Genomic DNA, 72089 nt, shown 5'->3' on the forward strand with positions numbered 1-72089 from the left:
AAGTGAGCCAGACCCAAAGAAACATGGACTCTATGGCCTCCCTTATTGGGAATAATTAATACAGGTTTAGGCAAGTCATAGCAGAGCATCACAAGGCCCAATAGCTATACCCTTATGAACACATAAGATGATGCTAAGTGAAATGAACTCCATGTTATGGAAACAATTGTTATATCACAGTTGTAACTACTTTCAACATCCTATGTGGATCTGTAGCTTCTACTATTGATGATGTTCTTGTATCATCTTCCTGCGGTTGTACCTACACTATCATTGTAATCTTATCTGAGTATATTGGAAACCGTGTTTACTGGTATTGGAAGTAGGAAATTGAAAGGGAATACCAAAATTGAGAGACACAGGGTAAAAAAAGAGAAACAACTACAAAAGCAATACTTGCAAAACTGTTTGGTGTAAGTGAACTGAACACCTGGGGGGGGGGAAGGGAAAGGGAGGGAGGGAGGAGGGTATGAGGGACAAGGTAACAAACAGTACAAGAAATGTATCCAATACCTAACGTATGAAACTGTAACCTCTCTGTACATCAGTTTGATAATAAAAATTAGAATGTGCTGGGAATGTGACATCTTTAGATGGGGAGTGAGGGGTTGGTGGGGGAGGGGGACATTACTGGCCAGAATAGCCTGGTTCATCAGTGATTTAGGCCAGTGAGTCAGGTAAGTCACAGCTTTATCACCTGGGCAGGCGACCTTTTCAAGGATCCCTTGTCTATGGTGTGAATGAGCCACATACATTGGAGATTCCATTTGCTGTGAGCCACTTCCTGCAACCTGAGACACTGCTTCACACTGAATTAAAGTCTTCTCTTGTCCTCTTCAAGTAACTTGTTGCATATGAGAGTGTTCAGTCTCACTAAACTTCAATGACTGATGGTGTACAATGAAGCTATTTCACAGATTCCACTATAAAGTTTCTTATATTTATGCAACACTGTTACAGGCCCCAGAGTACAAGCCATTTCTAAAGCTACTATGTCCTAAGCCATCCCAAAGTTTACCAGTCACTTTGTATTGCTACTCAAAAAGAATTAGAACTTTTTGGCTATGCTTCTTTCTCTGTTTGTTTTTTCCATTTGCATAATGTTTTTATTCCACATGTTAACTGTAAGAAAAATTTTTGAATAATTACTTATGTATTGTCAAAGTGATGTACAGAAGGGTTACAGTTTCATACATAAGGAAGTGGGTACATTTCTTGTACTATTTGTTACCTCCTCCCTCATTCTCCCCTCCCCCCTCCCCTCTCCCCCATGAGTTGTTCAGTTGGTTTACACCAAATGGTTTTGCAAGTATTGCTTTTGGAGTCATTTCTCTTTTTATCCTTTCTCTCTTGATTTTGATATTCCCTTTCCCTTCCCTAGTTCTAATACCAGTATATACAGTATCCATGGTACTCAGATAAGATACAGTGACGGTGCAGGGAACAACCACAGGAAGGGGATACAAGAGGATCATCAACAAAAATAAGCTACTGTTTCACATGGCATGTTGAAAGTAATTACAACAGTGATATAACACTCTTTTCCATAACATGGGGTTCATTTCACTAACCATCATCTTATGTATTCATAAAGGCACAGCTATTGGGCTCTTGTGATCCTCTGCTGTGACTAGCCTAAACCTGTACTAATTATTCCCTAGGAGGGAACTACTTTATGCTTAATAACATTAAAAGGATGTTGTACATACCATGTGAGCTACCTAAGTCATTCCAAGTACCATAACATAAAATTATCTTAGTTATCTTAATAGATCAGGGCAAAATATGGTTAGAACATCAACAAACCATCCTAAAACTCAGTATCACTTGGTCAGTGTCTTACTATCCTGGACTAAGTCTGTCAGCTCCGTATCAAGCTGATGGCTGGAGGTACCTTCCTTCATAGAACAGGCCTGGAGGAGAGCAACACTTGTTTCTCTTCTTCCCTTGTTCAGAGATGTTCTGTCTACTCTTGTCATTGAAAGACTGCAAGAAAAAGCAAAATCCACATTGTAAATTCAAGTCTCTGCTATGATATTGTCTACTGATATGCCATAAGACAAGAAAAGTCAAGGGCCAAGCCCAAATTCAAGGCATAGAGAAGTATATTCTACCTCTTGAGAAATAACTGCAAAGTTACATGAAAAAGGGTACAGATAGAAGCTTAGGTGAAGAACTAGAGCTAGTAGCCCCACCAGCCCTAACAGAATGCATATCCTCATTTATGATGACATCTAAAGATCTCTAGATCATGGATTCTTCCTCAGTTAGTAGGAAGATATATCATAAGTGTCTTTCTGAACTTATTTTCCTTATCACTAAAATAGGAATAGTACTATTTTTCCCTAGCTCACTATCTCGTAGGTTAATGTAGAGGCCAAATGAGACAGTGGACATAAATTCTTAGAAAGACACAAAATGTTAAATAGGCTTGGATATAGCTCAGTTGTAGAGGGCTCACCTAGGATACATGAGGCTTTGTGTTCCATCCGCAGCATTATAGAGAAATGAGGGGAGAGGAAGGTTAGGGGAAAGGAAGGAAGAAGGAAAGAAGAAAGGGAAGAAGGGAGAGGAGGAAGGGAGGAAAAAAGGAGAGGAAGAAAAGAGAAAGAAGAGAAAAGGAAGGAAGAAAAAGGAAATAAGAGACATGGAAAGAAAGAGGAAAAAAGAAAAAAGAAAGGAGGAAGGGAGGGAAGAAGGGAGGGAGGAAAGGGGAGGGATGGAGAGAGGAAATACATACACTGCAATTATTGTCCGGGGAACATGCTTTTCGTATGTATTGGCTTTGTAGGCCATTATGTAATCTGTCCCTATTGCTCTGCTCTATCATTGTAATTGACAAAAGCAATTATGGAACCTATGAAGCTCAAAAGCAACAAGATTGTGATGTGGCTGAGTAGTAGATGCTCACATAGACTACATGGGACTGTATATATTATACCTACAAATACAAAGAAGTAGATGAAGAAGAAAGAAAATGAGAGAGGGAGGAGGGAAAGGAAAAGGAGGGGGAGGAAGAGGAGGAGGAGGGAACTGAAAGAACACAACATGGCCATTTTCCTGCACTACTTCAGAACTGGAGTGTCAAATTAACACTATAGCACTGTGGAGATTGGGAATGGAAACTTTAAGTGTGGGCCTAGTATAATATATGTGCTTTAAAAGGATAGGGGACCTTGGTCCCTTTGGGTTTCTCTCTTTCACATCCCAGCCATGATTCACAAATTTGATCGTGTATCCCTGAGTTTTAGGAAATAGACAATAAGATTGATTTTCATTAATCTGAAATTCTTGGGTAAAGACTACGACAGCAATTCCTCATCTCTCTCTTTCATTTAGTGAAGTATTTAAGAATCTTTACCATTAGACTCATCAGAAACAAAGACAGGGACACAGAGAGAGGTTCATCATATGATCAAACTTCCTCAGTCAATCCATTCAATGTTCTCTTCTGCATGAGTGATAATGTGTTCATTATGTATCCAGCACTATTTTATTCTGGGTCCTCCACAAAGCTAACTTGTTGGGGGATTGCCCACATCTGACAAGAAAAAGAAAGCCTTTGTCATTTTTCTGGCACTCTGATAGATCACTGGTGTTCTCCTTTCCTATGACAAAGTCTGTGCAAAACTTTTCTGCAGAGACAACAGAAATAATCATAATGCCTGTCCCAGGACAGATGCTGGGCAGGAAAAGGACACCCCCTTTTTTTGCCTGCAGAAATTGCTGCTGCTGCTTCTGAGAACTCTCCACAACCCTCTTTGCTGTTTGTGCAATTGCCTTTGAGTTTTCTTCACTGTCAGCCAGCAGGGACAGCAACAACAGCTGAGAGCTGTTCTTCATTGCAATCAGCTGTAAGACTGGCTCCAGCCAGTACACTGGGGAGGCCCGTGCAGAGGGAAGACTTCTCACATCTAAGCCCTAGGGGATCAGTAGACTTAACCTTGAAGGTGAAAATAAATAGAAAAAGAAGCTTGGGGAAAATCAAGAATAGTCACACAGTCACATAATTTCTGCCTGGCCTCTTCATTAAACATTCCAAATTATCCTCTCTTTTTGAGAGAGAACGTAGCCAGTGAGAAGACTACAAAGACTGGAGTGCAGATTTTGATTTACTAGCAGACAAATGCCCAGAACTTCCCATAGAACATCATCTGAGCAAGATCCCTAAAAGGCCTACTGTGTGAAATTCCACTGACTTGGACAAATGTCCACTTGAAATGAGAGTTTCAATGAATAAATTTATTACCTGAAAATGCCTAGTGAGTCAATGTAGGGAATGGGGGCATTTTTTAATCACAGAGCTTGGATTATCCTGTTTGGTATGTGGTTTAGAAAGTGCCTGCAACCTCCTATTGATTTGTGCCCTCTAGTCCATTGCAACCAGAAGCCTTCAAAGATCTGAGTTCCAGTTCCAGTTCCAGATTGAAGAAATTACTCTAAGAAGCAATCTATTGTAATGTCCATCAATTCCAGGGTTTGCACTGAAAGAAAAGTTTCCCACTTCATGTGCTCACTTGGAAATAAAAAAGGGCCAAGGAAGCGCCTGGAAGGAAGCTCCAGCCCAGTATGGAATATTGACCTGATCAACATTAAAACCTTTTCTGCCATTCACAATGCATGCTGCTCAGATGACTGAAAGGCATGGCTAACCAATGCTCTCTACCTTTGCAAGGTATCTCCTAGCCATACCTCTCTCCATTCTCCTCAGACTCCTGACTTTCTACACTGAGTCTCCTCTCTGCCACTAGCTTTACTTTCCTACAAGTCCATCACACATTCTGGCCCCCTCTTTAGTCTTTCTGTACCTTGGCTTTATCAAAATCTTATTTATAAAACTCATATCCTTTACTGAGCCACATGTACTCTATGTCCTAGCCAACAGGGTTACTCACTCGTTTCCAAATTTACCTTACTTTTCCTACCTCTTTATTTTCTTCTGCTATTTTCTCAGGCTGTACCTAATGAAATATATTAAGCCTAATTTGGATAATATAACTCCAGAAAGGAAATTATAATTGTCGATCTAACTTTTCCTAAACTCTAGAATTTAGCTGTAGTTCTCTTATATTAATTGTGTTATCTATTCTATTGCAATGATACATCTTTTCTGCCTTTAAAAACATCTTTGGGGTCTTTAGCCCTATATTATTTTCCTCCTCCCCAAATATAACTCATAAATAGCTGCCCAATTAATAGTTAATGATTATCACAGAGTTAGTTCATTCAATACCAGATCAAAGGCTTAAAGGACTCAATTTACTTTTCCTAAGTATCTAGAATTTAACCAGGAAGCACTATAGGCATAGGAAAAAGTATACATCTTACTGTTTCCCTTACACAAAGTAAGAGACACATTTTACAGTAATTGTACTATGCTGACTACCAAGCTGATATTGAATCAGATGTTATAAGTCTAAGAGAATTAAGTTTAATCTTATTTGCTCTTAAAAGAATCTTATAAAATTGACTTCTGTTCTTAACCAAAGCCTGGTGCTCAGCTTCTTTATATGAATGGTTACTAGCATGGTATTTAATCAATTATAAATGCTATTCCTGTACCCTGTGTTCCATATAACTTTTACAGTATCCTAAACAATAAGAGCTTAGTTAATGTGGCCTATCTATAAAGGTCTCCGGTATGAATTTTTTCCCATCTTCTTTGAAATCCCTTCCAAAATAAATCAGCAAATAAGGATTGTCCTTTGATGGGGGTCATAGTTTCAGAAAGATTTCCTTTAGGAGAAAACTTAAGTCATCTTAGAAAAATGTTGGAGGGGATTAAAGATTATACTTACTTTGGGAGAAAATAATACAGGAATGTAAGTTGTGCCCTTATTTCTCCCTGACAGTTTCCCCTGCAGTGTGCACAGCCATTAGCCAGCAAGCTTGGATGTTTCTTGATATGAAAGCAGAAAGTATTCTGCCTTCTGAGTAGTCTTCTCATCACTGCTGATTTCCCCGTTACTTGATTATAACTTGGCCGTGGAGACTGCCGTGGGGTTAAAATGGATCTATTCATTTATTCCTTCATGATGGCGCCTATTTTACTTTTATCTGATAAAAAAAAAACCCTTGGCCTAGGATCCTCCCAATTCAACAGCCTAAGAAACTCAAATGCTCACCGATGTCTCCACACCATCTTTTCAACTGGGACGTCTCCAAGCTGTACTCCATAAGTGGAGGTGGTGCAGCCCCTGTAAAGCAGGTATGGTTCAATACATGATACTTAATAAATGTTATAGACCATATAAATAAAGGTTTACATTATGACATTTTAAGATTCAGAATAAATAAATCTATATAATTTTTTAAATTGGTACAAAAACACATTTCACAAAGTTTAACACCCTTTATGATAAAGCTCCCCTGCATAATAAAGGCCATATACAAATAGATCACAGCAACCATTCACTCACAAGAGTGAAAGACTGAAATCTTTTCCTCTAACTTCAGAATTAAAATAAAGATGGCCACCTTTATTCACAATAATACTAGAAGTCCTTTTCCTAAATCAGGTAACACATTACTTCAGTCCATTTTGTGTGGAGGATTGGCTAAGCTGACAAAATACTTGGTATTAATAAGACATAAACAAAAAAAATTTAAAACACACTACAACTTCACCAAAAGAGAGTAATTTCTGCTTTTGAATGAGCATAACTGAGTAATACTTAGTCCAACTGCATTTGAAATGAATATAATCAGGCAGAACTCCTCCTGGCTGCTACAGACACCAACTAGACGAAGCTACCAACTGCAGTAATAAAGTGCTTCATTATCTATAGTATACTTGCAAAAGTCCTCCCCATTCACAGTTGCCCTTTCTGTAATTTCAATTATTCAGTCAAAACCAACATCTAAAAATAGCATGTGGAAAAATTCCAGAAATAAAAAAGTCATGAGTATTCAGTTATGTGCCATTTTAATTAGTATGATGAAATAAGTGCTGTACTGCACCATTCTATCTTTCTCAGGAGGTGAGTGATTCCTTTATGTGGTGGATCGATGCTGTACACACTTCATGCTTGTGTGGCTGCCAGATGCACTTGCTGTGTACAGTGTTTCTCTTCAAATAACTATGGTGACTATACACCGTAATGCCTAAATTGTCCACTTTACTTAATCTCGTCACATATGCCATGTCTCCCTTCACACCGTCACGAGAGTACCATATGATCGAGAGACCACATTCGCATAACTTTTATAATTGTTATATTTCATTCTTACCTAATGATGTTAATCTCCTTCTATGCCAAATTTATATTCAATTTTAAGTGAGAAGCCATATATAAAATTTTGTGCTGTGCACAATTTCAGACATCCATTGAGTACCTTAGAACATACTCTCCATGAGTAAGGGAAACTATTGTGGTTATTCAATTGATATCTAGGATAGATTCTACCCATTACAAAGAAAAAAGAAGTCTCTACAAGAGGACAGCACTTAAGAGCAGGTAACACACACACACACACACACACACACACACACACACACAAAGCGAGCGAGCGAGTGAGAGAGAGAGAGAAATACTAGAGCCATGTGTCATCTGATCATCATGTGCAAGGACTAGATCATGCTCTCCTGAGTGCCTCCTCTATCTAGAATAGCACAGTGGGAATGCTCAGTAAGTATCAGTTGAATGAAAAAAAAATTGTATAATGTTCACTGAGGGTCTCTGTCTGGTAAGACACCCTAATCAGGGGTTGGATGGGTCCTACCTGTCACAAAGTTATCAAGTGAGCAAAAGGGAAGAAACCAAACCCAACATCCTCTATCTAGCAGAGAAAACATAGGAGAAATATCTTTGATAAAACATGCTTCATCTAGGCACTGGTGGCTCATGACTCTAATCCTAGCTTCTCAGAAGGCTGAGATCTGAGGACTGGGTTTGAAGTCAGCCCAGAAAGGAAAATACATGAGACTTTTACCTCTAAATAACTATCAAAAATGCTGGATGTGGAGCTGTGGTTCGAGTGATAGAGAGCTAGCCTTGAGGAAAATTGCTCAGAGAAATCTCCCTGGCCCTGAGTTCAAACTTCAGGATTGGCACACACACACACACACACACACACACACACACACACACACACATTGGGGTACTGTAATAATTTCCTGTTGTGTCAGAACTGAAGCAATGAGCAGTGGCTCCAAGGTGAGGAGTACAGGATGTTGCTACATTGAATGGGAAGGGAATGACAAGGAATTCCAATAGGCCATATTTAAAAGTGGCACATAGCCACTAAAATCCCAGAATAAAGGCTCATGCCAGGAAAGCATTCAAGAAATCAAAACCAATATTCCAATTCAGAGATAAAGGATCTCGGGTAAAAGCAAAGAAACCAAAAGTCCCAGAAATTCACATTTACAAATAGAGTATATCATGAGGCTTAGGTATTTAGAGCCTCATTGCAAATTCTATAAGGTGGATGAGAGAAAATTATACTTCTATACTCGCAAATACTGATCTTTCTTTTGTATATATATATATTTATCATATATATGATATATGTGTGTATTATATGTTTTTATATATGTATATATAAAATTTTATTGTTTCTATTAGGTATTGTACAGAAGAGTTACCATTTCATAAGTCTGGTAATGAGTGTAGTTTCTTTTTGACAATGTCACTCCTTCTTTCGCTTTACCCTAGTTTGTCCCTCCCATCCCTGCTCAGAGGTTACATGGATCATTTTCCACAGGATGTATACTGAATGGTATAATTGCATTTGTTCACGCTTTCCCCTCCTTTTCTATGTCCCCATCTACCCCACTCAAAAGAAAGAAAAACTCAATACAAAAGCAAACAACAACAGTAACATTTTAAAAAAAGAACTTGTTTCTGGAGTGACAAATGAACAAATGCAGCTGTGGTCCTCACTAGACACTAACACTACCACCAACAGTAACATTAAAAAAAAAAAAAAAACACTTGTTTCTGAAGTGACAAAGGGTGAACAAATGCAGCTGTGGTACTCACTGGACACTATGTTGAAATGAACTATACAACTTGTGTGTGAGGACAGGAGGGAAAAGCTGGAGAAAGCAAGGGAAGGGGTGACATTGTTCAAAAAGAAATGTACAAGATCATTCTAATAGAAGTGAAGAATTCCATTGTGTATATTTTCTTGATCCACAGAAATCCACACAGTGAGACCAAAGGAAGATATTCTTAGGAGAGGATCATAAACACTCAATAGTTTTGAGTATGTTGTCATATAAAACAATGTTTATCAAAATAAACTCCAAGAAATGGAAACAAAGGGGCTTTTTTTTGTTATTTTGGTTTTGCATATTTTTAACTCTTTTCTCACTGTTTCTGTTTGCTGTACCTTTGTCTTGTACATAAGTTTATCTGTTCTGGGGAGGGTAGAGGGAGCCCAGAAATGGTGGGACAAAGGGTGAATAAATGCAACAGTGATACTCACTAGACACCAAGTTGAAAATAAACTATACAAGTTGAGGGGAGGGCCCGAAGGAAAATATTAGGTGAAAATGAGGAGAAACGGGACACTGTTTAAAAAGAAATCTGCTCTTTACCTGACTGTAACCCCTCTGTACATCACCTTTATAATAACAATAAAAAAGTAAAACCTCATGTTTCCATTTCCTGTAATTCTTTCTATAAATTGTATTTTAAATGTTCTGAGAAGTTACACCTTTGGGTTCCTCCCTGGGGGAATCCTCCTTTGGTCTGACTGTGTGTGTGTGTGTGTGTGTGTGAAGAGAGTCCTGTATGATACTCTAGCTTCCACATATGAGAGAAAACATGAATGTCCAGTGATATTTCTAAGATTCATACTATGCCCATATAACCCCAGTTAAGAAGAACAGAAAGATTCAGTAACTAGTGGACTATGTCTGCAAAGACCTGTATCTTATCACGATCTTATCAACACCTCAGAACATACCACGCTTCCACTTCAGATTCTGCATGAGAGATCTACCTTTCAATCCCAATAAGGAAATGAAGCTGGGAGAAAAGGTAGAGCAAGGCATCCTTGCAACACTGAATGCACAATGGAAAGATTTTCTACTGCAAAGAATTGCACTGACAGGACACTTGGTAGATGTAAGCTATATGCACACAAATATTCATTCCATGAAAATGAGTCTGATGATTTCTTTTCCTTTATTATTTCAATAATTGGATTTCTGTACTGTTTGTCCAACAGCCTGATGGTCTGCTATCAGTTGGTAGCACATCTGAATCTAATTAATATGTTCAAAGATTCCCAACTCTTTGAAACATAATGTAGAAAAGAAGGTGAAGAAATAGAAGAGGAGGAGGAGGAGGAGGACGGAGGAGGAGGAGGATAACTTAAAAGTTATTATAGCACTTCTATATGCCTTAATCTTAATCTTGCATAATCTTATTATCTAATAATTGGACTTTTAGCTCTAAATTTTAGCTAAGAATTCACAGAAAGAGGGAAATGCTAAAGAAATTTATTCTCATTTTGTTGATGGCTTAACTGAGACTTAAAGGCAGTGAGTAATTGTGGTCACACTCTAGCAATCTGGGATTTAAAATCAGAGTTTTTCACTCTAGAAGACCTTTGCTCTAAACGACTCATGATATTGAACTGCTTTCATGAATCTCTGTCTACCATGGATAAACTTTCATTGTCTGAGCAGATCTCTAATCTACCATATCTATAAAAAGTGTGTGTGCGTGTGTGTGTGTGTGTGTGTGTGTGTGTGTGTGTGTGTGTGTGTGTAAAACAGAAGCTTGGTTTTTATTTTGTGTTATTTTTGTTTTGGAGGGTGTTTCTGGTGCCAGTTCTGGGGCTTGAACTCAGGGTTTGGGCATTGTCTCTGAGCATTTTTGCTCAAAGCAAGCATTCTCCCACTGGAGCTACAGCTCCACTCCCAGCTTTTTTGTGTGTGTTTTAGGTAGTTAATTGAGATAAGAGTCTCATGGAATATCCTGCCCATGCTGGCTCCACTGTGATCCTCAGATCTTGGAGTGCTTAGAATTACAGGCATGAGCCACTAGCACCCAGCAGATAATGATTATTAATATAGCAGTAGAGCACCCAGCACCATTAAAAACTAGAACAATGATCAAATCGAATCTATAGGTCTATATAGCCACATCAGAAACCACAGTCTCTCCTCATTTCAGTCAAACTTCCTTTTCCAGGTGGAGAAAAGTACATTATAGCCACCTTTGGACAGAAAAACCATATTTCCTGGGTGATAAACAGATTAGTCAGACTATCTCCACCAGCTGACTTGAGTACCAAGCCTTCGTAAAGACCTGAAGCACATACGCACTGTAAAATCCATGTCAACTCAGGAGAGTTTTATCCTAATTACTATGCCTTGAAAAATTAGAATTCTATTATAAAGTGATCTACTACTTACAAACTTACTGAGAAATGTCTTGCTTTATCTAAATGCTGGATTCTCTTCATTACTGTAAATGATGTTTTCATCAAATCTGATTTTATTCTTTGCACAACCTTGTTGAGGATTACAAAGACTTCTCCTTACTCTTAAAGAATTTTATAACCTCTTGAACTTCCCTATTGAATAGAACTTTCCTTGGTAGTGAAAGCATTGTCTATGCCACCAACGTGATAGATGTGCGCCACATGCAGCAACTGAATTTAAGCTAACTAAAATTAAAATTGAAACTTAGTTCTTCAATCACAATAGCCAAATTTCAAGTGTTAAATAGCCAAATGTGATCATTTAAATCTTAAGTTTAATTAATCGAAAGTAGACAAAATTAACTGGATGCCAGTGGCTCATGCCTATAATCTTAGCTACAGGTCTGAGGATCAAGGTTCAAAGGCAGCCCAAGTTGGAAAGTCTGTGAGACTCTTATCTTCACTAAAATACCAAAAATTTTCACCAGTGTGAAGTGGTAGCTCAAGTCATAGGGTAATATCCTTGAATAAAAGAAGCTCAAGGACAGAGCACGGGCACTGAGTTCAAGCCCCAAGACTGGCACACACACACACACACACACACACACACACACACACACACGTACATACACAGAGACAAAATTGAAATCCTCAGATATAGTAGTCACATTTCGAGTACTCAGTAGCCACACGTGGTTATTGTGGCAAATAGTACAGATTTAGAATATTCCCCTTGTCAAAGAAAGATGTGTGGGATAGTACTGCCCTGGAAAATGACAAAAGAAGAGGGAAACAGGAAGTCTTTGGCTTCAATAAATGTTAATTGCATGAGCTTCTTGAAATGAAATTTTAGTCAATATGAAAAGAAAAATAACAGATAATACTGTTTAACGAAGGAGAGTCTTACCAACCAAAGATAAACTACATACACTTAATCACATACCTATAACCAAGTAGAACTTGATTTTACATTGGCTTTGAATTCATAAATGATTGCAACAGTGCTAAGCGATGTCTTTTGCAATTGAGGGTAAAGTGTTAGGCATGAAAAGTTTCCAAAGGAAGCTAAATTCATTAAATTTTTGACTTTGCAGTCAAAGACAGTCACTGTAAGTTGATATAGAAGACTCTCAGGGAAAAGAGGAAATTTAGGATGGCAGAGACACCATTGAGGTGAATTATTTTGCTCCAGTAAGCCTCATGCTGAGATTTATTTCTTCTTCTTGGTAATGTGTAACAAAGAAAGTCTAGTGTGGGTTTGTATCCGTGGGACCATTTAAGCTGATGCATTAGAAGACTTGCCAGTAGCTTTTGCCTCATTCGAGCTGTAGGCCTATTGATGTTCTCATTAAGAACTAATATTCACAGTGATTTGAAACTCATCATAAATATTTCAGTGATATTACTTCTAAAATGAGAGAGCTTCTTCCCTGCCCTTCATTCACAAAAGGGTCTCAACCCATTTGTGACTATTTCTAAGGAAGAGCCCATAAGAGGTATATCCACAATGCTAGGCCCTCAATATTCACATAGATCTGATTTGCTCTCTCCATGAAAATGGAGCACACTAATTGTGCAGAGCACATGTGCCTTCAGTTAATCTTGTTTAGCTGATTTAAGAATTGATGTGTTTTGGAGTTCCCTTTTGAATACCATCATCAGCACTCTACGACTTAGGCCTATAAAACAAACAAACATATGGGCAATTCGGTTTCAGAAAGTTGGCCTCTTTGTACAATGGCAATAATCATATTAACTGGAATTTACTAGGCAAATGAGCACTTAGAGCCAACATTGTTTTGATCTGTTTAGAATTTGTGAATTTAGCAGACACAGTCTAGTTCTGACTGGAATCTCCCTCCTGGGTGAGCGCTTCCCACCTTAAGAGAGAAGAGCTTGGCTCTGATCATGGAAAATGACCAACAGGCTAGCCCAAGGCCTGAATCTAAAGGGTTGACTTGCCTTTTCCATGTTCCTCAAATTCCTTCTTTCCCTTTCCTTTAAAAAGAATGAACAAAACTTGGAAACCTAGTCCTTTTATGGACAGCCTATCCTGGCTTCTTTCACTTAGTAATTCACAGAGACCTTAATATAAACCCCAGCTCCAGTAATGTCTCACCAGCCATTCACCCACTCTTGCTTCCATGTTTTTGCTTTCATTCCACTGATTAGAACTACTCTGTCAGTATCTCATCTCACAGTGTACCTACTAAAGCCTTCCTTGAGAAATTTCTTCAGAATTGCTCCCGGCTTTGGGTTCCTGTCAGTCCTGGTTTATTGAATCAAATGGGATATCTGAACTAACAGGGTTTAAGACTCTAGAAATATTAGTAAGTTAGTTTGAATGGATTTTGAATAGAAAATTGAAAATTTGGGAGGTGCAAGTTAGCTACCTTCTTCCAGCCATGCAATGGAAGAGCAAAAAACAATAATGCAGCCAATTTAAAGAAATAAAAATGATATGCTAGTCGTTTTTCAGCTCAAGCTACTATCTCTTAGGTCCCACACATCACAACCATGATCACGCAACCACAATTCCCCTTCAAAGAATATTGAGATATTTCGGACATAATCATATTTACTTGTTCTTATTTTTTACTTTCACATGATGGTTTCTGCCTGTCTTCCTTTTTGCATTAAATGCAAAAGTCACTTATAATTTTTAAAAATAATCCTTCTATTTGATTTGTGTCCATACATATTCATTTCCTGAATATTCTTCAATAACTATTTTTGTTATACACATATATATATACATACACATATATATGCACATTTTTTATTTTTCCAAGGTTCCCTTTTACTCTTCAAATATGAAGTGTTTTACTCTCCACTTTGTCACTGTTTATAGTTGAATGATTGAAATGTATCCCCAGTGGATCATCTGGAGATTCACATGTTGGATGTTTTGTCCTCAGTGTGGCAATGTAGTAGTGGGGACATTTAAGTATTTATGTATTGGAAAAATGTTTGTATATTTACTGATCAATCCAGTTAAATATCAGTTAATCTCAGACAATCAGAAGGGAAACAAAAATAATGCCTGTTTATCAGAATGAAAACTTTGCTGGGCATTGACAGGCATATGAAATAATTTGTAGAGTGAATGGCATCTCCATGTGACATGTTACAGGAACCATATCATTCTTCAACACTGGGTCGTTCCCAATGGTTTTGAATCATTAGAAGTAATCATTACAACCTTTCCTTCTTTTCCTGCAACTCATTTTCTCCAACTTCTTTTAATATTACTCTCTTTCCCCAGGCCCTTCTGCTTTTTCTTGCCCCAAGGCAGGAAGCCTTTTTCAGGCAAGCTGTATGCTGCCCAAACCCCCATTCCCAGGTCCACAGAGATGTTGGGGTCATCACAATTATATTATCTGACCTCTCTCTTTCCCTGCAGGCTCATTTCTATGCCTGAAACCAACAAAATAGTTATGTTATCAGAGTCCTGATCTTTTGGGGATACATTTTTAATTTAATCATTTACAACAATAAGAACAACAAAGATCTTAGTACCAAATACATAGAAGGGGTGCTATTGCAAACATTTGGCAATATTCACTGGAGAAATATGTGTTGGGCCAAGTTGGTTATACATGAAAGCGATCATCACAGAAAAACTAGAGCTTGACAGTAAGATGATCATTTCTAAGTACAATTTAAAAGAATTCACCTATCAGAGTGCCTTCTTTTTTCCTTTCTATAATTGTTCTTTTTTACAAAATGAGGCTTGTGAAAAATTCTAATTATAAGCCAGATTTGTATGGCATGTAATTAATGTAATGGGTAAAAAGAAGGGCTTTGATCTGAGATGACATTTTGAATCCCAGTTTTACCCGGCATTCAATGGGTCAGTTATTTCAACTCCACACCTCCCAGATTCCCTCAGCTACATTACAGGGCCAACAACTCTTACCACACAGGGTTGTTGTGAGTACCCCCTATAGTAACAATGGGGAAAAAAATCCATATGCTGGCCATAGTACGGGAATTCGACAGCTCAAAACATGGCAACCGAATTCTTCATGAATGTCTGCCTTTCCTTCACACTTAGCCAAGGCCTTATTCAGAGAGAATATGCCACCCTTGGCCCAGTCTCAGGGGAATGAGGATGTATTTTTGCATTCCTTTCACTAGTTTTGTTTGTTTGTTTTACTTTTATCTAATGACACCATACACTCCCTAAAGTATGAAGATCATGAGTTCCTTTCAGACTCAGTACTCTCATGGCAAGATATATTCAAATGTGCAGCTGCCAAGCCTCTGCCACCATCTACTCTATCTGTGGGACTAAGAGAAACAAGTCAAGGAATTGATATGTAACTATGAAATTAATCAATCACACATTTCATTTATTTTTTTTCTTTTTTTAAAGTTTTTATTATAAAACTGATGGACAGAGAGGTTACAGTTTCATACATTAGACATTGGATACATTTCTTGTACTGTTTGTTACCTTGTCCCTCATACTCCCTCCCCCCTCCCCCTTACCCTTTCCCCCACTGAGGTGTTCAGTTCACTTACACCAAACAGTTTTGCAAGTATTGCTTTTGTAGTTGTTTGTCTTTTTTTACCCTGTGTCTCTCAATTTTGGTATTCCCTTTCAATTTCCTAGTTCTAATACCAGTATACATGGTTTCCAATATACTCAGATAAGATTACAGAGATAGTGTATATACAATCACAAGAAGGTGATACAAGAACATCATCAATAGTAGAAGCTACAGATAGACATGGGATGTTGAAAGTAGTTACAACTGTGATATAACAATCATTTCCATAAAATGGAGTTCATTTCACTTAGCCTCATCTTATGTGATCATAAGGGTATAGCTATTGGGCTCTTGTGATCCTCTGCTGTGACTTGCCTAAACCTGTGCTAATTATTCCCAATAAGGGAGATCATAGAGTCCATATTTCTTTGGGTCTGGCTCACTTCACTTAGTATAATTTTTTCCAAGTCCTTCCATTTCCTTACAAATGGAACAATGTCATTCTTTCTGATAGAGGCATAAAATTCCATTGTGTATATGTACCACATTTTCCTGATCCATTCATCTACGGAGGGGCATCTGGGTTGGTTCCAGATTCTCGCTATGACAAATTGCGCTGCAATGAACATTGTTGTGCTGGCAATCACACATTTTATAATCACATGAATTCTTTTTTTTTTCCAGTCCTGGGGCTTCAACTCAGGGCCTGGGTGCTGTCCCTGGCTTCTTTTTGCTCAAGGGTAGCAGTCTCCCACTTGAGCCTCAGCGCGACTTCTGGCTTTTCTGTTTATGTGGTACTGAGGAATCAAACCCGGCTTCATGTGTGCTAGGCAAGCACTCTACCACTAAGCCATATTCCCAGCCCCAAATCACATGAATTCTTTATTTTTTTCCACTTTTTCTTTATTGTCAAAGTGTGATACAGAGAGGTTACAGGTTCATATGAAAGGCAGTGGGTACATTTCTTGTTCTACTTGTTACCTCCTCCCTCATTTCCCCCCTCCCTCTTCCCCCTTCCCTTTTCCCCTCAAGAGTTGTGCAATTGGTTTATACCAAATGGTTTCTAAGTGTTGCTTTTTGAATGGTTTGTCTTTTTGTTCTTTATCTCTCAATTTTGGTATTCTTCTCCCTTCCCCGGTTCTATTACTCGTATAGACAATATGAGCAGAGATCTTTCTCCAGTCTATAGCAGCAAGGGAATCCAGAAGTTACAAGCTAACAAGGAGAATTTGACATGCCATGACTGACTTGAAATGAGAGGGTCTTCTGCCAAGAAGTGACGACTTTAAGTCTTTCAACCATCGGGAACTGAATTCTACTAGAAACTTCAATGAACTTAAAAAGGACTGCCTCCCTTCAGAACTCATCAGCATCTTGATTTCTTCCTGCGAATTTGTGAGCAGCAGAGAGTTTTAACTTATTTCATGCCTTGACTTTGGTTTACCAAACTTGAGGGAAAAATGTGTGTGTGTGTTTGTGTGTGTGTATGTGCATGCATGTGTTACCAGATTTGTAGTGATTTTCCATGGCTATAAGAAAAGTCAAAGTGAAAGGCAGAATATGTGTGTGTATGGTTGTGTGTGTGTATGTGTGTGTGTGTGTGTGTGTGTATCTGGGTGTCTGTATGTCTGTGAATATAGCATATATATTATAAACAAATATGCAATACAATTACATTTTATATACTATTGTATGTGTGCATGTATGTATATGTACATTTCCTAGCACTTTGGAGTCCATGTCAAATCATACCCAAACCATAGTGTTCTCAGCCTTTTCCTAGTAACCACCTCTTAGTCTAAATTGCCTTGGTAACTTGGTAATGAATTATTTCTATGGAACCAATTTTCAGTTCATTCTTTAGCCAAGTTTCCCTTGCTATGAATAGAATTAAAATGGAGGGCTGTTCATGTGTGAAGAGACTCACTCACTCTCCCAAAGAAGACTATCCAGATAGATGATAGATAGATAATAATGATGATGATGATGATGATGATGATGATGGATGGATGACAGATAGATAGATAGATAGATAGATAGATAGATAGATAGATAGATAATAGAGCAAATTAAACACAGCTCTCTATTCTTTCAGAGGAAGAAGAGGGGAAAGTTACTTGTCATAGTTGCTGACACCATAGCCTGACTCACATTGCCTGTCAAGACAGATCAGATACCATGCTGACCTCATACAGAGAGGGGAGTTCTATGATGTCAGAGATAACTGGCAGCCTCTGAGCCCATTCAACCTATTAGGCTTCCATGTTAGGGATCAGAGCTCACTTTAGCTTGTTCAGATAACAGGAGATTAGTGTTCTGTGTACTGGCTTGGATTGCATCCCTCCAAAATCTCAGTCTGTCTCTTTGTTTGGAAACGGGGTCTCTGCAGATATCATTGAAGTTTAGAAGAAGTCATGCTGGATTAAAGTGGGCCTTGAATCTAGGGGCAGGCATTGTAATAAGAAGACCATGTGAATCCATAGAGACATACTTAAGAAGGAAGCCCTGATTCTGGAAACAAGTGGTTTATCATTGTTGTTATTTTCAACATACCATGTGAAATTATGCCTTTTCCTTTTGTCTTTCTTTCCCATGGTTTTACACCTTATGTCATTGTAACTGATTTTGGTACCCTGGATATTGTATATATGTTGTGTATTGGAACAAGGGAAGGGAAGGGGAATATCAAAATGGAAAGACAAAGGATAAAAGACAAACCAATGCAACAGCAACACTTACAAAGCTATATGCTGTAAACTAACTGTACAACTCATGGGGAGGAAATGAGGAGGGGAGAGGCAGGGTGGGAGGGAATGAGGGAGGAGGTAACAAGTTGGATAAGAAATGTACGCACTGCCTTACATATGAAACTTTAATCCTTCTGTACATCACTTCGACAATAAAGAAATAAATAAATTGAAAAAGAAGGAAGACCTGAGACAATGGATGCAAAGCTCTTAGTGGCATAGCTTCAAACTAAGGAATCACAAGTAATGCTGTCAACCATCAAAGGCAAAGAGGAGGCAAGGATGGATTCACACTTGGCCTTTGAAGGGAGTACAGTCCTTATGACACCTTGATTTTCATCACTGGACATTCAGACCTGTGGACTGGGAAATCTTTGTTGTTTTAATCCATACAGGTGATACTAGTTTGTTATGCTACTTTATAAACCAAAACATACTGCACTGCACAGATGGATTCTTTTGTGTGGAGAAGCTGCTGAAGGAATGACCACAGGCTTAATTCCTGGTAATAATCCCAAAAGCCACAACATGGAAACAATCACCAGAGGAGCTGCTGCTCTGATAAGACAGGAAGGCATTATGGTGCCCATCATCTCTAAGATCACACTGCCTTTTTTATTTGTATTTACTTATTTTTTCAGTCATGGGGCTTGCTTGAGCTTCAGGCTGAGGCACTGTCCCTGAGCTTTTGTGCTCAAGACTAGTGCTGTATCACTGAGCCACAGTTCTACTTCCAATTTGTAGGTAGTTAATTGGAGATAGTCCCACAAACTTTCCTGCCCTGGCTGGCTTAGAACCATGATCCTCAGATCTCAGCCTCCTGGGTAGCTAGGATTATAGATGTGAGCCACTTGTGTGTGGCCACCCTGTCTTTTATACTGAGAAGTGACTTTCAGTGGGCACCTAATATCCTATCTCTCTGCCAATTTTATTCACTTTCAAATCTAAGTCTTTAGGCTGAGGGCAAAGCTTAGTGTCAAAGCGCATATGTAGTGTAGTGTGAGGTTAAAGGTTCAGTCTGTCCCATCAAAATAAAAAAGGCTTTTAAGTTCCTAACAAGTGCATCCACTTGGTGAAATGAAATCATAAAAGTCTACAGAAGAGATTGGAAATGTTGATTTTTAAGTACTTAAGTCAGGTGGTGGACTGAAATCTACAGGAATCACAGTATGTTACAATGTGACAGCACGTATCTCTCCACAGAGACTCAGATCCAACTCATCTTTATGCAACAAAACTTACATGGGTTAGGCATCAAAATGTATGACCTCTCCTGGGTTATTATACTCGTATCCTTCACAATATTTTAAGGTATCCATTATTATCTTCATAAGGGTACTGAAATTTTATGACATTTTGAATATCATTAATTGTCTCATAACAATTTATTTAACATTCAACGAGAACCCATTGAATACCTACTATGTGTCTCTTTCCTGGGAATGAACACAAAAGACTTCATTACTCACTCATGTTGCTTATAGTCTACTGTGATTGTTTTCAACTGAAACACAATACAAATCTAGATTTTCAAGCAGATTTCTGAGCCCTCACTAGCAGCAGTCTGGGGAGAGACATATATGGGCTGGGATGCATTAAAAGGATTGTCTGAGCCTTACTCCCTTGATTTTAGGTCCAGTGGTTCTGTTTGCTATCCAGCAAATTCCTCCAAGAACCAAGAACATAAAGTAAATATGTGGGAAAGGCAGACATAAGCCAGTAGGTGGTAAGTCAATTATATGTAAGCGGTCCCTGTATGACAGCTGCCTGGCAATACCTAAAGACTATTGGGGGCCTTCAATTGTCCAGGTTGTGAGCCCTGCAAAGCTCTCATCTTTATTTTCCTGTTATGAATCCAGCTGAGGAGAATCCTCTTCTAAGTCCAGCTTCTCTCAAAACCCTTTTCACACCAAGTCATAAATGCCTCTTGTACTTTCTGTTAGCTCTGCTGGTCTGTAAGGACAGCAGGACTGGTAATTGCAACTCCCTTGTTCATAGTTCAAGTAAAGGGGGCCAAGCATCACACTAAGTTTTAATGCACTAGAAATGTTAGTGGAGGAGAGAAGAGTGCTGTGATTCTAGATTTAGCCTTTCATGCAAAGGAAAACAGCCCCAGGGATTCAGGATGGTCTACAGGATGCTGTCCATCCTGCCCGTGGAGGCTAGAAGGTACCTTGGTGGATGGAATGTGAAGCCAGACTCCACAGTTTGCACTGGCAGCAGCTCCACAACTCCACGACTGTCGTCTATTCTTCAATGCAGCAAATACTCTTCCCAGGCTGTGTTCTAGCTGCTTGTGGTACGGCAGTGAACAGGTAGAATGCTTGTTTCTCGTGAATTTCTAATCTAGCCACATAAAAATGAATTGGCTAAGAGTAATTAGAGATCTAGATAAACATTAGGAAGGGGCAAAGAAGGTAAGACAATGATGACATAGGATTATTGTTTTACATAGCTGGCCAGAACAGAATACACCACATTTTGCACAAGAGCACAGCTCTGAGTTCAACTTCTAGTATCAGCACAAAACCGAAGTAACAAAACCATCGCCTGTGGAAGTGAATCACATGAAGGGAACCTGTGAAGAAAGAGAAAGATTTCTCCATGCAGAGAATTGGAAGAATACTAGAGAGGAAGGGCTCAGGAGGGGGGAAACAGGGAGAAAATGAGGGAAGGGGGTGACATTTTTCAAAAAGAAATGTACTTATTACCTAACTGTAACCCTTCTGTTCATCAGCTTTACAATATAATTTAAAATAATAATGATGACAATAATAAAATTAGATTAAATTTTTTTAAAGAATAGTATTTCTCTAAATGGGAATCATAAATTTAAAAAAAAAAAGTCGTTAGGGGAGAAAGTTTACTTTTCTCAGAACTGAGTAAGGACATGTGGCTGGAATTTGGTGACAGAATGTGATAGGTGATGGAAACAGCCAGATCACTCAAGATTTTGGCAGCTGGAAGGAAATGTAGTTTTGTAGCCATTTCCATGTGCCTTGGTGATTCTAAGAGGGTGCAGGCATATGGCAGAAATGGCAGCAAATACAGCAATGGTTGCCTCATTGTAGGTCCCTTTGGTCCTTGCCCATGAAGAAAAATCTAGAAAGGACTCTTTTACCCTCTGTTGTCAGTGAACACAAAACCAAGGGCACCCAGAAGAACTGTCCTTTTAGAAATGAAAAGCGATTTTATTGTGACAATAGGGAAGGAAGCCTGGAAATTACCAGATGCCTTTGATTATATTTGAATTTGTGTTCTCAATTTACATGCACTGAAGTTAGAACTCCATGTGTAATTATCCCTACTTACCTATAACCAGTTCTACCTGGGATTTTACAGCCCATCTTGCTTTGACTCATTCGTGTTCTCTCCCATTGGACAGCATAAAATAGCATAAATTAGCATAAGCAGGGACAGCCTAGTTATGGAAGGTGGGAAGAGAATGTGTACCCCCTATCTATGTGCGACAGGGTTCCTCAAACCCAGCTAAGTATGAAGGTAGCCAGCAGAGTGAGGCCAGGGTTGGAAAGACTTGTAAGCTGTTGCTTCATCTATCCAGATACTCCTTTTACAAACATCTTTTAGAGGGGGGAAGGCTGGAGAATGAAGTCAAGAATTATTGTAAATGCCGCAAATTTAAGAAAAAGAAGTGAAGGGCTAGGTGCCTGTTGCTTACTCCTGTAATCCTAGCTACTCAGAAGGCTGAGATCTGGGGATCGCAGTTTGAAGCCAGTCGAGGCAGAATAGTATGTGAGACTCTTACCTCCAATTAACCTCCAGAAAACTGGGAGTGGTGCTATGGCTCAAAGTGATAGAGCACTAGCCCCATGACCAACCAAAAAAGGAAAGAGAAAAGAAAAGAGGAAAGGAAAGGAAAAAGGCAAGGCAAAGGAAAGGAAAGGCAAGGCAAAGGAAGGGAAGGGAAGGGAAGGGAAGGGAAGGGAAGGGAAGGGAAGGGAAGGGAAGGGAAGGGAAAAAAAGGAAAGAAGGGTCAAAGGAGGATGAAAAATGTTGAAGGGATGACACAGATCAAAATGTATTATATACACAGATTGTTTTGTTAAATGGAAAAAAGAAAATCAATACATATTCTACAAAATTTAAAAAGTTGAGGAAAGGGGTTGGGTTGGGAGGGTTGGGTGAGAATGCTCAAAGGACATTGATCAAGATGCACTGTGTTCATAAACTTCTTGAATGGCACCTCCTTTGTACAACAACTTAAAGATAATGCACTATGTTTAAAAATAAAATAATTCTTTAAAAAGCTACCTTTTTATTTAAAAATTTTTTATTTTTCACTTGTAGATTTGCAGGGAGTTCTCATGTACTCTTCACTCTGTTTCCCTGATGTTAGCATCTTAAACACCATGATGTTTTAACACCAGGCTGGTCAAAACTAAGAAATAAGCATGCTATAAACTATAGTATTCTGATTCACTTACATTCTAAAAGATTCAAAGGTATTTTCCCCCTGAAGTACTGATATTGTCTGTAGGAGTTACAAGTCCCCATGTTGGAAAGGGTTGGCCTCCCCACTCGGTAAGCTGGAAACCTGGCTTGGATAGGAGGAGCAAAAGCAGAAAGGCATTCTTCAATACACTCTAGTTCCCCATACCTCCTCAACATGATAAATTTTAGTCTTCCACTCTAAATATATTTTGTACATTTACAAACACAGTATACATTTACAGCTATAGATTAAATTGTGGGTACCCCACATTCATGTATTGAAACCCTAGCCTACAATGTGATGATATTTGAAGATTTTAGGTAGACAAAGCAAAATAAAGTCATAAACGTAGAGTTCTAGTAAAATATAACTAAGGTCTTAATGAGAGGAGGAAAAGACACAGAGCTCTCTCCACAAAAAGTGCAGAGGAGGGCTGGGAATATGGCCTAGTGGCAAAAAGCGCTTGCCTCATATACATGAAGCCCTGGGTTCAATTCCCCAGCACCACATATATAGAAAATGGCCAGAAGTGGCGCTGTGGCTCAAGTGACAGAGTGCTAGCCTTGAGCAAAAAGAAGCCAGGGACACTGTTCAGGCCCTGAGTCCAAGTCCCAGGACTGGCAAAAAAAAAAAAAAAAAAAGTGCAGAGGAAAGGCAATGTGCAGACACCTGGGAGAAAACAGTCACATTCCAGCCTAGAAGGGAACCTTGACCAGAAACCAATGGCCTTGTATTTCATCAGAAACTGTTAGCCTCTAGAGCAAGAAAACAGATTGCTCTTCTTTAAGGCACTACCCTGTAGTTTTCTGTTTTGGAACCTGAGTAAATTAATACAGACAGACAGACACACACACACACACACACACACACACACACACACACACACACATGACCACATACATGCATACATACATACATACATATTCTCTTCTGCTTTTTTCTCTTTACACAGTGAAGCATATACAAATCATTACATCTTGATTTTTCCCAATTAGTAATACCTTTGATTTAAGATAACTTTTTCTAGGTTTACCCATACAGTCACAAATGGCAGGATTTATCTTTTGTATGACTAACCAATTATCTGCTGTAGATTACACTATCTTTTATTTGTTTACTTATCTGTTGATGAGCATTTACTTTAATTCCATATCTGCCATTGTGACCTGTTCTGCCATAAACATGGGAGCTTATTTCATTTGGTTATACACCTAGTAGAGATTCCTGGATAAGTGAGTAGTCCTATTTTTAATTTTTGGAGGACAGTCACAGTTCTATTAATAACAACTGTATCCATATATGCTCCTACCAATTCTCACCAGGTTTTGTTATTTTTGGTGACTTTTTGATAATAACTATTCTGAAATGAGATAATACCCTCTTGAGGTTTTGATAGACATTTCTGTAATGAATAGTGATGGTGAACAGCTTTTCATGCATGTGTTGACCATTTTTGTAACTTCTTTTGAGAAATTTCTATTCAGATCTTCAGCCCAATTTTAAATTGGATTTTTTATATTGAGTTGTTTGAGTTCCTTATAAATTCTGGATATCAATCTTCATTAGATACATAGTTTACACATATTTTCTCCCATTTTGTAAGTTGTCTTTTCACTCTGTCGATAAGCTAGACACAGAAAGACAAATTACTGTATGATCTCCCTTGCCTGTGGAATCTAAATGTTTTTCCTTAGAACTTGCCTTGTAGAAGATAGGTTGTCAGAGGCTGGAGAGGAGAGAAAGAGGAGAATTACGGATAAAGAATGGTTAACAGGTGTGATGTTACACACAGATAGGAATAGTAAGTTTTGTTGTTCTATATCAGGGTAGGGTAATTATAGTTGACAATAATTTATTGAATATTTAAGAATAACTAGCACACCTCGGGGTACCACTGGCCCACGCCTGGAATCCTAGCTACTCAGGAGGCTGAGATCTGAGGATAATAGCTCAAAGCCAGCCCAGGAAGGAAAGTCCATGAGACTCTCTTTTCCAATTAGCTACTAAAAAGCGATAACTGGAGCTGTGGCTCAAGTGGTAAAGTTCTAATCTTGAGCAAAAACACTCAGAAACAGTGGCCAGGCCCTGAGTCCAAGCCCCGGTATAATACTGGCGCAAAGGTAAAGGAAACCAGAACAATAGCTAAAACAGCCTTGAATGTTCTTATCACAAAGTTTTAAATGTTTAAGAGATTGATATATTAATCACTCTAATTTATTCATTACAAAATGCATATAGGAATCCGTATATCACATTGTAGACTGGAGGCATAGCTGAAAAGGTAGTGCCAGCTGTAAGCAAAAATGCTGAATGGCATTGCAAGACCCTGAGTTCAAGCTCCACACTAGCACACACACATACACACACAGTCACATCAGACTCCACAAGTATGCACAAATATAGTCAGTCAAAAACAAAACAAGAATGTCTTTCAGATTTTCATGACAAGACCTTTTTAACACCAGCATAATACTCTGTCGAATGGCTATGACTTGATATCCCACATTAGTGACCACATGTAATAGCTTCAAAACTGCCAACATAAACAATGCTTCAGTAAATAACTCTTGTGTACAGTGATTTTGCACATATTACACAGGTTTGTGTACTGTCAATATATGATAGTAAGAGGCTTCTATATACATCCTGTACAACCCACTGTATTACTTGTCTTAAGCAATGAGAAGACCTGAAGTGCAGATCCCTGCAGTCCTCTTGCCAGTACCACCACCCACCTCTGCACATGCAACATTATGCCTCAGGACCCAACAGACACAGAAATATTTTTTTACATTAGTCTAGATTACCTAGTTATCTGGAGTTAAATAATGATCAGAAACCATAGAACTATGAAATAGATGGTTCTTATAGCTTCCCCAGAGAAAAGAGAGAGAGGCCAGCACGGAAGCATTTTTCATCTGAATTCAGGGTATGCCTTATGTCTCTATAGAAATCTGTGAGGAGTATCGATTAAGGATTTCAGTGTCTTTCATAAGCGCTCTCATTGAAGATACTTGTCCACTCTGCTTCTCAAAGTTCCTTATATAAATTTTCATTCTGCAAATGTCTGCTTATGTTTGATTCAAGAATAAAAACATCAAACCTCTTCAGATGAATGACTATTTTTCCTTTTGTCAAAAAGAATAGAATGAAATAATGCACAAACATGGATTCTTCTACTAGGAAGCAAAGGAATCTTTTAGGAAGACTTAATGTCCCTAAAGTTTTGCCAGCTGGACCCTCCAGCTCTGGGCTGTTCTATGTCTCACATTGTCTAATGAATGAGGCCCATGTCTCCACCACATGCAATCTAGCTAGGTTCATGTTCTCACCATTTCTCAAATTTCAAAGTGAATTTATTTATTTTCCCAAATGAACATCTTAATAGCCATTGGTGCCATTTACTTCATTGACATGTTCATATTCAATAATGTAGGTAATCTAAGTTACAAAAATATACATCTTCCCTGAGGGGCCTAATGAATCTATTTTCATTCTGACTCAAACAAAAAATTACATGTTAATATGTATATTTGTCGTGGATTCACATTCAAAAGGGAAAATGAGGGCTGATGAAAAATGAGTTAGAACTCTTCTGTTTTAAATTTCTAAATGGTTTGTAGAGTCTGTGTTTACATTGGAACCTGTATCATGAGACTAAATGGATAACAAATTTAAAGTAGGAAAAAAGATCACTATGTTTGTGAAAGAAGAAAAAGAAGATGAGGTGAAGGAAAAAGAGAAGATGAAGAAAAAGAAGAGAAGGAGGAAAACCATTGAATGAGAAAAGTGCAGTCTAGAATAAAAGATAACTTCATATATTTAATTACTTAATGAAATTTGTAACTATGCTTAAAATTTCTCATTATAAATCCCAACATACTAATCCTAAGCTAAGTAGTGAGTTTGTCAAGATTCCTTGTGTACTAGGTTCCTGCCACTTGAGTCTCCATCATGGTTCCTAGTCTCAGGATAAAGCAAGAGATGTTAGCCAGAGTCTTGAACACTGTCCACAGTCCTCTCTTCTACTTGCTGTGGGATCCTTAACCTGTGTCTACAGCCATCCATTTGCTCATCTTCAAAATGTGGCTGCTATAGCTTCCCATTGATGTGATGACAAAGAATCTAAACATGGAAGAGTTCCTGGAAAAGAGTCAAGTGACATTATACCACAACAGCCACAATGATCATGATGATTATGATACAACTTACTATAGACCAGACTGCATGTACAAATGTTAATTCATGTAACACACTCCACATTTTACATATAGAAAAGCTATAGATTCATTTCTGACTTTGCTAAAGGCCATGGTTTGAACCTAAGATATCTGATTCAAAGGCCCATGCATGCTCTTAACTACTAAGCTGCCTCTCAAATGCCAGACAACTATTCAAACAAATAAGCTCTCACAGTACCCTAAAGCTACACAAATATCTTTCCTATTTTCTTTGCAGACAACAGGCGTAGAAAAGGAGACACAAACTTTCATGGTGTTCTTCCTCCAGAACTGGTTCTCACTACATAGGAGTGGACCAAGGATGGGTAATTTTCTAACTGTTCATACAGTGTTTGCTGAGTATCTTATATGAGGTAGACTTCCACACCCTTTATCTAATGCTCAATTCACTAGTGTAAGGGAAAAAAAAACTATTGGCAATTTCACTTGACAGAGGAGGGAGTTAAAATTGGAAGAAGTGATGCAAATGGCTAAGTAAAAGGCAAAATTGAGACTAGTATTCACGTCTTCCTGAATCTAAACCCTGGGTTCCATGCATAAGCCTACCCAGGTTTTTAACCAATTCTCATAAGATACTGAACGCAAAGGGAGAAATACATCTAGATCTTTCCCTCACTGTGACTAGATTTCTTTTCCTGGGAGAGCAAGGGCACAGTGGAGCAGTTTGAAGGAAGCTCAGGTGGCAGTCGGCAGGTCTCCTCCTCTGGGTTAAGTTCAGAAAACAGCTGGTCCCAGAGCATGCCTGAAACACAGATGTGCTGGCCTCCAGTCCCAATGATGCATGGCTGGCAAGGCACGTCCCAGGGTTCCCTGCTCTGTGTTGTACCCCACAATATGCCTATGGATGGGCTGACCTCTCTTTTCTTTTCATTCCTCAGAACTCCAAGTGGAAAGTGAGGTGGAGGAGGAAAAAAACTGCTGGGTTTTTCCTGGTGCCTTGCTAATTTATCTCTGCATGATGGATTCTCCTTCCACCCTCCCCCCCATCCTCCCACCCACCCACCAGGCACCATCAGGGCCTGTGGGAAGATGGCTCAGAGGTAGTCAGGGCCAGAGAGGAAAGCAGAGGAGAGTGAAGGAAGAAGAAGGAAAGAAAGGTGGAAAGCATTACCTTTTGAAAGCCTCAGTGAAAAATTACAATGGAATAGATAAAGAAGGCAATCATTGTTAACTGAGGAAGAATCTAGGACTCCAAGGAAATAACGGATTCTCTGGCAAAGCCTTCAGCAACCTGTGATACTTTTCTAAAAGAGATCCTTTAAATGCAACAATCCTGATTGCTTCACAAGATGCCCAATCTTATGATCTCAGCTTCAAGGATAGACTAGAATTATAGAGTTATGAAAAAATGGAGAAAGCAAAAGGTTGTTCCACATAGTGAGAGGAAAAGGGTCACGATGCTCTCATCCTATATTTCTATTTGCTAGAGTTCACAATCAGAGGGCTAAAGGCAGAGGAATGGCACATGGTATTTTTTTAAGTAAGTATAGACAACAGCATTGAGATCCAAGCCCTGCCCTACCCCTATCTCTCCGGATAACCAAAGACTACTACCTAACCACTGATTTTCTCCTTCATAAAATCAAAACAATATCTTGTCTCAGTTGCTGTTAAGAAGATTAAGTTAGATAACATTTATTGATGGCTAGGGATAATGTCCAGTTCATGACTGGGTGCTCGTGACATATAAGTGAGCCTCATGGCCCTTATTATTAGTAATCTCAAAATAGAGGGGAAACTCGAAGTGAAGAATCACAGAAGACCTTCCATAGGAAATGGGGTGTTAAAACCACTCAGTCAATCCCTCCTTCTGCTCCCCAAAGCGTTTTTCTCCTTATATATAGAATTTATAACAATGAAATTACTTGCTTATGAATCTGCCTCTGAACTGGAGTTGAGCTTGGTAAGGTAAGGAAGAGTTTTATTCATCATTTCCATCTAACCGTTTCTTTCACTGTCTTAGCAGGACTAGGAATTAATGAATACTGAATGAATACATGAACAGGTGAATGAATAATTTTTTTCTAAAAATCTGCCAATGAAAATTTGCCCAGAGGAAATTTGTCCTGCAAGTTGATTTGGAGATGTACTACCAAATGAGTTTATAATGCTTCCCTAAATGTCAGTAGGAGGTAGCCAACCTAAACTACAGTTAATTAAAAGCATTCTGCAAGCTTGTCAACTATAAACTGTTACAAAAGGATGTTTAATGGAAAAAAGAAAAAAGGAGAGGCAGAAGAAACAACAAAAGTAACAACAAAAGCAAATGAGCACAGGAATGTGTCTCTTTGCCCAGCCATAAGGGTGTTTAGACTGGAAATGTCTTGACTCTTCTAGAAGGATCTCTTGAGAGGAGAGAGACAATTCATCAAGCTACCATGGTTTGACAGGACTGTCCCTTGGGGCCATCCAGTTCTGACTCTTTATTCACCAAGAAACCTTCTGAACTGTCAGGCATTTTTCTGAGTGAACTCACAGTGTTGGGCCAAGTTTTTTCTCCATCTGTAAATTAATAAGCCTGCATCTTGCCTGCATTGGTTCATGTTGTCATGAACCAATTACACAGTGCCTAATCATGCCAGGAAAAATAATGATAAAAAAAATGCAGTTGCTAGTATTCTAAAACTGTCTGCTAGAAAGAAGGAAGTAGAAGTTATCTGGTTCAGGTCTGCTGGACTTACCTGTCATATTAGTTCTGTGACTAGAACAAAGATGACAAAGAAAAGTGAAAGGCCAGAAGGAAGCCTCAAACCTCAAGATCCACAAAGACTGCCTTGTGGTTCTTCAGAGTTCAAAGAAATATTAACATGGACTGCAAAAGCAAGAAAATTTGCTTCTGCTCAACAGACTCCAAACAAAATATCAAACATCAATAGAGCATACATGATGCCCAAAGAATCATCGATTAGCTAATGCAAGAACTTTTTACAGGGTAGTTATCATTCGAATTGTTCTAAAGTATGACTTTAAATCCTCACTGCCATAGCTTTTTCAACATAAAATAAATATTGTTCCCCTATGTCACCTTCAAAATAAATGTCCTTAGTCATGTCTCTCCCTATACTCAAGTGTATTCACATAGTTTGCCCATGTTGTGGGCATAAAACCAAACTAATCACTTCCTCTTGTATAAACAAAGTAACTATCTGAAAGTTTTCTTAACTTGCCAACAAATTGAACTGGCACTGATTGATTAGGGATAGAAAAATATGGTGTATGAAGCAAGAGAAAGACTCCATTTATTTTCTTCTTGACAACATGAAAAAGTGTTAATAGGTAACATGACCTAGATATAGTTTTTCTTATATTTACCAAAAACTGCATCATGGTTTTAAAAAGAAAAAAAAAGCACATTTTCAGTATGGAATCAACGAGCTCCATAAAACTAGAATAGCATTAGAATATCTGTCTGCAAGTCTTTCCTTTAATCTGAATCTGCATATAGCAATCGAGGTGATTTTCATTCTGTGTGTTTGTGTATCTATGTGTTCTCTCTCTCTCTCTCCCTCACACACACACACACACACACACACACACACACACACACTTGGCCTAGACATCTGTTTAATTTTCTCTGTCCATATAAAATTTCTCCTCCTAGTTTCTTATTTGTCTTTTGAGGGTGGGGGCTTGTAACTGGGGCTTGAACTCACATCCTTGTGCTCTGGTGTTTTTTTTTTCCCCTCAAAGCTGGCACTCTTCCACTTGAGCCACACTTTCACTTCCCACTTTCAGAGACTTTGTGTGTCTATGTTTTGTTTTGCTAGTTAATTGGAAATAAGAATCTCTCAGATTTGTCTGCCTGGGCTGGCTTCAAACAGGGATCTCCTGAGAAGCTAGAATTACAGATGTGAGCCACTGACACCCAGCTCCCATTTGCCTTTTTACAAATCTCTCCGTGGGGCCCAACAAACTATCCCTTATGACTGTCATGTTTTATGTCTGTACATTTCAATACAATGGCCATTCTCACAATCAGCTACTGAGCTGTAGAAATGTGCAACTACAAAGTGAATTTTTATCGTTCTAAACTTTCATTTTTTCCATTTTAAAATAATCATGTGTGGATAGTAAGTACCATATTGGCCAGTACAGTATAATTTTAACAGCACAGTGCTTAAAGTCATGATATAAAACATCCTTATCTCTTTTAAAGGTGAAAACAATGCATTGGATTTGTATAGATCTCATAAAATGTTATCCCTTTTCAACCTTTCCACAAACGCATGGGGTCTCTGGTTGATTTTCAAACTCCTTCAAAGACTTCAAGGAAGAAAAAAGGAAAAATGAAGGAAGAAAACAAAACAGTTTTTGTTTTATTTTGCTTTTTATTATTATTATTACTATTGAGACCATAAACTTGAACAGCAATGCAAATCTGAGAACCCATTCCTGCCATTCCATGTGGTTGTGCCTATCAATAGAGCATTAGTGGCTGATTAGCAGATACTGAGGATTTGTTGATTTGGCACGGGGAGAGCTGTGTCGGGCTCTTCGATTAAGTGTCCCTAAGTGCGGATTTCACAGGACTGTGTGCTGCCATACCCAGAGCAGATGTCAGCCAGAAATGGAGCTCCGCCTTGAACTTGCAGGCGACTCAATCTAGAGCAAAGGCTCCACCTACAGGCCGCGGTGATTAATGCGGTCTCCCTAACAGGGTCTTCATTCATCCTGACAGGAAGCCTATACTGTAGAAAATCTCATCTCCAAACGCTGCCACAAAATCACACGTTCATGGAGATGTGAGGAGGTGGATAAAGCGAAGCATTTGTCAATTCTATCTCACCAAAACACTACCTCCCTGATGCTACCACAGTGAAGCTCTTCATCTTAGACTAAATAGCAGTTCCATCTCCAGCCTCCTCCGCCTGTTTAACCCTGGCACCAGGGCCTGAAGTCCATTCTGAGCCCCCTGTTCCCTGTGGAATGCCCTTCTATTTGGAGATTGAATAATGTAAATTATTTCACTGACAATGAAGTACTTATTAAGGAATCTAGAGATAGAATTAGATCCTCCTACCTTCCCTTCATTTAATGACAATAGAATAATCTATTGTTATATTAAATGAGTTAGATTCCAGCATAATAACCCTGCTATTTTTATCACTTCACCATCACCTTTACTGAATTTACACTTTATTAGAGACAATGAAGAACTGCAATTTTTAAGTTTCCTTCCTGATAATGTCTTCTTGTGGCATTTTTTTAAAATCGGATTTCCCTGGACAAAAATGCTAGATTAGAGAGTTCAGGATAAAACTAAGTCCAGCCAGAAAGCTACTTGAGGTAGCTAATTGCTCACAGTTAGTACCCCTTGAAATAAGGCCCTCTCCATATCAAGAATTAAGATTATTGTGAGATTAACAACAGTCACCAGAACTCAGGATTTTTGACCTTATAGAGGCCAAAATATATGGAGGTGATCTACTTGAGCTCAGCTCAGGCACTGAAAACCCTTTTTATATGAATTCCATTCCTTTCTCATGTGTGTGACAGGAACTGAGAAGAACAGAGTGAGATGACATGATTGCATCAGAGAGTACCTTTCTCCATTCCAACCAGTATTTGTCATCCATTCATTCATTATTTATTTGTTAGATTGTGGTATGCAGACACACTACCAAAGCTAGAGAGAGGAATGTGTGCTACCTATAGAGAGCTCACCCTGTCTGGTGGCACACTGATCAAATGTGTTAGTTTCTACAGAATTATGGAGTCTATTCAGAAGGGCTCAGCTATGTATCATTTATATTTTAAAAAGATAGGAATAAAAATTCCAGACATTCTCCCATTTAATAACCACTCTAATGCTATTTGCCAGCTTAGCAATTTTATCTTCACTCATTGTTCAATCAAATATTTGAGAATCCCCTGCTCTGTGGGAGGCACTGAGTGCATTTCATAATGTGCTCAATAGTTTTGCATAAGGCCTGTGCATAATGCAAAGTTCTGGGTGAGCTGGGTAAGCTCCTACAGCACCCACAAGCCAAGTCAGACAAATTAGACTACCTTAAATCCAAAAGTTATCAAATTGAACACAAACAAACAGGAAAAAACATGAGACAGAGGCCTAGGGATGGGAAGATTACTAGAATTAAGGAAGCTAGAATACAGAGACTCTGACATGAGGCTTTATATGAGTGGCAGAGCTTTCTACACACAAAGTCAACCCAGCACTAAATTCTTCAAAGCAACATTATATTCGCTAATTCATTTGAGCTTCATGACGGGCCTGGGGGATAAAGAAGTTAATAATATTGTTATAATTTTTTCCAAATGATCAAAGTGAGCCTTAGATAATTTGAAGGACATACCAAAACTCATGGGTTAGCAGTAAGTGCTGTACAAGGTTCATTAACCACACAGGAAAGCAAATCACTCCGAGCAGGAGAAGGCAGAATTCTAAAAATCGTCTTTAAGAATTCCCATGAGGTCTTCCAAAATCATCCCCCAAACTGAGGACTTGATAAGCTTTCGCTCCATGATTAGGTGATGACAGATGGCACGGTTGGCTTTGTAAAAGGTAGATTTTGCTAGTAGACCTGGAGTAACTACATGAGCCTTTAAGGCAGAAAAGTTTCTCCTGCTGGTCTCAGAAAAAGTCAGAGAGAATGGGACTGAGGGTTGTTCCCCATTGCTGAGATGAAGATAAAAGTGATGCAGATCTGAGAGCAGACTCCAGGAGCCAGGACTCTCAGCCCACAGCTAGCAAGACAATAGCCTTAGGACTGCAAAGAAAGGAGTTCTACCAAAAGCACAGGGAGTCCAGAATCTGATCATTGTCCAGAGATTAAAACAGACCCCTGAACAGAGAACCCAGTTAAAATATGCTCAGCCTTGACCATCAGATGCTATGAGAAAATAAATTTCTGTGTTGTAGGACACTTACTTTGTATACTCTGTACTTACTAAGACTGAACATAATAGTGAAGCACACTGCGTTTTCCCAAAATGATCAAAAACAGAAATGCTTTTAGTTTCGTGCTCATTCGTAATTTTCCATTCTTCCATCAAAAACATAGCTCCTCCCCTTGAAACTAGGATGGTGTTTTTGGTAGCACACACTGCAAATGGCCCTGCATGACTTCTGAGCCTAGACTATAGAATGTGATGCAGCTTTTACCTGAAATTCCCTCCTTTACTTAGGATGCTCATCCTTGGAACCCAGCTACCACGCATGCTGTAAAGACATGCAGGCCACACTAGAGGTGTAGCTCAGAGGTAGAGCACTTGCCTTGCATGCACAAGGCCGGTTCAATTTCCAGCAACTCAAAAAGAAGAGAAAAACTACCCATGCTCAGAGCTAGATTCAAGAATTCCAGATCTGATTTCAAGCATTCCCAACTATGTGGAAAGACTTACAGGGTAGAGTCTGAGGCCCTGGATCTCAATCCTAACTAAGGTTCAAGCCAGGAATATTGTGTTACATGTTAAACAATCAACTCTTGAGTATATGTGGTGAGAGGAAAAAGCAATACTTCATAGTATTTGCTGATTTCTTTGGTGTAACTACTTCCCTTAGAATTAATTTCAAGCCACAATCATGCTACCAGATACAGATTTGAGAAACAGATGCACATCATCAGCATTCAAAGTCAATACTAGTGGACTCCAACATACCACAACTCATGGTCCTCAGTCTGCACGGACACACCAGCCCTGTGGGAATCCCAGAGGAAGTGGGTCCAAGGCTAGCTGAGCTGCCCCAGACCGATTCCCTGTGGAGAAGGAAATGTCTTCTCCCATATCAAATTGGACACTGTAAGTAAAATGGAGGGAGGGAGGGAGGGAGTCTGATCAAAGTGTTTTGTATGCATATATGGACACCAAATGAAACACCATTGCACAAATAATTGATGCTAATATAAATATGGAGGGAAGCCGGGCACTGGTGGCTTATGCCTATAATCCTAGCTACTCAGAAGACTAAGATGTGAGGATCACAGTTCAAAGCCAGCCTGAGTAAGAAAGTCTCTAATTAATCACCAGGAAACCTGAAGTGGCATGGTGGCTCAAAGAGAATGCTGGCCTTAAGCAAGAAAGCCCAAGGACAGTGTGCAGGCTCTGAGTTCAAGCCCATGACCAACAACAATAACAACAACAACAAAAACATTGGGGGGAGTAAATGACAGAAATATTAATTATGTCCTGTCTAAAGTGAATGAAGATGGTGTAGGGGAGTGAATATGACCACAGAATTATCTACATATGTGAAGATGAAACACTGAAGCTTACTGAAGTTGGTGTAGGGAGTGGGAGGTAGAATGAAAAAGAGCATGCCAGAGGAAGAGGATGAATGATCAAGGTATTTTGCAGACCTATGTGAAAATGTTAAAATGAAATCTCCTTGGACAACTAATTGATACTAAAAAAAATTGTAAACTACCATGAATGTGGTCATACTGTGACATGCTGCAACAGTTTGTCAGTCTGAAATAATTCAAGATAGAGAAGAAAATGACCAAGATGAACGTGAGGTTGTCTGAAAGGTTAGACTAGAAATCATAATTTTAAAAGTTTGCAAACTATGTGCTGGAGGTACAAGGAGATAAGGCCCTGAGTTCAAACCCTGTTAATAGCAGGAATGAATGAATGAATGAGTAAATAAATGAATAAATAAAATTTATGAACTACAAGTATAGACTAAATAAAAGTAAACAGACAACAGAAAAGCTATTGGTCAGGTTTTAATTATCTGATTAAAGTAATTTATATTAGTATGCCCTTAACATTCCATTTAACCACTAAAACATTGTTTGCATCTTGAAAGAAGAGAACTACTGGAACAAACTAGTCATTCACAAGCAATGCCAATCTATCATATTTTGTTGTTAAAACTGAATCATGGTAATTTGCCTTTATCTAAATTCATAATGAAAAGACATTTCAATGAATAGAGTCCCCCCAATTGAAAAATAGTGCTCCAGGAGAAAACAGGAATGTTCTTAAATCTTTGGCACTCTGCAGTTGTTAAATCTTAGCTAATGGCAAGTTATTAAGAACAACATTCATGCTAACAAAAACCTTCGAATCATCCTTCATTCCTTGGCCTGTGTGATTGAGGAAGTGATGTCATATTGCCATATAAAATATGCTGACATTTTCTGCTAGTTAAGGGTGTTAAGTTTGTACATGGAAAAAAGCATATCAATATATCATCAAGTTCTCCTCTGAATATGACTTCCTCCAGGTGTTTTGCCAACTGGACAAGACTGGGAACCACTAACTTAAATGTATCTGTCATTAGCAAGCTATAAGAGGGGATATATTTTAACAGGGTAGGAGCCATCACTTTGCACCATTCTTGCTCTGAACAGCTGCCAGGCCTTCACCATAGGATGAAAAGAACAGCAATCAGCAAATTGGCATCTTACATCTGAATGGCTTACTACCCTGGCCTTAAGACAGCTGAAAGAAGCCAGAGTCTTTTTGACGGCAAATTTAGTCTGAAGATACAGAACCACGTGGTGGTCCAAAGAGACATGTGATTATAAGATTAGATTGCATAACTGTGAAGTGAAAATTATAATCAAAGTCTAAGGATGAAACCAGGGTGATTGGGAACAATTAAGAAACGTGAGAAGTGAGAAGGGACTACAGTCCTTGCTCTGCCATGTTTAGCTGCTTTCAGAAAGACAGAGACTCCGTGTGTGTGTGTGTGTCTGTGTGTGTGTGTGTGTGTGTGACACAACAAAATCATGGAAAACTCACAAAGATTATAGACAAAAAATGGTAGTGAATGCTAGCGAAAAGAAATATTATCTTCCTAGGACACTTACAAAAAATGTTATAAAATGGAAATAAAAAGCCTAACTCTGATCCTATTATTGATCTGAATAAAATAGCACTGACATGAAATGTGGTGATGGTTGAATTTCCCAATATTTAGTCCTCTTAATAAAAATACAAGTTAGCCAGAAGATTCTGAATGTGTATAAAATACAGGCTCATTACTTATCAATCCTTGTGGATTAGATCTCATATGCATTTCCAGAATGGATGTAAGTCAGCCCTCATGACAAGACCAAAGTTTCTCTCTCTCTCTCTCTCTCTCTCTCTCTGCTCTTCCTCCTCCTCTTTTCTCCTCTCTTCCTCCCTTTCTCTCCCTTTATTGCCACATAGTTTAAGGCAGTGAAAAAAACTTAACTTTGGCATCAAACCTGGAGAGGAAATCAGTAGGAAGGTATCCCTACCTTCAAATAAAACCCCTGCCAAAGATTTAAAAGCAAAATGCTTTGCTGGTTACATAAGATGAGATACACATACCCTTTACAATGTTTCAGTGTCTTAGAGGTTCAGAGCTACGAAACTGCCCTTATTCTCTGGCACGATTATGCCAAGTCAAGGATTATGTCCTGAACAAATTTTTTCAAAATGTAAGAAAATGCAATGCCCTGGAGAAGCTCTGCAGTTTTATGCAGTCCCATTTGTCTAACCTTTCTTTGATTTGTAGCATTTCTAGGTCTTTGTTAAGAACTCCCATCCTGTGCCAAGGAGCCCAAGTGTTTCTCCTACTTCTTCTTTTAGTGTTTTCAGGGTATCTGTTTTAATTTTGAGGTCTTTGATCCATTTGGAATTGATTTTTGTGCAGGGTGATATATAAGAATCTATTTTTAGTTTGTTGTATGTGTTGAACCAGTTTTGCCAGCACCATTTGGTAAAGACGCTATCTTTCTTCCATCCTATTTTTTAGCTCCTTTATCAAAGATTAAGTAGACATAATTATGTGGGTTCAATTCTGGGTCTTCAGTTCTGTTCCATTGGTCTTCAGGCCTGTTCCGGTGCCAATACCAAGCTGTTTTTATTACAATAGCTTTATAATACAGCTTGAAGTTAGTTATTGTAATTCCTCCAGCACTATTCTTTCTGCTTAGGACTGTTTTTGCTATTCTGGGTCTTTTATTGTTCCATATGAATTTCTGGATTGCTTCCTCTATTTCATTAAAAAAAATGGTTTTGGGATATTAAGGGGTATTGCATTGAATTTGTAGATAGCCTTTGGCAATATTGCCATTTTGACAATATTAATCCTCCCAATCCAGGAGCATGGGAGGTTTTTCCATTTCCTTAATTCTGCTTTAATTTCATTTTTCATGTTTTTAAAGTTCTCATCATAGAGGTCTTTCACTTCTTTGGCTAAGGTTATTCCTAGGTATTTTATGTTTCTTGAGGCTATTGCAAAAGGAGTTGCTTTCCTGATTTCAGCCTCGGCATTGGGGTCATTGGCATATAGAAAGGCCATTGATTTTTGAGGGTTTATTTTATATCCTTCAACTTTGCCAAAGCTTTGGATCAGCTCCAGTAGCTTGGGAGTAGAGTCTATGGGGTTCTTTAGGTATAGGATCATGTCATCTGCAAAGAGAGAAAGTGTAACTTCATCTTTTCCTATTTGGATCCACTTAATATTTTCTTGTTGCCTAATTGCTCTGGCTAGGAATTCTAGTACTATGTTGAAGAGAAGGGGAGAGAGCAGACATCCCTGTCTTGCTCCTGATTTTAAGGGGAATGGCTTTAGCTTTTCACCATTTAGAATTATGCTTGCTGTTGGTTTGTCATATACTGCCTTTATTATATTCAGGAGTGTTCCCTGGGATCCCAATTTTTCCAGGGCTTTTATCATAAATGGATGCTGGATTTTAATGAACGCCTTTTCCGCATCCAGAGATATAACCATGTGGTTCTTTACCTTGGACTACATTAATTGACTTGCGTATATTGAACCAACTTTGCATCCCTGGGATGAATCCAGTTTGATTATGGTGTACGATTTTTTTGATGACCTGTTGAAGTTGATTAACCAGAATTCGCAAGATAAACAGAAAGCCCACAGATTGGCAAAAGATCTTTTCCGGCCATCCAATGGACAAAGGCCTCATATCTAAAATATGTGCAGAACTAAAAAAAATATATTCCTCCAAAACAAAACTGCAAAGAACCAATAGCCCCCTCAACAAGTGGACTAAAGACTTAAAAAGACTTCTCTGAGGAGGAAATGAGAATGGCCAAGAGACATATGAAAAAGTGCTCTACATCACTGGCCATAAAAGAAATGCAAATCAAAACAGCATTGAGATTTCCTCTCACCCCAGTAAGAATGTCCTATATCAAGAAAACTAACAATAACAAATGTTGGAGGGGATGAGGCCAAAAGGGAACCCTACTTCATTGTTGGTGGGAATGTAAACTGGTTCAGCCACTCTGGCAAGTGGTATGGAGATTCCTCAGAAGGCTAAATATAGAGCTCCCCTATGACCCAGCAGCCCCACTTTGGGGCATTTACCCAAAAGACCACAAACAAGAACACACTAAAGCCACCAACACAACAATGTTCATCGCAGCACAATTTGTCATAGCTAAAATATGGAACCAACCCAGATGCCTCACAGTAGACGAATGGATCAGGAAAATGTGGTACATATACACAATGGAATTTTATGCCTCTATCAGAAATAATGACATTGCCCCATTCATAAGGAAATAAAAGGACTTAGAAAAAATTATTAAGTGTAGTGAGCCAGACCCAAAGAAACATGGACTCTATGGTTTCCCTCATAGGGAATAATTAGCAAAGGTTTAGGCTAGTCACAGCAGAGGATCACAAGAGCCCAATAGCTATACCCTTATGAACACATAAGATGATGCTAAGTGAAATGAACTCCATGTTATGGAAACGACTGTTTTATCGCCATTGTAATTACTTTCAACATGCCATCTGAAACCATAGTTTCTATTGTTGATGATGTTCTTGTATCACCTTCCTGTGGTTGTACTTGCACTATCACTGTATCTTATCTGAGTACATTGGAAACCACGTATACTGGTATTAGAACTAGAAAAGTGAAAGGGAATACCAAAATCGAGAGACACAGGATGAAAAGACAAAGGATTACAAAAGCAATACTTGTAAAACTGTTTGGTGTAAATCAACTGAGCAACTCATGGGGGGAGAGGGAAAGGGGGAGGGGGGAGGGGAAAATGACAGAGGAGGTAACAAACAGTACAAGAAATGTATCCAGTGCCTAATGTATGAAACTGTAACCTCTCTGTACATCAGTTTGACAATAAAAATTTAAAGAAAAATGCAAGTGTAAGCTGAATGGGGTGTTACACACCTATAATCACAGCATGAATTCCATGTTATGGAAATAAGTGGTTTATCGTTGTTATGTTCAAAGTTCCATATGAAATTATGCCATTTTCTTTTCTCTTTATTCACCATGGTTTTACCCCTAATGTTACTGTAACCGGTTTTGGTACACTGGGCGTTGTATATACCTTTGTAGGAACTAGGAAAGGGAAGGGGAACATCAAAATGGGGAGACAAAGGATAAAGGGTGAACCAATGCAACAGCAATACTTACAAAACTATGTGCTATAAACAAACTGTACAACTCCTGGTGGGCCATTGAGGAGGGGAGAGAAAAATAAGGGAGAAGGTAACAAGTTTGATAAGAAATGTAGTCACTGCCTTAGGTATGAAACTGTAACCCCTCTGTACATCACTTTGACAACAAATAAATTTAAATTGTTAAAAAGTACAAAAAGGATCACAAGTTCTAGGCTCACCTTGGCCACATACTGAGATCCTATCTCATAATAAACTTAAAATTTTAAATGTAAAGTATATATGGATGGATATATATAATTGCTAATTATAATAGAAGTTTACAAATAAGATGAATTTAAACACTATAAGGCATTCAAATACATTTTAATTTATCTATGTGTGTGGTGCATGTAAATATACATATATGTATATAGTATATATATATTTATATACACAAAGATATAGATCTATACACATATACATGTATAAAATGTATGTAAACATATATATGTACACACACATAAATATAGCCCAAGGCAGAAAAAATCTCGGAAGGTGGGGAGATGTACTATAAGATATTCACCAAATAATAATAACAACAAACATTAGAAGCATCCCAAGTGACCCACAATTTGAAAGTAAATTAATATTAAAAAATTATAGGGCTGAGAATGTGGCTTAGTGGTAGAGTGCTTGCCTACCATACATGAAGCCCTGGGTTCACTTCCTCGGTACCATATAAACAGAAAACAATGAAAGTGGTGCTGTGGCTCAAGTGGTAGAGTGCTAGCTTTGAGCAAAAGAAGCTCAAAGATACTGCCCCAGCCCTGAGTTCAAGTTGCAGGACTGGCAAAAAAAAAAAAAAGAAGATTATAAAATAAGACATTCATAAAGTAAATTTTATTTTAAATTATAGTCACTGAAATCAATTGTAAAGACTAGGTTACAATGAGTTTACATATATAAGTACGATTTTAATGAAAACAAACCAATGTTTAAAATAACTTCCAGACCTAAATAAAGGGTGCAAGAACGTTTGAAAAGACAAGCGGAGATTGGGTAGAAACACACCATCTTCTCCCTCCATCTAGCTGCTTTCTGTGGTGTGGAATCTATTGTGTTCACTCTCCAGTGGACAGGTGCTTAGGAAGAACTGTGACAGTTCTGGTGTTGAAGACTTTGCTGCCACAGGTGGACTGAGCTGTTTCCTTCTGTCTACACATTTCATCCAGCTGTACCAGAGCAGCCTCCAATGGCAGCAAGGCAGTTCCATGTGCAAACGCAGTGACCCACCTTTTTCTTCCCACCCAAAGCCTCTGCTTCAACCAAAACAAAGTGATGTCCAGTTTGCAAACCAATGTGTCTCTCCCAACCTGCCTGTGCCCCTGGACCCCTCCCTTCCCACCATAGCTGTGCAGTTAGCAAGTCTGTGGAGTCGCCTGAGTTCTAACCAGAAGGCCCCTCCCTCTCACCACCCTGGGCTGGTGTCTCCTTACTGGCACTAACAGAGGCCACCACTAGGCAGGTTTGAGTAAGAAATAAGCTCTCTTTGACCGTGGTCTTGAAACTGCCTTCATGAATCTGGGAACCCCATTTCTGTTGCCAGACTACTGTCCACTTGCTCCTTAGCTCTGCTGTTCTCCTCCACTTTCCATTAGAAATTTCTTTAAATTTGCCAGTAAGGGAGCTGATACTTTCCCTTCTTGTCAGGGTGTGTATGCTTAGGAAAGACAAGACTTCTCTTCCATCTAGAAGCTTCTCCCCCAGTGCATGGCTTCAGGAAGGCCAATGGCTCCTCCTGGTGGGACACAGGAACTAGGGAATTCACACAGCACTGATTTCAGCTCTCTCCTGCACGTTTGGTCAGAGTGCTCTAGTAAGCCCCATGTGAGAAATCCACCCCTGGACAAGACACATGTGATGTCACAGAGTCCTTTGTCTATGCTGCACCAATTCCCCAGCCTTCTGGCAAAAGGAAAATGGCTCATTAATGAAAGCTTCCAAAACTCACAGGGGTCAGATAGAAGCTGCCTTCAAGGCATTCATCCCTGCCCCTGCTTGCCCTTTCTCCAGGACAGGCATTCCTCACTGAGTCTAACCTAAGATTTTTCTATAATCTGGAGCTGTTGTAGTATTCCAAGTTCGGAATGCATATTTAACTTCGAACCCCAGGATTCACGCATGTTCTAAAAACGAATCTGAGGAAAACATAGAGCAAGTGACCACAGCAATTATCGGAGTGGCAGTATCACCAAGAACTTGCTTTCCTAAAGCTTTAATTTTTTCTAGATATTTATGTTTATGTTTCTTTTTCAACCTAAAAGGGTAGATAGATATCTCAAGATCGTCATCACTGATCAAAATTTCCCCAGGAGACTCGAATATTTCTTCTATTTGAGGCTTGTTTTCTTCCACTTAAATTCTTTCTGCACTTTGGTGGCAATATCTAGCTGGATCTAGCATGGATCTCTACCTATCCAAGCATCCATGTGTTCTCTTCATCCACCTGCCTCCTATCTGTTCCTGCCTTAGAAGAGCCTAGCGTGGATTACACACATTGCCTCATATATATATATACAAAAACAAAGAAAGAAGCACTCCTTGACAGCCACAGGCACTAACATGAGAAGCTAAAGAAGGTGTCGTTTTTCACTCAAGCTGACATTTAAGCTGTTTCATAAATATGAAATCAAACTTGAGGGTCCAGATGGGCCCGCCACCCCCTCTGCCTTTTGCTGGAGTGACACGCTATTTACCAGCCTCAGAAAAAAGGGAGACTGAGGAATGAAACTTTGAGATGATGAGTCACTGGGGAAAATGATGGATGAGGTGTGAATGAACTGGGGAGTTTTTCATACAAGAATCAAGTGAGCGTTCCTGCACAAGGGACAGCACTTGCTGGTGCATACATGCAGCCATAGCTGGGTCATATCTAGGAGTAAAGCAGAACTACTTTCTGACTGCTACCAGGAGAACAGAGAATGAGTCACGCACACATGGAGATATTTACAAGATGGTCACTATTCTGATGATCCCATAGCAACCGCTGCTCCCTCTCATTCGTGTCTTACAAGAAAGACCACCATGAGGCCAAATAGAAATTTTGAGTTTTGGAGACATAAGCATATGTCCAGAACTTTAAATCATGGAGTATTTACAATGACACCACCACCCCAGATTGTTCCTGCAGTTGCTATTTTGGAAGTGAGCACTGAAAACCCCGTCTGCATCTCTAGAGTCCTGTGCAGATGGAAAAGGTGAGCAACACAAGGAATCTGGAAAGTTAACTGCCACTGGAAGAATACCAAGCCACGCCCTCTGCTATGGTGCCTCCTACTGCTATATGGCAAAACTTCAATATGATCCCATACAAGGGAGATGGAATGTTCTCCATCGTTTTGGGGGATTCACAACAGTGCCTTAGCATTGGTCTCTGATTTTTTCCTAGTAATTCAGGAGTCCCAGTACTGAGGAAAAAAAGAAAGAAACAGCCTTAGAATTTGGGGTGGGGGAGGCGGGTGGTTGTTGTTTTGCTTTTTTTTTTTAATTTATTGCTGAGAGGAATCATGGAAATCATGCTTCAACCTCCTCACATTTCAATTACAGAAGAGAGACTTTTATGGGTAATACCCATATGTTATATGTTTCTTCATGATTTGAAAATCAAGAACTAGAGAGATGTGCAGAAAAACTTTTCCAATGAAAAAATACGATGATAACTTGCAGATATTGGCTGTAGCTTTGAGTCACCTGCTCCCTTAAATGGGCTGAACCAACTTTTTTTTAACAACAGGAGAGATTACTGATCCTATGATCCCTTTCTTTGAAGAAAATAGCTTTGTATATGCCTGTGCACCGAGAGGAGAAGAACCTGTTGCATTTCAATACAGTGAGGTTCGTGACCAGCAATGATAGAGAGCTATTCTCCCTACTAACTCTAAGCATTGTTGTGCAAAATAGAATTCTCCGCATACAGCCTGAAGGTTAGCACAGTGCAGGGTATGGAAAGCTTCCTTCTTCTGCTCCTCCCCTAAACAAATCACAGTAATCCTTGTCAAAACAGCACCCGTGCCTATTCCAGAAGACCAAGAAAATCAGCAAAAGAGAGAATGAGGTGCAGAGGTGAAATGTAGGAGGATGTGGCCAGTGCGTGGCAGGCTCTCTTTACCTCTGTGGGGTTGTCAGTTATCTATAGGTCAGTGACTTGCTGGAACAAATATATACACATATATACAAGTATATATACCTATACCTATATATGTGTATATGTATAAATAAATCTATGTACATACATATACATATATGTGTATATATATGTATATATGTATGTATGTGAATACATGCTGACTCAGAAGATCTTTGTTTTTAATTTGAAATGATTATGGCTTATAACTGTACAACCTTCAAATCTCTACATGAACCTTACCTGGGTTACTGGATTTCTGACCTGCCAGGATTATGAGACATATTGTCTCATCCTTACATATAATAAACTAAGGCAGTGGACTAGGGTATCAACAAGGTTCCATTGCAAAAAATAAGAAGATGCACACTAATAGAAGAATATTAAATCTATGTAAAACTGGTATAAGAAGTGTTCCACTTCAAGTAGACTAGTCTCTGCTCTACTACTTTGGATCCTTCATTGAGATACCGAGCCATATGCTGGCAGTTTCTACATTGGAAGAAATTCAAAGGCTTAGCAAAAGAAAGTTCTGTCTTATGGGTAAAGATTAATTTAATTCAACTTAATTCAAGAAGGATTTCGTAATTGGATACTATGTGCTTAGCCCTGCACTGGATATTGAGTAGGGGTTTTAAAAACTTGTTTTCCTTCTATGTCTAATAGCATATCACTTTGGTCTGAAAAACTAAATATCTTAGGCAGCAAATAATTAGCTTCTCAATTAGATCACATTGTAGAAAACTTTTTCTCCCTAAAGAGAGTAAATTTCCTTTTGAAGGGAAATATAAATAAAGATGTATGGAAAAGGGGGGAAAACAGGCCAAATATAGAAAGAAGGTGCCTTGAAATGATTCTGGTCCCATCAGACACTTCCAAAGAAAAAAAGGATTACCTGTAGTAGAGAAGGATCTAGTGCAGGGTGATGTATAAGCAAGACTATACTAAAGCTACCAGCACAACTATGTTTATTGCAGCATAATTTACCATTGCTAAAATATGGAACCAATCCAGATACCCCTCAGTAGATGAATGGATCAAGAAAATGTGGTACATATACACAATGGAATTCTATGCTTCTAACAGAAAGTATGACATTGCCCCATTCGTAAGGAAATGGAAAAACCTAGAAAAAAATTCATACTAAGTGAAGGGAGCCAGGCCCAAAGAAACATACTCTATGGTTTCCCTCATTGGTAATAATCAATACATGTATAGGATAATCCTAGCAGAAGATCACAATAGTTCAGTAGCTCCATACATATGAACACATAAGATGATGCTAAGTGAAATGAACTCCAAGTTATGGAAATAATAAGTGGTTTATCGTTGTTGTTATGTTCAATGTACCGTGTGAAATTATGCCATTTTCTTTTGTCTTTATTCCACAGGGTTTTACCCCTGATGTCACTGTAACTGATTTTGGTATCCTGGGAATTGTATATATGTTTATTGGTGCTAGGGAAGAGAAGGGGAACATAAAAATGGAGAGACAAAGGATAAAATGAACCAAGGCAACAGCAATACTTACAAAACTATATGGTGTAAACCAACTGTACAACTCGGGGTGGGGCATTAAGGAGGAGGGAAGGTGAGAAAAATGAGGGAAGAGATAACAAGTTTGATAAGAATTGTACTCACTGCCTTACATATAAAATTGTAACACTTCTGTACATCACTTAAAAATTTATTAATTAAAAAAAAAAGATCTAAAGCCAAGTACTTCCCTGGTGGGACCATGAATCCATAGAAGTAACAACAATATTGAAGGCAAGCATATGGCCTCAAAAAAGGCCTGTGATTATCTATATACAATGGGACCAAATTACAGACATCCTGTGATAAAACAAAATACAAAAGAACCAATAGACAATGCGAGGGAAATCTGAAGACTGAAGGCAAAATCTCTGCCATGGGTGATATGTCTAAATGTGTCCCCCTAAATTTGTATGTTAGAAATACAATCCTCAAGGCAACCCTTAATGGAGATAAGTATGATTATAGGGCTTTGCCACTATTAAAAGGGCCTACTAAAGTGGGTTCACTCTTGCTCACCTTTCTGCCTTTTACCGTGTAAAAATACTACCAGAAGACTTTCATGAGATGTCAGAACCTTACTTAAACTTTTCCAAAACTTTAGAGAATAAATACCTATTTTTAAAATTACCTGGCCTCACATACCCTGTTATAGCAGTACAAAATAAATTAAGACACAAGGTATCTGAGAAGTACCAGAAAAAGCTAAGGCTTTGATCATAAGAAATTGAGTAGGAACAGGTCTTCCAAATCAAACATAAGGCTTTGGGAAGTAAGATACAACGTTACCAACACAAGGATCCAAAGGTATGAAGTAGTCTCAGAAGCAAGACAGTCTAGTAATTAACAGACACAAGATTTGAACCTGGCATACAGAAATAGCAACTTATATCATCTGTGTTGTTTCGAAGTATTTTCATATTGATGAGCTCCCAGGTCATCCACATAAGTCCAACTACCATGTGCCAGGAACTATGGCAGAATGAGGAATTCAGACATGAAGAGGGCATGACCCTAACATTTAGGGGAGAATGGTGAAGTATGGAGGATGGATAGATAAAAAAGACAGGAGTGAGTATAGCAACTCCTGAATGTCCCACAGAGTTTAACAAGAGAAGGAAAACCATCCTGGCCTCTTTCCCTTCTCTCAGTCTTTCTAGCTGACTGAAAAGGCTCACAATTGTCAGCCTCAGACCTAATGATAATGACTTGGCATCATTTCATATTCCAAGAACCTAGGATTTTAATTTCTATACAATTGAACATTTAATTTCTGCTCCCCCCTCAAGACTTCAATGAGAGCAACAGATCATTTTTAAATTCCACAGAATACCAGAGGACTTGGAGGTTATGGGCTCTAATGAACTACAATGTGACTGGAGTAATATGGAGCTGAGGAAAGACCTCATAAAAAATGTTGGATGATGAACTAAAAAAAAGAGAAAAACTAAACTTCAACCTCAGTGGACATAGGAAAACCAAGACAATGAACACATGAGATTCAGAGTGAGGGGTACCCCAGGACCTTGGAACTTTGAATATTTCGAACCCATTTTCCCTCTTCTCACAGCCTTCCATCCAAATGTTCGGTTACTAAGACAACAGGATGCTAGCAGGCATATGCATGTGACTGCTCCCTGCATGCTGTTGCCTAGCAACAGAACTCAGCAGAGCCTGGGCTTTCACTCCTTATACCACCCAGCTCCATCCATTGCCTTGACTTGCTAGTGGCTTTCCCCACCCCCAAGGCAAAGAAACCAGAAAACAGAAGAGGACCAGAGGCTCAGGATTAGATTTTGTCAACAGCTTATCAGCAACACCAGGAGAAAATTCAAGCCTGGTTTCATTTGGTTTAACCCCTACACCATGAAGTTATAAAACATAAACTGACCATTACAGCTGAATGCAAATGAAATGATGATTTGACATCCTTGGTAATAGAAATCCAGTTATACAGTCAATAACCAAAGAGGTGTAGTGATAAGGGACATACTGAATCATTGAGGCCACATTATCAGAAGATTTTACAGTGGGAATGAGAGGACTAAAGATGATGTGAGAAAGGAGGAGGAAAGAGAAGTTAAAGGAGGGAATTAAGAGTACGAAGAACAAGAAAGAGAGTAGATGTCTTTAATTGATGGTAAATAATATCCTGAAGATATGAAAGTATATGCACTGGAAAAAAATCTGTGACATTATATAAAGGGCAATCTGATGCCTAAAATAATAGTAATACGATAATATATAATAGTGATTAACTTAATGAGCTTCTTTACAGTACACATGATGATGTTGTTTTTATAGGTTATATTTTCATCTAGTCAATAACTTTTCTATAAGACAAACCTTAAGAATATTTTATAGGTAGGACTTCAAAGAGTTAAGGGACGTGGCCAAGGACACACAGCTCATAAACACTGCAAAGCTAGAAAAAGAGTTAGGCAATATTCAAACCAAAATTAGTTGGATTCAAAATTCCACATGCTTTCTCAACGTGGTATATGGCAAATATATGGGCAAATGTGTATGAGGCTGGTGAAATCACACAAAAATTTTAAATGGGGACCTTTTAAAGGAGGTGTAAATTGTGCCTTATATAACATCAAAGGAATGGCTGTTTCTTCAACGCTTTAATGTAATAATTTATGAAAAGGAAATCATACTGCCAAGTGAGAAAAGGAAAGCTGATCTTTTAACAAAGTATTCAGTAAAAAAAGAGTTTGGGTTTTTTAAGCCCTTCTGAAGGAGCTTGAGAAAGAAACTGCAGGGCTACACCCATGAAAAACAAAGTTCACATTTTGGACATGCTCATGAAATTACAGGAAGTGGTGCTGCAACAGGTCTACAGAGAAGCAAGGACTCCCCGAAAGTCAAATAGAAGGCAAATGTAAGATTCCCCTGAACACTTCAAATAGTGGACTCCTTCCCACTTCTGACTTAAAACCTCAGTGAACACAAAGCCAACACAGCAGGGATGGGTTCACAGGTATTCCATGCTCCTTCCTCAGGCATCTCTACAAGCAGAAGACTTGAAACACATTGGCCCTTGCAGGTCACAGAGATGTGCCCATGCTTGGCTGCTCAGGCTCAGAGCAGTAACTTCACTCAACACACACATTCCTCCACCATTCTAAAGGGTAAGTTCAGGCATGCTCAACAAATACTTTGTGTCATGTTCATTCAGGTTCAGAGGAACCAGGAAGACCCTGTCCAATTATGAGTGTCAATTAACCAGCCTCTTATTCAGAGTATCCAAGACTGAGTTAACAAGTTAAGAGCTCTGTCTTTTCCCCTTATGTAAAGTGTTATTATTGTTATAACATTAGATATGATAGGCACCCTCTAGCAGTTGCTTGTCTTAAGGATCACAGCCAAACACCACCCTGTGAAAAGCACAAACTAAAGTAGAAAAATAAATTGCAAAGGCTACCAATTGTCCCAGAAGTTTTGACTAGCCACATGGCCACTCAGAGGAGAGTTAGGACAACAAAATATTAGTGGAATGCAATGTGGTTGGTTTTAAAACTCTTTAACAAAAAAGTATTGAACAAACTTTGCCATTTTTTCTTCATCTACTATGATGTACAGGAGGGCATCTCAGATGATAAGAAAGGCAACAAACAAGGACAGCAAAGAATGGAGTTCAGGTCCTTGAAAGCACAGCAGAATGAAAAAGCTACTATGTATTGGGACCCTGTACTGCCACATTTTAGATAGGAAAAAAAGTGAGTTTCTATCTTTCAAAGGCCCTATTTGTAGATTTACTTACAGCCACATCTAATCTTAACTAATTTGTGGAGATTACAGCATGACTGCTATAGCTTCATTAACTACCCAGGCAAGTCATAATTCAAATGACCTATAGTAGAGAAATCCTGAATTGAAATGAAGATCTGAATTGTCTCAAGGTGAGGCTCTCTCTCATCTTTCACTGGTAAGTCTAAGGGACTCTTGCATTAAAGATTAGGGCATAGTATGCAGAATAAAAAGGTGTTTTGGTTTAAAAGACTAAAAAGGTATTTTATTCACAAGCAAAAAAAAGAAAAGAAAAGAAACCACCTGTCCTTAAAACATCACGTGATGCTTCTCCCTTGGGAAAGAGACTCCCATCATCTCCTCCCAAGCATGAAGTCAGAATGAACACCCAAGAAGTGACATCCAGAGGCCTTGTCACCACTGCCCTTGTACTGATGACAAAGAACACCTGGAGGGTAATGATGGAACTCACCTAGCAGAGTGAATGATCACATGATACCATGTCTTTTTTTTCTACACGGAAACTGCACGATTTGAACTAGCTCTGTTCAACAGGAAAACAATGCCAGCCATAACCCTGAGCCATTGACAGCGTTTTCTAAACTGCCTAGTAACCATATTGTAAAAAGCAAAAAAGGCACTACTTAACCCAATGTACTGAAAATATTCCAAAAATCACATGCTAATCCAATCCATATGAAATATAAACATGTTTTATTTTCTTTTTCTACAAAATCTTTAAAAACCCAGTATGCAATTCTTATAGTACATTCTACTGTTCAAGTAGATACTCAGCAATTACTATGTCTAGCAGTTAGCTCTAGATGACATCATTCATTCTTAGCAGAATAGTAACACTAGAAGTGAAAATGGAGCTCTGTGGTAACATGCAAGAGACCCTGGGTTTAATCCTTATGACCACCCTCCATTTTAAAAAACAATAGCAAATATCTGCTGGTTAAAAAAATTCAGACAAGAAATAATAACATTCTTGAAGTGCCTTGAACCTTTAAAATTGCCCCAGACCAAACAAGGCTCATCCTTCTTATCATAACTTCATCTAACTATAAATATGAAGATGACTATTTGTAAGTAGTTGACAAAACTAGCTGTGCTGTTGTCACGACTAGCAACCGTTTGTTCAAACCTATCAAGAGTTGTTGTTTTTTTCTCTTTACTAGCTTTGTATCTCCTATGGAATTTAATCGTACTTGTTTAATTCTCTCTTCCACAGCTAAATCCTCACATAACAATCCTGCATCAGGAAACAGAGAGCTTCAGTGACATTCTCAGCTTGCCAAAGTGAAAAGTTGGTTTCCCAGAGTCAAATCCGATGCCTTCTTCGGTCAACCACTCAGACCCTTCCATTGACCAATGCAGTTCCAGCACTACAAGTACAGGAGAGTCTTTTCTTTAGCCACAGGAGTTAATGGGTTCTGACAATGGTGTGCACATAGACACTTAAAAAGAAGAATCTGAAGAAAAAGAGGAGCCTAATGAGAAAGAGAAAGATGAGTTGGAAGAGGGAGAAATGGGCTGTGTCCCTGCAAAAATTTCACATGACTTGAAAGCTGACATTGAAACATGAAGATGAGAAACATAACTGCTTTACCTACCTGCCTGGTTGGAAATTCAAACATAAAGGAGATATTTCTTTGAGCTAATCTGAGAGTCATTGCCTACCCAGGTAAAGTGCAATTAACTCCAGAAAGTAAAATACTAAGCCTTCAAGGCTTATTCCATTTTAATTCAGCAAATACAAGCATGTTGCTTAAGTCACCTACCCAAAGAATACAAACACTGGGCTTCCAGGTAAGAGATACATCAGTCCATCTATTCAATACAGTGTGACCTTGAAGAATTGGACAAAGGTGACCTGAAACAGCAGAAAATGCTGGCATCATGCCAGATATTGCTAAAACAGAACCCTTTCACTCTCCAGAGCCAGTCAACCAGTCTCTCCAAGACCTCCACTAGTTTCTAGCCAGAAAACACAACCATAGCTTCTTCACTCAATTAATTTTATAACCTCCTGCATGAACTTGGCCCACTTTACAATCTCTTTCCAATGAATTTGCTGCTTTGACATATCCACACTTACTACTTGGAGATAAAGGAATGCGACATGCCACTGTCACTTTAATGCTTAGAATTTTATTAAAATGAGCTTTTCATCCTTAGGCTCAGTAAGCTTTTGGCCTTCCAGTTTACTTGACCCAATAATAATGAAATCAGCCATGAGATATGTGGACTTCAAAAATTCAACTGGAATGCCATACAAAAGCCAATGCTTCACAACAAAGCTAAGGAATTTATGAATGCCAGAAGAGGTCCAAAAGTTGGGGGCAAAATTTTTGTGAATGGATGTTGATCCCTGCATAGCTTTTGCGAGATCACCTGTTTATTATTCAACGCTTGACTTGCCACCATAGGCTTGATCTTGTGCTCAGAGAAGAGCAGTAAAGAATACACATGATGAAACGTACCTGTGTTGGTATCATCACAGAGATACCCCCAAGGTACACAAGGGCCAAAGAGGAAAGTAGTATTTCAGGAAATGTAGGCTGGTTACAAAGGCTGGGTTCTCTCACAGGCCGGGTTCTCTCACAGGCCGTTCTCTCTCCCCACACTGCCTTCTTAGAGAAACAGTGTTAATCAGTCATTAATATGCTAACAGTAGTGTTTCCCTGTGAACAAACACAGAACAAGGATAAAGAAGGGAAATGCAGAAGAAGGAAGACTAGAATCAAGGTAATCTTGCATCTGCTTGTCCAGTTACTTTTAGAGAACATCTCGGAGGAAAGCAAGATCAATTACATTTGTTGTTACAATGTCTTTTCCAATAAAAATATGATGGAATAAATAGAAAATCCTTTGGTTTAACTGCCCTAGACATGGCTAGAACTCGGTGTCATCCTCAAATGTCCTTGGAACCAAAGGATCTAACAGTGACCTTGGGCTAAACAAAAGAGATTGACAGTCTCAAGGTCGAGAATACATGTATTAGAAGAATAGGTTCCCAGTGTGTCTGACCTGTACCTGATTATATTTTTCCATGATTCTATCTTTGTTTTCAACACATGTTCATGACATAAGTAACGAAAGGGGTAGAAATGACTCCAGTATGTTACAAAAATCACATTGGAGAATGCTAATATCCACTTCAAGGTGCATTCCTCTTTGGTAAACATGAAGTCTGTTTGCATTTAATTCTTCCACACAAGCCCTGCAAGAAAGTTAGCCAAATTGATAATCGATTCACATGATCTTTGTTCACTCACTTATTAAAACACACCAAACAGTTAATTCCTTTCTCTGTCGGGAGCTCTCACTGGCTCTACGCAGCTGGAATGTTAAACAGCAACCCAGGCTCCAGGAATATAGCAGAGCCATTAAGTGGAACTGTTTCAAACCATTCAAAACAAGCCTCAAAACTAAGGACCTCAGTATCCCTTCAGTAAGATTGCTTTGGTGAATCTTTATTGATTTGAGGAGCATGAGATGATAATAGAAATCTAAAGATCAAAGAAGGACCTACCTAATTTAGTTAACCAACCTTCTCTGGTCTACACCCACCACCTTTTCTCCCCTTGAGTAAAAGAAGAGAGGACTTTTTAAATATCCTTTACCTCTTGAGCTGTTATATAAGAATTTAGACAGTGGACAATACTTTTCTTGTTCGTTAATTCTCAACCAAAACCTCTTTTCCCTTTGTCTCTGATTTGTCTTTGCTGTCTGTCTCTGCTCTCTCTTCCCTCTCTCTGTCTCCCTCTCTCTTTATCTATAAACAGACATAGTTATAAAGATAGAGACATACATGGTGTACATGGTGTGTGTGTGTGTGTGTGTGTGTGTGTGTGTGTGTGTGTGGGTGTGTGTGTCCTCAGGATAGGTCCACTGGATTCAGATCTGCTCTTGAGCTTTCTTAAAAGCTTGGTTTCATATCCTTACCTCAGTATTGTACAAATGTTAACCCTCTCCCTGATAGTCATGCAATCTTATTTCATTTTTTAAAATTCATTGCTCAGTCACCAACCGAGTTGTTATTGTGTGCCATGGACTGTGGAAAGGACTCAGGAACTTCACCAACAAGCCTTTTATGATGGAGAAAAATATAGTCAATTATGTGGTTAAATAATTCACTAAGTGGTGGTAAAGATATTCCCATGGCAATGAAAATATGTAAGTGTGATAACTAAACAAAGAAATGGTAAAGTTCATAGTAAGTGCTCAATAAATGTAATGCCTCTCTTTTCTACCAGTAGTTACCTTGTGAAACAACTGCCTAAGGATTGTCTAGGGACATTTATTAATATACTGTTCTGGGGCTCCAAAATCTTTATTTTTAATAACTCCCCAGGATGATCTAATATGGAACGCATTGTATGACTCCACGCTGGTGCTATTATAGGAAAAGTAACAACTCTTGGGAATGCACAGAGGCTTGCCAGGGGTGATAAGATTAAAACTAAGATTTTAAAGATAATCAGGGACCTCAAATGAAGATCTGATTAACGGGATTATGACTAGGAGTTGAATTCATAGTTTGCAGTTTTTTCCATGGCAATAATAGAACCAGTGTATTCAAGCTATCACTTGGTAAGAATTTTTGAGAAAGCTGTTTTAAATTGCAAAGGCCACTCTGAGAAGGACAGAGGGGCCCATGACTGGAAGCATCCAAACACAGAGTATTGTCTGTGCCCCTGGTTCCTCTCCCCTGGGGAAGGACTTCCATCATCTACTAGGCCATTTATTAGTACTCAGATAATAAATATAATTAGGTACATGAATATAAGAGTACATGTCATTGGTTTTCTTTTACAATGTTTAAGCCAGCTTTCCGACTTCCCCTATTATTCCTGATGAAGAAACTGAGATCAAGGGCTGACGTTCACACATTCTGCAACTTTACTCTCAAATAACTTGTTTCACAGGATGACTTAAAAAGGATTCTGGAATGTTGGCAGAGCAGTTACTAAGCACTTTAGGTTTGTTTTGCCCATTGTTTCTCTATTTGGAGCCTCCAGTAGCTCCATTTGACAATCATAGAAGGTGAGTTTAGAGAAACCAAGCCCCAAGATCTCTCCAGATTCTGAAACTGATGCCTTCATGGGTCACAGTGGGTCTACTGCTTACATGGCTAAAAGTCTGTTTGTCATTCAGGTGTATTTCCCAGGTATAAAGAGAAGGTGCCACTGCAGAACTTACAGGACCTCAATAAACAGGTGCTGCACACCCTCTCCCTGCCAAGGATGCAGTCTGTCACAAAGCTGAGCAAATAGGACTTGTCTCAGAGGTCACTACCCCAGGACCAACTGCCTCTCTCCTCCACTGTACATAGGTACCTTTAGCCAAGCAGCTAAGACCTTGCCTTTTGAAACTAAAAGAAAAGATCCTTCTATTAGCATTTTCCAAAAGAAGTATATAGAATAAATAAAATAAAATCAAACAATTGTGAGTGTTTTCCTGGTAATACAAGAAGGCTTTATAAGTGATTGTTGGTTTTCTTAGTCAATCCAGGATTTGCCACCCCCAACAAAAGTGGGGAACTGAAATAGAGTCAATGGAGTGGACTTTTGTTGGGGAGGGAGGCTGATATTGGGCTTTGAATTCTGGGCCTTACACTCTTGCTTGCTTTTCCACTCAAGGTTGGTGCTTTACCACTTGAGTTACACCTCCACTTCCAGATTTTTGATACCCTTAACTGGACACATGATTCTTGCAGCATTTTCTAACCAGCTGGCTTCAAACTGTAACCCTAAGATCTCAGCACCTTGAGTAGCTAGGAATACAGGAGCTATCCCAGTGTCTTGACAATGTGGCCAATTCTACATAAGTGCTAAGGATGGACATCTTAGGTGATGTAAGAAAGTGATAGGTGCTTTAAGAAAGCAATGTGGTTGAGTTGCACTAAGGAACTCAAGCTCTACATTTCCAACCCAGAAGCAGGTGGCTACACACACATGCACACACACACACATGCATACACACATACACACCACACACACACCTTCTCCTTGGTGGTCATTTCTCATCCTCCTCACCTTTAGCAAAGCTACTATGTGGGCCCTAGATATCATCACTAATCAATGGCCTGAAAGCCTTGACTTATTTTCTGCAAATGAAGACTTAAAAATCTTTGATCTTTCCCTCCTGCACCTCCATCCATCTGAGCTGATATAAAAAAATGCGTAACCCAAATGAGACTAGTTGTTTTTTGTACAAAATAGGAAAGACCAATAAAAATGTATGAGGATGACATTTTCTATTCAATGAAGAAGAAAGGTTTCTTTACTAAACAAAATTAAATATTTCCCAAGCTTTGATCCTTTCTCTTGAGCCCCTTTCAAGTTAAAAAAATCTAATTTTTAAAAAAAGAACCACCAAATTGATTCTAAGAGAATAATTGCTTAGGCGTGAAGGTACCACCCGTATCCTGGAAACAGGCTGTGCCACAAGTCCTTCCTTAATTTTCACCCTATTAGGGTAATTTCCTACCACTGTGGGTATTTTTCCTGTGGCAGTTGCTGCATGCTGGCATTCTGGCTCCTTCACAGCTGCTTTGTCAAAGCAGAAGGAAAAGAGACCATTAACATCTTTGTGGAAATAAATGCAACAATGCCACTGTTCTATTAGCCTGCAACAGCATGTGAACAAGGCAATGAACCCAAATCATAGCATGAAAGGACTAGGCGCTCCCAAAGATGTGGCTACTGCAGCTCTCTGACCTGCAATGACACAATTTTCAAATTTACCATGTACAAAGAAAGCAGACAATTCACAGGCAAACAAGATAATGCAATAAACAAAACTGCTCAGAGTAGACCTCAGAATAGATACAGAAACAACTAAGGCTGATGGCATCCAGACTGCAGAATGAATAACCACAGGGCCCTTTCATCAGGAGCCTCTTCTTGAAGAACAACTCAAGCTTGCTACTATTAAAGAGCTCCTTGGCTAGGAATCTAGAAACTTGCAATGAATACCATTCTCCACTTCTGGAACTCTAGAGAGCCAGAAATATATGTAATTTCCATGTGAATCTCAGTTTTCTCATTAGGTAAAATCACCCTAACAAAGCCTGAAATAGTTACTTCACAATGTTATTAATAAACATCAAACTGGTGCATAAATGCACAAAAGTCCCATTAACCAGGATGCCTTTGTACAGGGAAAGTTGTTGCTCACTAAGAAAAAAGAAGAGGGCATTCCTACATGGTAACTAATGCCTAAAAGACCAAAATTAAATAGGAGTCTGAGACAGAAATATCATGCATTTTTCAAGCTATTCTGGACTGTATAGAAAAATCCCAGTTTGAGAAAGGAATGGGAAGAAGGGAAGGAAAGAAGGGTAAGGAAGGGATGGAAAAGGAAGGGACTGGAAAGAAAGGGAAGGGAAGGGGAGGGGAAGGAAGGGGAAATGGAAAGGAAAGGGGAAGGCCACAGAGTTTGCTGCTTGCCAGATCACTCTAGGATCTTCAAGATCTTAATTCGATTCGCCAATTAAGTGGTCCACATAGGGGCTGGGAATATGGCCTAGTGGCAAGAGTACTTGCCTCGTATACATGAGGCCCTGGGTTCGATTCCTCAACACGACATATACAGAAAATGGCCAGAAGTGGCGCTGTGGCTCAAGTGGCAGAGTGCTAGCCCTGAGCAAAAAGAAGCCAGGGACAGTGTTCAGGCCCTGAGTTCACGGCCTAGGACTGGCCAAAAAAAAAAAAAAAAAAAGAGGTCCACATAATCACAAACCAAACAAACATCACAAATGTCTTGCCTTTGGCTAAAACCCACAAGTTTCTTCCCACTATTTTAAACAGCAATCCCAATTGTGGATAAAATATAGCATAACAATGTTTTGGGGCTATTATTTAACTGAAATAGGCATTTTTCAACTGTTAGGTACCATTAAAATTCTGAAGCTTATAGTAACTAGACTCAATCCTTATGAAATATTGTGTCTGTTTCTGTTTTTTATTTAATTTTATTGTCAAGGTGATGGACAGAGTGGTTACAATAACATACCTAAGGTAACAAGATTATTTCTTTTGAACAGTGATAACCTTCCCTCATTTTTCTACCACTTTCTGTCCCCCCTAGCCCTTCCCCACAAGTTGTAAAGTTCATTTTCACCACATTCTCTTGTAAGTATAGTTGTTGCATTGGTTTCTTCTTCATCCTTTGTCACACCATTTTGTTGTTCCTCTTCCTTTCCCCAATTCAGATTAATGTATATACAAGACACAGGGTGCCAAAATCAAATAGAGTGACAATAGGGGATAAACTGTAGGATAAAAATGAAAGAAAAAAGAAATAACTTCCCACAGTACATTAAAAACAACAACAAAGAAAAACTTCTTGTTTCCATATTTTGGAGTTCATTTCACTTAGCATCATCTTATATGGTCATAGGTACACAGCTACTGAGCTATTGTGATTCTCTGCTAGGACTATCCTAGACATTAACTAATTATTACAAATGAGGGAAACCATGGAGTCCATGTTTCTTTGGGTCTGACTTACTTTACTTAGTATGATTTTTTCCAGGTCTTTCCAATTCCTTATGAATGAGGCAATGTCATTCTTTCTGATAGAGGCATAGAATTCCATTGTGTATATGTACCACATTTTCTTGATGCATTCATCTACTGTGGGGCATCTGGATTGGTTCCATGTCTTAGCTATGGCAAAGAACATTGCAATGAACATGATTGTGCTAGTAGTTTTGGTATGGCCTTGTTTGTGGTCTATTAGGTAAATGCCCAAAAATGGAGTTGCTGGATCATAGGGTAGCTCTATGTTTAGCCCTTTGAAGAACATCCACACTGCTTCCCAGAGTGACTGAAGAAGTTTACACTCCCACCAACAGTGTAGTAGTGTTCTCTTTTGGCCACATCCCTACCAACATCTGTTGTTATTAAATTTCTTGATAATGTACATTCTAACTGGGTGAGGTGGAATCACCATGCTGTTTTGATTTGCATTTCTCTTATAGCAAGCGATGTTGAACATTTTTTCATGTGTCTATTGGACATTCTTATTTCCTCTTCAGGGAAGTCTCTCTTTAAATCTTTAGCCCACGTTTTAATGGGAAGGTTGTTACTTTGAGGATTTGTTTTGGGGTAATTTCATTTTTTTTGAGTTCTACATATATTTTAGATATGAGGCCTTTGTCTATTGTATGGCCAGTGAGGATTATCTCCTGAGGGCTTTCTGTTTATCTTGCTAGCTCTGTCCTTTGCTGTGCGGAAGCTCTGCAGTTCAATGCAGTCCCATTTGTCCGACCTTTCTTTGATTTGTTGTGTTTCTGGATCTTTATTAAGAAAGTTTCCACCTATGCCAAGGAGCCCTAGTGTTTTTCCTCTTCCTTCCTGGAATGTTTTCAGGGTATCTCCTTTTACCTTGAGGTCTTTGATCCATTTGGAATTGATTCTGATGCAGGGTGATATATAAGTATCTAACTTTAGTTCTCCATAAGTGTTTAACCAATTCTTCTATCTAGTGTATCTCTTTCTATATAAATAACCTAACTGACAGTAAATAAAAGAACCTACCAGACAATCTGCCCATCTCTGTTCTTACTATGAACTTTGTATTTTGATGAAATAATACATTAAATTATCAACCCAAGTCTCACCTTATATTTGATATAAGCATATGATGTAAAATAAAGCAAGAGGTGTCTTATTAAAATACCCATTCTCAGTTTGTGTTTGATGTTTTTGTTTTGCTTATTGACTTTCAAGAAAATTCTTTATCTAAAGTGCTTTCATATTTTGAAAATCCTACATTTCGTATGATCTCTCAAGAGGTGTCTAGCCATTAAAGGACTTTCATGACACTTTCTACAATGGTCTAAAATCTGACCCATGCCTTCAAGTCATGTACAATCTATCTGTGAAGAAAAGACTCACAAGAAACAAAGGGGAATATTTTCCTAAGATGGAAATCGGGAGCCATAAATCTTACTAGGAGCCAAAAGAGATTGGCTATTTGGGGAAATTTTACAACGAAGATTTGAATTTATGTTGGTCTTAAAGAATAAGATCAAAATTAATGGAAAGGAGAGAACTCCAGTAAGAATAAAATGGATAAACAATAAGAAGAAGGTAAAATGTGCATAGCTCACAAGAACACAGAAGAGAGAATGTGTGAACAGTATTACAGGTACATTGAAAATTAGAGTTTTTAATACAAAATATTAAAAAATTGAGTGAATAAATTGTATGAGATAGTGAGTTAAACTCTACTTACAGGATTTGAATTAGAGTTCAGAGGATGGAAGAAAAACTGATGTTAACTATTTCAATTCTCACCCCTGTGGTTGAAAGCATGAACACATTTTGCCTGGCCAGCTCCAAGCCTGAAAGCAATGTAAACAACAATGTAAGAAACAATAGTAATAATGAACACCATGTTGCATTATAGCATTCCACTTAATCATCTCAACCCTGAAAGTCCTATCATATTTTGCATCTTATATTTGGATATCCTAGTAAGAGGATGTGAAAGAACAAACCCACATTCCAGAGCTAACAGCTGGGAAGACTGAGATGTGTGTGTGTGTGTGTGTGTGTGTGTGTGTGTGTGTGTGTGTGTGTGTATGGTGTAGGGGAGAAAGGGGAGGTGGCAAAACAGCAGCAGCTATGCTTTTAACTTCTAAATACATGTGAAGATGAGATTGGGTAGGACATAAGAAAATAGGGTAATTTTTTAAAAGACTAAGTCTAAAGCTTACTTACAAGTCTTATTAGTTGCATGGAGGAAGAGCCAATATATTTCAGGTTTGAGATACAGGGAGCCAGGATGATAGAGGAAGCATTTGCCAGTTAAGGAGCCCTGGCTAGGAGCTATTTATCCACTAGAATAAAGGTATTTCTGTATTTTAACAACTCACATGGCTGTTGTAGTATATAGAGAGGAGAAAAAAAAAAAACAGTCCAGCATACGTCTCCATCTCTTCCCACCACACTGTTCTTCTTAGACCCCTTTGTAGCCAAGAAAATGCAACCCCACTGGTGAGATCAAAAAAAGCACCAGCTGGATGAAAGGAGCCTTGTTTTATTTTCTGCCATGTGGCCATATGTCTCACACCTGGCAAGGGAAAGGTGGAAACTGAAGGGAAAGAAAGAGAAGGAAAAGAGAAGTTAGAAAAGCTAGAGTAATTGATTGTTTTATGTTATCTTAAAACAAGTCAACCAGATATATCTCCTCCCGTTCCTAGCAGGCTGCATTCCACCTAAGAATAAAGGTGGTGAGATGGTGATAATGTCACTAGAGAAGCTGTTTAAGCAGAAAGGTTATATTACAGAGAAGTTAAAAGCAACAATGGGCTGTGAGTAAATCTCAGTGTAGATAATTAGCTTTTGCAACACTGAGTTTTATTATATTAATGGTATTTCAAAAGTAAAGTATAAATGATCAATTATTCAGACACAGAAAAGGGTAGGAATAAATTCAAATCTTCAGATGAAGCTACCATTCTTTTTGAAATTTTGGAAAATTTAGACTGGCTATTATTGCAATTATTTTTTATCTTAACAATACTTTCTAGGACAAGGAAAGGCTTTAGGCAGTCACGTTCTAACGGCACAAATAAAATCTTTTCTTATGAGATTTTAAGTTCAATATGCAGGGTAAGAACTTTTTTCAATTGCATTGATCATTTGAACTCTAGAGCTGCTGATCCTGAGGGCACATATTTTGCTCCTCGTTAACCATAAAAAAGTGAGCATGGTATAGCACTTATTTTAAAAGCTATTTTCCAAAGATTGAATATGAAAAACATGGTCATTTTCTACAATTTGGACATGATTTCTTTTATTTGCATGTAATTTTATAAATGATGATTTCAGATGGCTCTGCTTTTAGTCATAACCTTGTAAAGGGGTAAAGCAATGTGGGGAGGAATTTGAAAATGGTAATTAAAAAAAATATGTAACTGTACTTGCAACCAAAGGTCACATCGGGATGTTGGAAATGACATCATCAGCCCTTTGGTGACTGACATAGATCCACAAAGAACTCACTGGTCACAATCTGTAATGACCACCTGAATGATTTTACAGATACATTATTTCCTAGCCTTCTATCTCCTCTTAGTGAGAGACCTATATATTTTTATCCACAAGAGCCACCCCTTTCCTTTCAGCTCCTATTAAATGCAAAGTATAGGGTGAAGTGTCGAATATTTTTAAGTAAAAGAAATCTAGTTTCTCCTCTCATTGTAGCCTTTCTTCTTTCTTTTGTCACCTTCCCCCCTAAGTCAGAGTACTGAAATGAGGATCATTTATTTCCACCAGAGAAGCCACTGTCTTCCTCATAAAATATTCTGTTTTCACTGCTTATGGATGCTGATCAGACAGCTGACCCATGTTGGGCTGAGAAATGTTTCTCTTCTGGAAAATGGAGAAAGGGAGCCAGAAGTATGGGCCTAATGGTAATATCCTGACATGAAAATACGATGAATCAGTGTTGATTATGTCACCTCCAAGCAGAATAGTCTAGCCTGCTGACACAGAGATGCAGGGGCACCAATCCTCAAAGCTCAGCCCTGATGAGATAAAGAAGCGAGTGGCTGAATGTCCTGCACCAGTTCCATACCCTCAGGCCACACTTTCTGCTATGGGCTTCTTTTATTTATTTATTTTTTATTATCAAACTGAATTACAGAGAGGTTACAGTTTCAAACCTTAGGCATTGGATACATTTCTTTTTTTTTTTTTTTTTTTTTTCTTTCTTTTTTTTTCTTTTTTTTTTTTTTTTTTTTTTTCTCAAATTTTTATTGTCAAACTGATGTACAGAGAGGTTACAGTATCATACGTTGGGCATTGGATACATTTCTTGTACTGTTTGTTACCTCGTCCCTCGTTCCCCCTCTCCCTTCCCCCTTTCCCTTCCCCCCTCATGAGTTGTTCAGTTTGTTTACACCAATCAGTTTTGCAAGTATTGCTTTTGTAGTTGTTTGTCTTTTTTTACCCTGTGTCTCTCTAATTTGGTATTCCCTTTCAATTTCCTAGTTCTAACACCAGTATACAGGGTTTCCAATATACTCAGATAAGATACAGAGATAGTGTAGGTACAACCACAGGAGGGTGATACAAGAAGATCATCATTAATTGAAGCTACAGTTACACATGGCACATTGAAAGTAGTAACAGCTGTGATATAACAATTGTTTCCATAACCTGGAGTTCATTTCACTTAGCATCATCTTATGTGTTCATAAGGGTATAGCTATTGGGCTCTTGTGATCCTCTGCTGTGACTTGCCTAAACCTGGGCTAATTATTCCCAATAAGGGAGACCATAGAGTCCATGTTTCTTTGGGTCTGGCTCACTTCACTTAGTATAATTTTTTCCAAGTCCTTCCATTTCCTTACAAATGGAGCAATGTCATTCTTTCTGATAGAGGCATAAAATTCCATTGTGTATATGTACCACATTTTCCTGATCCATTCATCTACTGAGGGGCATCTGGGTTGGTTCCAGATTCTAGCTATTACAAATTGTGCTGTGATGAACATTGTTGTGCTGGTGGCTTTACTGTGATTTTGTTTGTGGTCTTTTGGATAGATACCCAAAAGTGGGGCTGCTGGGTCATAGGGGAGTTCTATGTTTAGCTTTCTGAGGAATCTCCATACCACTTGCCAGAGTGGCTGAACCAGTTTACATTTGCACCAGCAATGAAGTAGGGTTCCCTTTTGGCCACATCCCCTCCAACAATTGTTATCACCCCAGTAAGAATGCGCTATGGGCTTCTGTCTGCAAGTGTTCCCAATACCTCTGGGCTTTCCAGGTACACTTTCTCCTACTGGTTTACATTGGACTAAGTTTACATTTCTATTTTGGAATCAAATTTTCCTTGTTTAACACATGCCTCCTGAACTTCAGATCACAATAGAAAACAAATTCAAGGAGAGATGATCAAAATAGTACTAACAAACATCTTAATTCTACTTTATCTTTTTCCTCTAACACTACAATATCTAGTGATCCAGATTTTCTAGAAGGGTTATGGTGTTTAAAAATATTATTGCACTGTAAGTAAACAGATAAATAGATGACATATACATACATAAATTGATACATAAATATATAGAGATGGCTTGGTAAATGTTTAACAAATCAGTTCACTGACAAAGAAAAAATATACCCTGATATGCAGCTTTTGCTAATTTCTATGGTATGACTATCTTGATTGTGGCTGATTTCAGGTATAATTGATCCAGTACAAGCATATCAGAACTTGGGTAATCTAAATGTTTTGAAACTAGATTTTGTTTACAGTTAACTCTTGTCCTGTTATGTATAAGGTATATATATATATATATATATATGTATATATATATATATATATATATCTGAGGCTTCCTTATCTACGAAATCAAAATGAATAAAAATAATCTACCCCATAAGGGATGCTGAGAGGACCAAATAATATGTAATATACCTTGTACCAAGCCAAGTATAGTAGAAGATATTCAATTAATAACACAAGTTATTATTGAGGGGATTTTTTGAAAGTTTTAGTAAGGACCGATTTTAGATAGCAGGATTAGGATAGAGAGAAAAGAAGGAAGAAAAATGTAACCTGGTCCCCATACAACAAATGAGAGTTAGAGACTTCATAATTGTTTTTATTATGACTGCTTGTCACAGGAATGGATTAGAATATAGAGTCTTTGTAATTATTACATTTCTTGAATTATCTTAAATATATTACCTGACTTTTTCAAACACTAATGTCCTTACCACTAAAATAAAGTTCTAAACTATAATTTTGCCTTCTAGAAAGTGTTTACAGTCAAACCATATGTATATGAGAAAGGCAGGTGGGGGAGCAAAGGAAAAGGGAAGAAAAATGGTATCCATAAGGTTGTATTTTCTCTCAAAATACTTCTTGAAGAGGTAAAGTGTTCAGGTGTAAGGCTCATCTTTGTGTCTTTGCAGCTAGCACCTTCAAAAGCTCCTATACTACATTGCTGGAAGGTTCTGCCTCTTAAGTGAAATATCTCAGTGGCCTGACTAAAAATACAAAGATGAAAAAAATGAGAAGTCTAAAACCTGTGAAGAAGCTGAAGTGCCTTCTCTTTCCCATTCATCCAGGAGCAAAATAAACATGTTGGTCCAGGATTAGTAATTGCCCCATGGAAATGGTATGACCAACCTCATGTTACTTTCTTTCTCTGCTTTATATCCCCCCAAACATATGTGCACAGTCACACACACACACACACACACACACACACACACACACACCTTAGTTCACTTGTAATGCATGCACAAAGAATAAAAGACTGGTCAAAATGCAGTAGATTGATTTATCTATGTGTTGGGAGGAGTAGAACATGAGAGTTTAAGTGAAACCTTAAATCTACTCTCTTTTCTCTGGACCATAAAAGTAAAACTATTCCCGCTCTTTTTTTCTCAGAGGAAACTACTTAAAGGAAGGTGGGAACTCAATTTAGGAAACAGGGAAAAGAAATACACTCCTAAAAGGAATAAAAACATTGTACCAAGAAAAGTGATTTTTAAAAATGGAAAAGTAAAGAGGGAAACAAAATAAGACAAGAATGGAAACAAGGAAGCGATTATAGGCTCAAAGAGATGTGAGAAGACTGGAGGAAATGAAAAGGAGGAATTCATGATGGATGATTTTATAATTGATTTTCTTCCTTCTCCTACCAGATAGCTTATGCCTGAGAGAGTAGTTGTCAGTCTATTGGTGGATGCATAGTAACTGAGCACAGTTCACATGGTTGTTAGTAGGGGTGTAGGCCCTTTCTGTTTTGTAGAAGCAAAAAGAGACAACACCCTGCTTAAAAATAAAATTTGCATTCAAATAAACCTAGAAAGCAGGAGAAAGACAAGCTGTCTACTGTATCCCATTTACAGTCCTGAAACATAAGAGCCAAGTACCCAGAATATTCTGGACAGATTAATCCTTGCTAAGGTCTATATAAAGATGAAAAAATGCAAAATTAAAGCAATTCTGTCACTTAAAATAAAGAGCAATTACTTAGGGGAAGAAGGAAACCAAATAAGGTGGCAAGAAATTCCTCTGATTTAGCAAAATTCATAGAAAGGAAAAGATTTCCTGTAAGATCTGTTATATGAGCTGTAATTCTCCAAACCACAGATGCAGTATTTGATTGGGACCTTTGATCAACTCTTGTTAAGCCTGTTGCTCCTTCTCATCATTGCTATCACAGGATAAAATTTCTATGTTCTGGCACAGGCATATAGCACCATAAAGAAGCACACTCAACTTCTTTGAAATTGGGCTCCAGATTTAGTACCAAATGACTTGAGCCTTATCTTTGGGATCTGGAAAGTAATATTTGTTTACAGCTTAAAATACACCATTTGCAAATGAAATGATCATCCCTGAATCACAAAGCCATAAAAATGTGCTCGCTGGGGAAAATCAAATTGGGAATTAAGCTCACTTGCCATGAACCTGGAACTATCCTTACAGTCAATTTAACTACTTTGACGGAATGAGAAGGTACACACTTAAATACAGCAAAAATTAAAGATAACTTTTGCCTGAGTTCTTCCCAAACACTGAGGAGCTAGAGTTTAGTTTTCCCGTCCTACCCCATTTCGACAACAGGAATCTAGATCTTCCACCCGCAAGTTCATAGCAGAACACAGAAAAATTACAGCCAATGGACAAATTGGGAATTTAAAAGCTAGGAATCTGAAAATTAAGGGCAGGAGAGAAGAAAAGGTGATGAGCCCATCTTTCATGATAGCCAATAAATCTGTGAGCTCAACACATCTGGGACACAAGCTAAGCTCTCAGAGAAGATGAAAATGAGGAAGGCTTTCTCTCCCCTTCCTTTCAAATCAGATTACAATGTGCATACAAAAAGACCTGCAAATAGAAATAAGAAAATTCCATTAACATGATAATGATATCCTGAATGACCTGAACAAACAAAGGAGATTGGAACTCTGGATGTAATTTGTAGATAGTTGCTGCTTCCAGGTTTTTATTTTTATTTTTTGAGTGCCTGATTTGAGGGTTTTAGAAAAGACTACCTGTGCCCCTGTTAAACTTGCTTGATTCTACCTGTCAGAAGATCCTTACAGAAAAAATTAATTTTAAAAAGTATCCTTTGAATCTTGCTGATAGATTATTTCTACTTCCATTAATTAAACATACATATATACATATGTAACACATATGTGATACATGGCATACATATAAACATCACATATATATGATCTATATATAATCTATGTAAGATATCTATCTATAAATAGATAAACAGAGAATAGATAGTCAAATAGATAGATAATGTCTTAGGCCACTCTATTTGTTAATTGTCCCTTTATTCTGCAGATATTCTATGTTCTTGATATATTCAACATACTGGAGTCCCCTTTATAGATTAGGATTCAATTTCACATCCTCACAAATTGCCCTTTCAGAAATGAATTGCAAGGAATCTCACCCTATTATACAAATGGACTAGTGCCCTGAATCTTTCTTTGAAATCTCAGTAGATGCCTCCACACCCCGGTAACTTCCATGTTGCATGCCTGGAAAAACTAACATCACAAATTATACCAAGATCTGCCATCAGCCTGAAGAATAGCTAGGCATTGTTGGTTCATGGCTTTAATGTCCTTTGCCTATGTAAGTGTGCATGGTGAAATGAAGCCTGGGTAAACAACTTTCAATGCCTCCTCATGTGAGCAAGGCACCCTAGAGGCTCTTTTCTTAAGGAAAAAAATGTTTCAAATGTGGTTTTTTTAATTTATTTATTAATTGAACACAAATTTTTTTGACAAGGTGTTGTGCAAAAAGGGTACAGTTACATAGTAGGGCAGTGTGTACATTTCTTGTGATATCTTACGCCCTGTTTTTCTTTCCCTTCTCTAGGTCAGGTAGACATATATACAATATACAATGTATCAAAAACATATACAGTAGCCACGTGGCCAAGCCCAAGAAAATTCGCCTGGGGCTTTAAATGTAATGTCGATATTAGACAACATGTCGACAGTAGTCTTATATGAACGTACATACATAGCTTTTGAGCTATTGTATTCCACTGAGAGGTCAATTTTTGACCTTTATATGTTGAGTAGTTGTTTGGTTTTAGTTACATACTGTTGGGTCGCTGCCCCAATCCTGTGGGAAATACCATTTGACAAGCAGTTTTTGGTTTCCCAGACTTGGTCTCTACTGTCTCTCTGTATCCCTTTCTTAACAGTCATACATATATCAGGGAGATCATGCCCCTTTGTTTTCTGTGTTCTAGGCTTGTCTCTCTCAACATTATTTGTTAGAGTTCTGACCATTTCCCTGCGAATAACAATATTTCACCATTCCTAATCGCTATGTAGTATTCCATTGTGTATAGGTACGATATTTTTTGGATCCATTCATCTGTGGAGGGGCATCTGGGTTGTTTCCATATTTTGGCTATTGTGAATTGTGCCGCGATAAACATGGAAGTACAAATGTCTTTTTGATATCTTGGGACTTGCTGTTTAGGATAGATGCCTAGGAGTGGTATGGCTGGGTCATAGGGTAGGTCTATATTGAGCTTTTTGAGAAACCTTCATACTGTTCTCCGAAGTGGTTGTACTAATTTGCACTCCCACAAACAATGGAGAAGGGTTCCTCTTTCCCCGCACCTCCTCTAGCATTGTTGTTGCCTGAGTTCAGAGTATAGGCCATTCTAACTGGGGTGAGGTGGTATCTCAGGGTTGTTTTTATTTGCATTTCCTTAACTACCAGGGATGTTGAACATTTCCTCATATGTTTCTTTGCCATTTTTACTTCTTCTCTTGTGAAGTCTCTCTTTAGCTCCTTTGCCCATTTCCTAATTGGTTTATTGGTCTTGGAGGGGCTTAGTTTTTTGAGTTCTCTGTAGATGACAGATATTAGGCCTTTGTCTGTTGCTGTGTTGGTAAAGATCCTTTGGCTGTCTTTCTGTTTTGGTGGCTATGTCCTTAGCTGTGCAGAAACTTTTTAATTTGTGGTAGTCCCATTTGTCGAATCTCTCCCCTATTTGTTGTGCCCCTGGGACTCTATTCAGGAAGTTCCTTCCTGTGCCTATAAGTTCTAGTGTCTTTTCTACTCTGTCCTTCAGTAGTTTCAAGGATTCAGGTCTGATATTGAGGTCCTTGATCCATTTTGAGTTGATCTTGGTGCATGGTTATAGGCTTGGGTCTACTTTGAGTTTTCTGCATATAGCTGCCCAGTTCTCCCAGCACCAGTAGTTGAAGAGGCTATGTTTATTCCATTGTATGTCTTTAGCTCCTTTCTCGAATATCAGCTGACTGTAAGAGTGTGGTCTGGTATTGTGATACCTCCTGCACTGCTTTTTTGCCTAGAATTGCTTTGGCTATTCTAGGTCTTTTGCTGTTCCATATGAATTCATGGATTGCTTTCTTTATTTCCGTGAAGAATGTGACTGGCATTTTGATAGGGATTGCATTGAATTTGTATAACAATTTGGGCAATATGGCCGTTTTCACCATATTGATTCTGTCTACCCATGAGCATGAGAGGTCTTTCCACCTCCTTGTGTCTTCTTTGATTTCCCTTATTAGATTTTTATAGTTTTCATTAAATAGGTCAGTCACGTCCTTGGTTAAGTTGATCCCTAGGTACTTTATTGTTTTTTGGGCTACTGTAAATGGAATTGTTTCCATAATCTCCTTTTCTGTTTGTATATTGCTGGTGTACAGAAAAGCTGCTGACTTTTGTGGATTGATTTTGTATCCTGCTACTTTGCCAAAATGGTTTATTAGGTGTAGAAGTTTGGGGACTGAGTTTTTTGGGTCCTTCAGATATAAGATCATGTCATCTGCGAATAGGGATAATTTGATTTCTTCCTTGCCAATGTGGATCCCTTTGATGTCCTCCTCTAGCCTTATTGCTATGGCTAGGGATCCAGCACTATGTTGAAAAGAAGTGGGGAGAGTGGGCATCCTTCTCTTGTTCCTGAGTTTAGGGGGAATGATTTAAGTTTCTCTCTATTTAATATGATGTTAGCAGTTGGTCTGTTGTATATGGCTTTTATTGTTTTGAGGAATGTTCCATCTATTCCTGTTCTCGCAAAAGCTTTTAATAGGTATGGATGTTGTATTCTGTCAAAGACTTTTTGGGCATCGACAGAGATAACAATGTGATTCTTGATTTTAGTTCTGTTTATGTGGTGAATTACATTGATTGATTTATGGATGTTGAACCATCCTTGTGACTGTGGGATGAAGCCTACTTGGTCATGATGTATAATTTTCTTGATCAGTTTCTGGATCCTGTTAGCTAATATTTTATTGAGGAGCTTTGCGTCTGTGTTCATTAGTGATATTGGTCTGTAGTTCTCTTTTTTGTTGGGCCTTTGCCTGGTTTGGGAATGAGTATGATATTAGCTTCATAGAATGAGTTTGGGATTTCTCCCTCTGTTTCTATTTCGCAGAAGAGTTTGAGGAGTATTGGTATTAGCTCCTCACTAAAGGTTTTGTAGAATTCGTTGGTGAATCCATCTGGGCCTGGGCTTTTCTTTGTTGGGAGGTTCTTGATTACCTCCTGTATCTCACTGTAAGTTATTGGTTTATTTAGTTGATTTCTTTCTTCTTGGTTCAGTTTGGGCAGTTTATACTTCTCTAAGAATTGATCCATTTCTGTAAAATTATTGTTTTTTACTGAATAGAGGTTCTGGAAATAGCTCCTTATGATTGTTTGAATATCGTGTGTACTTGTAATTTTTCTGGTGGAGTCCCTGATTTTACGTATATGAGTCTCTTCTCTTCTTTTTTTGTAAGTCTTGCGAGGGGTCTGTCAATTTTACTTATTTCCTCAAAGAAACAGCTTTTAGTCTTATTTATTTGTTGAATGGTCTTTCTATTTTCAGTCAGATTTATCTCTTCTTTAATCTTTGTGATCTCTCTCCTCCTAATCATTTTAGACTTGGTCATTTCTTGTTTCTCCGGTTGTTTTAGTTTCATCATGAGGTTACTCACCTGCTCTGCTTCCATTCTTTTAATGTGAGTGCTGAGGGCAATGATCTTGCCCCTCAGTACTGCCTTAGCTGTTTCCCATAGGTTTCTTTGTGATGTGTTTTCATTGTCATTGTGGCTTATGAATTCGTTGATTTCATCTTTAATTTGTTCTGTGGCCCATGTATTGGATAACAGTGTGGGGTTTAGCCTCCAAGAATGTGTATAGCCTCTGTGGTAACCGTTGTTATTGAGGGTTACCTTTAATCCACTGTGATCAGATATAATACATGGGATGACGTCAATACTTTTGTATTTGCTGAGGTTCTTTGTGTGGACTATGACATGGTCTATTTTGGAGTATGATCCATGTGCTGCTGAGAAGAAGGTGTATTGGGTCTCTGTAGGGTGGAAGATTCTGTATAGATCTGTCAGATCCATTTGGGATATGGTGTTACTTAGGTCCTGAGCTCCCTTGTTGATCCTCTGGGTGTTGGATCTGTCTCTTGGGAAGAGTGGGGTATTTAAGTCTCCCACTATGACTGTGTTTGCATCTATCTTGTTCTGTAAGTCTGTGAGAATTTGCTTGACATATGTGGGGCCTCTTTTGTTCGGTGAGTATACATTTATCACCATGATGTATTGATTCTGGATTTTTCCTTTTATTAAAATGTAGTGTCCTTCTTTGTCTTTTTGAGTTGATTTTAATGAAAAGTCCAGCTTGTCTGAGATCAGGGTGGCTACACCTGCCGTTTTGGTCGGTGCATTTGCTTGGAAGATCTTGCTCCATCCTTTCATTCGGAGCCTGTTTTTGTCCCTTGCTGTAAGGTGGGTCTCTTGTAGACAACAGATGCCAACTTTTTGTTTGCGGATCCATTCTGTCTGTCTGCTCCTCTTTATTGGAGAGTTTATACCATTTAATTCAAAGAGATCAAGGATAGAAGTGTTTTTTCTCCTTCCATTTTCTTGTTGGGCTGTTTTTTCCTCTTTTTTTTTCTT

The sequence above is a fragment of the Perognathus longimembris genome, chromosome 5, assembly GCF_023159225.1.
Source record: "Perognathus longimembris pacificus isolate PPM17 chromosome 5, ASM2315922v1, whole genome shotgun sequence".
Classification (NCBI taxonomy): domain Eukaryota; kingdom Metazoa; phylum Chordata; class Mammalia; order Rodentia; family Heteromyidae; genus Perognathus; species Perognathus longimembris.